General features: G+C 35.1%; 1 long non-coding RNA gene across 1 annotated transcript; it reads right to left on the reverse strand.

Moving 5' to 3' along the window:
* Positions 1 to 19156: 19156 nt before the first annotated feature.
* LOC105475583 (uncharacterized) lies at positions 19157 to 48448 on the reverse strand. The gene is made up of 3 exons (XR_983477.2): positions 48102 to 48448; positions 42362 to 42519; positions 19157 to 19498 (listed from the first exon to the last, which is right to left on the reverse strand). It is a non-coding gene; the product is annotated as an uncharacterized lncRNA (long non-coding RNA).
* Positions 48449 to 72089: the final 23641 nt, after the last annotated feature.

The raw sequence follows: 72089 nt of genomic DNA on the forward strand, positions 1-72089 counted from the left end.
AAGAAGCTATACAGGAAAAATATTCCAGTGTGTTTAACAACAAAAACAAAGGATGTAAAAAGAAAAGAAAACAGATGATGGAGGGGTAACTATGAATTGAAAGGGACTTAGAAAACATAGCAACCTAATAATAATGCTTTAATTTAATTATTTTTAAAAAATTCTGATCCATATAATCAAATTGAGAAAGAGAAATAGAAGATGAAGAAGGAGCAGAAATAGAGAAAAAAAGGGGAGGAAAAGAAAAATAGTCAGGAAGATTATTATTGAACATTAAATAGATATTCAATTATAATAAAAATTGTCATTGCATTTTTAGGCTGTGGTAATGTAATGATACTGTGTTAAAAACTACTTAAGTTGTAGACCTATGTACAGATGAAGTTTTCTTTAAAATATTCTGAGGAATATAGTGATAGATAAATAGAGTACAGAAAACTATAGATGAAACAAAATTGGTTTAGGGTAGTCCATTTATGTAATTAGGTGTGAGATACATGGATACTTATATTATTAATGTTACTTCTTTATATAATTAACATTTTTTGTAATAAAATATTTAAAGAAAAATATATGCATATATGTATAATTTTAAATGATTAAGCTATGCATGTGTATATATATAAAATGTTTATAAAAGCATATATGTAAAGTATTTAAAATTATATATGGGCTTGCATATATACAAAATGGTTAAAATGTATATAATTTACTTCAATATTTTATTATAGAGAAAATTTAATTATAAATAATATATTACATATATATGTATATACATTATATTTGGCATATCTGGGTGGCATCCCACAGACAAGTTCTTTTGTCTATATGAGTAAACCAACCTTTTAAGGCAAAGTTTCAGGGACTAGAAGTTAGAATTACTGAGAGATTAAGGAACTAGGTACCTATTTTTTAGAGCCACTAAGCAAAAAGCAAACTTCAGTGCATTCCAGGGCTAAAATGTGTAACCATACTTATGTAGATACCTAGGTTTATACTTACTACAACAAAACTGTCATTGAAAAGAGTTAGTAGTGCACGCAGGCGTATATATGACTTTGAAAAAAATACTTCATGATTTTTAAAGTATTTCCTATGTGTTCTAACTTATTCTCTAGAAGCATTATGCATATAAACTAACACACTGACTAGTTAGCATTTCAAATAGCTCTAGAGGTGATGAGCTACGCATGAAAATACACTGGAGTCAGATGAATGAGTTAAATATTATCTCTGCCACATACAAGCTGTTCTGACACGGAAAAGTTATTTAATTTGTCTGAATCTCAACTGCCTCCTCATATAAAATGAGGAGACTATTACAGATAAAATACATAACACCTTGCACATAGTAAATACTCACTAGATAGTTGTTAGTAGTAGTCGTTATATTAGAATGTGTTTATTTCTAAAATAACTTTCCAATTACCCACAGAAGTTTCCCAAAAAGAACTTTTTTACTGTTAAAAATTAATTTCTATTTGTAGTCATTTGAGTACATGTTAACTAAATACCATTTATAGAGAAAATGAATTAACTCAACTCAATATATGAATACGAATGGGCTCGCGCATTCATTTTTCACCTCTGGAAACTTCCATTCAAATATTTGCTTTAGTCTTGAGTGAAAATGAATTCAATGGTCTGCCTCATCAATGGCCCCACTATCACAAAGCTGCAATGCAAGTCTGGATAATTTTGTGCAATAGCTATTCTGTCAGTTTCTGCTCAAAATTAAGGAAGATTAAAATTAGCTGATTGTTTTCGAATTCTCCGCACATTTCCAGAACTGTATCAGTAAGTCCTATTGCTTATATCATTTTAGCTCTAGGCAATGTTATAAGTATGTTTGGTTCACAGCTGACATGCTCCAGAACTATGGTTTTCAATACTATCTAAACCTCAGGATCAACTGCAACATTTTAAGAAATATTTATGCTCATCCTTAAACCCAGAAATGCTAATTTCATTGGTCTTCAGTGGAACTCAGGCATTAGTTCCAAGTAAATAAAAATAATTTAAAAATACATAAATAAAGATATGCCCAGGATTTTTTTTTTTTTTTTTTTTTTTTTTTTTGTATGAAAGTTTAGCCTCTTGCTACTCAAAGTTAGTTCATGGACCAGAAGATTTGGTATCATCTACGAAGTTAGTGGAAATGAAGAATCACAGGCCCCAACACAGAGGTACTGAACACAACCAACATTTGACAAGATCCCCAAGTGAATAATTGCATGTTATACTTTGCAGAGTATTAACTGTCTGCCTAGAATTCACAGAATTTCCACTTGAGCTATAATTTAGAATTCCACATGATGCCCACTACTTAAGCTTTTCAATTATATTCACAAAAAAGTTAAAAGAGAAGGAGGTAAAGGTAATATCCAGACAGTTATAAATTATTTTAAACCTGTAAAAACCACATTTGTTTGCTTCAAGGAAAAGAAACTAGTATCCTTTTCAAATATCATCATCATCATCATGAACTGTTTTCATTGGAATGCAAGAAATGTCATCTGAATTGTAACTTAGACTTACAATTGAGCAATTATATTAACAGCAAGTAAAATTTCAGAAACTATTTTGATAGATTGAATAAAACAGTTTGTATTTGGTTCCCAAAAGAATATGCATATTTATATTTATAGATAAATACATATGACATTAATTCCATTTTCATCTATTATATAGAAATTATAAATCTATATGCTCCCTAATCTCTGACTCTCTTCCATAATAGCCAACATAAATTTTGAAAGACTCCAAGTAGACTTATATAATGTGAAAATTTAGTTGAAGGTTTTTGCATTCTTAACCATGTAGCAGACAAAATAATCATTTCAGAAACATAAATCTTATCATAAAATTTCCCTGTATAAATTCTCAAACAGCATTTCATTTTATTAAAAGTAAAGCAAAACAAACACAAATAAAACAAAACAAAACAAAACAAACAAAAAAACCTCAAGCTTTTTAGTCTGGTCTAAAAAGCCCAGGCTACCTCTACACCAACACCTCTCCCTTTTAGCTACTCACAAATAGAGGTCCAGCTTCTTTCCTTGGCCAGCTTCTTTCCTTGACCACACCAGCTTTATTTTCTACGTGGAACTTGTGAACTAGTTCTTCTTTCTTTTGCATACCTGACTCCTAGTTGTTATTTAAATTTCAGGAAGGCTTGCTCTAAATACTCAACCCATAATAGCTACCTAGCCACCCCCTATACAGCACCCTGTATAGCACTTTTCAATCTATTCTCCTGTTTATTCACTTATTTTTATTGTCTATTTTATCAACTAAAAATGTAAGATTCAAGAAAAAAGGAATACTGGCTCTCTTGTTCATTACTGTGATAAGATATTAAAAATAAAATATTATAAAATTATAAGCCCTAGGGAAAACTAGAAAGCATATGAAAATCAGTTGGATGATAATGTGTATTAAGCATCTACTATACCAAGCATTATAATGGGCTGTTATATACACTATCTCCAGTCCTCACAGCAGCACTCAAACACAAAATTGGCACAGTTTTACAATAGATACATTTGTGACTCATAAAAATTACAGAACTTATCAAAGGTCCCATGACCAGTAACATTGGAATCAGGATTTAAACTCAGAATAATCTATACACAATACTTCCTCCCATTAAAAAAGCTTGATGGCACATATAAAGGAATAAAGGAATCAGGCAATTCAATGGTATTTCCTAAGAGTCAGGCACTTTTAGTTGAACAATGAGAACACATGGACACAGGGAGGGGAACATCACACACTGGGACTTGTTGCAGGGTGGGGGTTTAGGGGAAGGATAGCATTAGGAGAAATACCTAATGTAGATGACGGGTTGATGGGTGCAGCAAACCACCATGGCACGTGTATACCTATGTAACAAGCCTGTATGTTCTGTACATGTATCCCAGAACTTAAAGTATAATAAAAAGAAAAAAAAATAATCTATAGTTCAATTCAATTGAGTCCATTGGAAATAATTTTGATTAGTTCTATGTTATCATATTTGTGCCCCACATAAGAGGATAATATGTGAAGCATATATATATGCATCTCTCTATATATATAATATATAAATAATAAAAATTACTTGATATAAGTATATACACTCATTATTTACTTATATAAATTTAGTTAAATTACTCATATAAATTATTTACTCATATAAATTAAGACACGGATATAATATATCTGTCAGGAATTAATTCAGTCTTTTCCATCACTAACTCCCTCCTCGCCTCAAAGTCTAGAAATCATTTTTCAAGTACTAAAAATTTTGTTTTTCCTTTTAATTTTTAATTTTAGAAAAATTATGAATTTATATGAAAATTGTGAATGTAGTACAAATAGTTCACATATAACCCACACCCAGTTTCCACTATTATCTCATATTAGTATGGTACATTGCACTAAAATGATTGAGTTAATATTGGCACATTATTATTAACTGAAGTCAATATTTTTATTATACTCTCCCTGGAGTTTACCTAACAATTTGTTCTGTTCTGAGATCCTTTCCAAGTTACCATTTTATATTCAGCCATCATGTCTCCTTGGGCTCCTCTTGACTGTGACTGCTTCTCAGACTTTCCTTGCTTTTGATGAGCTTGACAGCTTTGAGGAGGAGAAGTACTAAAAAAAATTCCACAGAATGTCCCTAAATTTGGAATGCCTGATGTTTTTCTCATGATTATACTGGGGTTATGTTTTCGGGAGGAAGATGACAAAGGTAAAGTGCCATTTTCATTACCTTATATCAAGGGAATATGCTATCAATATTTTGCACTACACATCTCTATTGATGTTCACCTTTGTTGCTTGACTGAGGTTGTACTGTCAGGAAAGTTCATTGTATTTCCCCTTCCCAAACTGTATTCTTTGGTAAGAAGTCACTATATGTTTCCCACACTTAAGGAGTGGGAAATTAACCCATCGCACTTTGAAGGATGGTCAGCTACATAAACCATTTGGAATTCTTCTGATTGAGAGATATGTAATGCCCCTCCTATAGAATTGTTTATGTAATCACTTATATATGTAAATATTCAACCATATTTTATTTTATGCTTTGGATTGTAATCTGACATAACTTTATGCTGCTGTTCAAATTGTTCCAACATTGGCCATTGGAAACTCTTTCAGTTAGTTTCTGTGTCCCTTTGATATACTATCATCATTGCGGTGGTAGTGTTTTGATTAAACCATTTTTGAGCACAATAAGATGATCCAGCCTCATATTGTATATTTCTTGCCACAGTCTTAAATCAGCCATTTTTCCAAGGATCTCTGGTTTCCTTTATCGGAGAACAGTACCATAAACCAAGAACTAAGCTCTGGATGTGCTAATTATCACTGGAGTGCTGTAGCTTTTAGGCTTTCTCAGCTGACAAAGGAAGGAAACATGTGTATGTCTAGAGTACTTAGTACTTAACTGTGTATATATACATACCAATAAATATTTCTATATGTAACTATCTGTATCTATATTAAGTTAAAGTTAAGTCTTATGTTTCCAACTCTATTCCATAACTAGATGGAACACCTCAGCCTCCAACCCATAATGATCTGCAACTCCAAACTCCAAAAAGGAAAAGCTTTGCTCACAATATGGATTGACTTAATTGTTCCATTCTAGCATACATTTATAGCAATATAACAATCTTTAGCCTGTACTCATAGGAAAAAACTTTATCAACTAGAGTATACTCTTTATACACAGTTTCTTTTGTCTTTAGTCTTATATATGCCACTCATTTCCAAAGTTACTTAGGCAAGTCCCTTTTCTTTCATACCCATAAATGATACGATTTTGTACATTTGTAAACACAGTTAGTTTTTGTCACATTCTGCATTTCATTCTAGGAATTCTCAATCTCCTAACTTTTTTTTTTTTTTTTTTTTTTTTTGAGACAGAGTCTCGCACTGTTGCCCAGGCTGGAGTGCAATGGTGCAATCTCAGCTCCCCGCAACCTCTGCCTCCCAGGTTCAACTGATTCTCCTGACTCAGTCTCCTGAGTAGCTGGGATTACAGGTGCCTGACACCATGCCTGGCTAATTTTTGTATTTTTAGTAGAGACGGCGTTTCACCATGTTGGTCAGGCTGGTCTCGAACACCCGACCTCGTGATCCGCGCACCTTAGCCTCCCAAAGTCCTAATCTTTTTTTTTTTAATTTGCATACATTAAGACTCAATTTTTGTGCTACAAAGTTCTATGAGTTTTCATAAATGCATAGGACCAGGTATTTTACATTAGAATATCATAATGAATAGTTCTACTACTTTGTAACTAGAACAGTAATTCAAAAGCAACATATTTATCTTTAAATACAAAAGTAATACTGCATATCTGGAGAGATTACAGATATTAGTGATACTATCAAAGAACTAAAGTATACAGGGCTGTGCTGGTCCATGTGACTCAGCATATCCAGTGGTGCTTGAAGCGTCAGTGGCAGATAAGATGCTGCTTGGAGCCTGTGGCAGGACCATACAGGTGAATCACAGTGCAGGCCTCTAGAATTTTGGAGCAAAGCACTGTCATCCTCTGAAGATAACTATTTTCCATTTGAGAAACAGCCTGTTACTGGGTCTTACCATTTAACTGTTCCTGCTAGTTTATGGCTGCAGAGTTTCTGCTAGAGGTAAGCATATTTCAACTGTGACTCTCTGCCCCATCTTCCCAGATTTAAGGATGGTGGTTTGCCCTACAACCTCAGTTCTCTGATATGTCCAAGAAAAGTTGTTGATTTTCAGCTTGCTCAACTTTTTCTTGCTGTATGCACAAGAGTGGTGATTTTCAAACTTTTTATACTGTGGGAATGAAACCTAATGTCCCAATCATTTTTCATGTGAAATAAGAAGGTACTGGAATTTGTTTCTTCTTCATTATCTGGTCATTGATATCTTAGAGGCATGCAAATTTAGGATAACAAAATCAAAAGACTTAAAGAATAGGTGATTTTTATGAGATATTTTAAAGCCCAACATTATAAAATTGGTGTCCACCAACACTTATTTTCCATTTTCCTCCCTATATACTGTGGGATCAATTAATCATATTGGTGCTCAAGGGACACTGTTGAGAAGGCTGAATCCATGAAGAATATTTCTTAAAAGAAGATTAGTCATTCTACATAAAGTCCTTGAATTCTACTTACTAAATTATTAGATACAAAAATGCTTCACACCACATTATTAAGTTGAGTTTTTGGAAAAGAAAATCAAACTCAAAAGGTCAAGATATAACTATTCTCAAAAATATTCAACCAGAGATTTGCCTTGAGCATAGTCAAGCTAATACAAATGTAGAATGTATTTTTGTATCTCCTTTCTCTAACAGCCTGTTACATAATCCTTAGGGGGCAAGTAATTTTTCATAATGATAGTAATTGCAATTGAGTTTAAAGTGGCTGAAAGCCAAGGCCATGCCAAATTTTTATGTCAAATAAATGGAAAGATAAAGAAAGGAGGGGTTGAAGCAAAATGGAAGTGGTGAAGAAAAGAGAAAATACATGTGGATCCCAACATTATAGACATGGAATGAGCATGAAGTATACCAAGTTTTAGATTGTTGCCATGAAATTTGCATTCTAGAATTTTTTTAGTACGAAGAGTATTTAAAAGAATAGGCTCTGATGTGTTGGGACAGAAAAGTAGAGAATATTTCACTGCTAATCACCCCTCTAACATTCCAAACACATTTGGACAGCAGTATAATGAAGAATTCAGTGACCTATACATATTTATCTGCTTTTCCAATAGGTGTCATGCTTTTTGTTTGTTTGTTTTCTCAAGAGATGGAGTCTTGTGTTGCAAGACGAAATGAAGTGGTGCAGTCATAACTCACTATAACCTTGAACTCTCAGGCTCAAGCAGTCTTCCCACCTCAGCCTCCAAAGAAGCTGGAATGATAGGTGCAAACCACTATGCTCAGATAATCTTTAAATTTTTTGTAGAGAAGGAGTCTCACAGTGTTGCCCAGGCTGGTCTCAAACTCCTGGACTCAAGTGATCCTCCCATGCCACCTTCTCAAAACACTTGGATTACATGTATGAGCCACCACACTAGGCCAATGGCATAATGCTTTAATCAACTGTCAAGAAATATCTTGCACAGTACAAGGAGAAAAGCAATAGTTTTCTTGCCATAGGTCTCAACAAAATAATATCATTTCCACTAACAAAAGTCAGTCTGATAGAACAGTATAATAATAACTGCATATTATTTATAGTTTATAAATACATTCAACAAAGAACATCCCATTTACTATTTATAGCAATTTTTTCAAGGATGAATTATTAAAATCTTATATAATTTGCCCAAGGACACAGCTCATATGTGATAGGGCTTCACTGAAGACTTGAAAGAAAACTCTTCTTGTTATTGTGTCATCAAGGAGTACCATAAGTAAAGAAAAGAAGACTTGAAAATTAAAGACACCTTTCCTTCCCTTAAGTGTCATATAGAGAAGGTTGATCTAATTGGGCCAGCAGCCTTCCAGAGAAAAAAGACTATTTTTCATATTTTCAGATGTTCATAGACCTCCATCCAAGTCAAGGATAGATACATTTTAAAATATTACATTCTAGCAAAATAGAGAGGCCACCTTGGCTATACCCAGCGTTTTTTTGTTTGTTTGTCTGCTTGTTTTAGAAAAAGTAACCTTGCTATATGTTGGGATACTAAAAAGCTTTTTGATAAAATTAAAAAGATTAGGGGTTGCCATCCTAGTCTCTGATAAAACAGACTTTAAACCAATGACCAAAAAAGACAAAGAGGCGCATTACAAAATGGTAAAGGGATCAATGCAACAAGAAGAGCTAACTATCCTAAATTTATGTGCACCCAATACAGGAGCACCCAGATTCATAAAGCAAGTTCTCAGAGACCTACAAAGAAACTTAGACTCCCACACAACTATAGTGGGAGACCTTAACACCCCACTGTCACTATTAGATCAACGAGACAAAAAATTAACAAGGTTATTTAGGACTTGAACTCAGCTCTCAACCAAACGAAACTAATAGACATCTACAGAACTCTCCACCGCAAATCAACAGAATATACATTCCTTTCATCATCAGATCGCACTTATTCTAAAATTGACCACATATTTTGCAATTGCAAAAGAATGGAAATCATAACAAACAGTCTCTAAGACCACAGTGCAATCAAATTAGAACTCAGGGTAAGAAACTCATTCAAAACCACACAACTATATGGAAGCTGAACAACCTGCTCCTGAATGACTAATGGGTAAATAACGAAATTAAGGCAGAAATAAATAAGAAATCAATAAGAACGAAGACAAAACATACCAGAATCTCTGGAAAACAACTAAAGCAATGTTTAGAGGGAAATTTATAGCACTAAATGCCCACATCAGAAAGTGAGAAAGATCAAAAATTGACACCCTAAATCACAATTAAAAGAACTACAGAAGCAAGAGCAAACAAATTCAAAAACTAGCAGAAGACAAGAAATAACAAAGATCAGGGCAGAACTGAAGGAGACAGACACACACACACACACACACACACACACACACACAAACCGTAAAAAAAAAAAAAAAAAAAAAAAAAAAATCAATGAATCCAGGAGCAGGAGTTTTGAAAAGATTAACAGTTTTGAAAAGACTTTATTAGTCTGCTAGCCAGACTAATAAAGAAGAAAAGAGAGAAGAATCAAATAGACACAATAAAAAAATGATAAAGAGGAGTTCACCACTGATCCCACAAAAATACAAACTACCACCAAAGAATACTATGAACACCTCTATGCAAATAAATGAGAAACTCTAGAAGAAATGGATAAATTCCTGGACATGAATAAACCAGGAAGAAGTCGAATCCCTGAATAGACCAATAACAAATTCTGAAATTGCAGCAGTAATTAATACCCTACCAAACAAAAAAAGTACTGGACCAGGCAAATTCACAGTCAAATTCTACCAGAGGTACAAAGAAAAGCTAGTACCATTCCTTCTGAAACTATACCAAACTACAGAAAAAGAGGGAATCCTCCCTAACTCATTTTATGAGGCAAGCATCATTCTGATACCAAAACCTGGCAAAGATACAACAAAAAAAGAAAATTTCAGGCCAATATCCCTGAGGAACAGTGATGCCAAAATCCACAATAAAATACTGGCACACTGAATCCAGCAGCACATTGAACAGCTTATCGACCACAATCAAGTCGGCTTCATCCCTGGGATGCAAGGCTTGTTCAACATACACAAATCAATAAGCGTAATCCATCACATAAACAGAACCAATGATGAAAACCACATGATTATCTCAATAGATGCAGAAAAGGTCTTTGATAAAATTCAACAACCTTTCATGTTAAAAACTCTCAATAAACTAGGTACTGATGGAACGTATCTCAAAATAAGAGGACTTATTTATGACAAACCCACAGCCAATATCATACAGAATGGGCAAAAGCTGGAAGCATTTCCTTTGAAAACTGATACAAGACAAGGATGCCGTCTCTCACCACTCCTATTCAACAGAGTATTGGAAGTTCTGGCCAGGCTAATCAGGCAGGAGAAAGAAATAAACCATATTCAAATAGGAAGAGAGGAAGTCAAATTGTCTCTGTTTGCTGATGACATGATTGCACATTTAGAAAACCCTATCATCTCAGTTCAAAATCTCCCTAAGCTGATAAACAACTTCAGCAAAGTCTCAGGATACAAAATCGATGTGTAAAAATCACAAGCATTCCTATACACCAATAACAGACAAACAGAGAACCAAATCATGAGTGAACTCCCATTCACAATTGCTACAAAGAGAATAAAATACCTAGGAATACAACTCACAAGGGATGTGAAGGACCTCTTCAAAGATAACTACAAACCACTGCTCAAGAAGTAAGAGAGGACACAAACAAATGGAAAAACATTCCATGCTCATGGATAGGAAGAATCAATATCATGAAAATGGCCATACTGCCGAAAGTAATTTACAGATTCAATGATTCAATGCTATACCCCACAAGCTACTATTCAATTACTTCACAGAATTAACAAAAACTATTTTAAATTTCATATGGAACCAAAAAAGAGCTTGTATAGCCAAGACAATACTAACCAAAAACAACAAAGCTGGAGGCATCATGCTACTTGACTTCAAACTATACTACAAGGCTACTATAACCAAAACAGCATGGTACTGGTACCTAAACAGATATACAGAAACATGGAACAGAACAGAGGCCTCAGAAATAACACTACACATCTATAACCATCTCATCTTTGACAAACCTGATAAAAACAAGCAATGGGGAAAGGATTTCCTATTTAGTAAATAGAGTTGAAAAAACTGGCTAGCCATATGCAGAAAACTGAAACTGGATCCCTTCTTTACACCTAATACAAAAAATAACTCAAGATGGATTAAATACTCAAATATAAGACCTAAAACCTTAAAAACTCTAGAAGAAAACCTAGACAATACCATTCGGGACATAGGCATGGGCAAATACTTCACAACCAAAACAATATAAGCAATGCAACAAAAACCAAAATTGACAAATGGGATCTAATTAAACTAAAGAACTTCTGCACAGTAAAAGAAACTATCATCAGAGTGGACATGCAACCGACAGAATGGGAAAAAATTTTTGCAAACTATCCATCTGACAAAAGGCTAATATCCGGAATCTACAAAGAACTTAAATAAATTTACAAGGAAAAAAACAAACAACCCAATCAAAAAGCGGGCGAAGGATATGAACAGACACTTCCCAAAAGAAGAGATTTATGCAACTGACAAACATATGAATAAGAGCTCATCATTACTGGTCATTAGAGAAAGGCAAATAAAAACCACAATGAGATAACATCTCATGCCAGTTAGAATGGTGATCATTAAAAAGTTAGGAAACCACAGACACTGTAGAGAGTGTGGAGAAATAGGAATGCTTTTACATTGTTGGTGGGAGTGTTAATTAGTTCAATCATTGTGGAAGACAGTGTGGCGATTCCTCAAGGATCTAGAATCAAAAAATATCATTTGACCCAGGAATCCCACTACTGGGTATATACCCAAAGGATTATAAATCATTCTACTATAATGACACATGTACACATATATGTATTTCAGCACTATTTACAATAGCAAAGACTTGGAACCAACCCAAATGTCCATCAATGATAGACTTGATAAAGAAAACATGGCACATATACACCATGGAATACTATCCAGCCATAAAAAAAGAATGCGTTAAGGTTCTTTGCAGAAACATGGATGAAGCTAGAAACCATCATTCTCAGCAAACTAACACAAGAACAGAAAACCAAACACTGCATGTTCTCACTCATAAGTGGGAGTTGAATAATGAGAACTCATGGACACAGGGAAAGGAACATTACACACTGGGGTCTGTTGGGGGGTAGGGGCTAGGGGTAGGGATAGCATTGGGAGAGATATCTAATGTAGATGACAGGTTAATGGGTACAGCAAACCACCGTTAAACGTGTATACCTATGTAACAAACCTGCATGTTCTAAACATGTATCCCAGAATTTAAGTATAATTTTTAAAAATGACAGTTGAATATTAGTATGTGAAACAGAAGGGCTCACAGACCAAATTAAAGTACTATAGTCCCACAGAGTATTAAATCAGTTTAAGAAACATTGGTGAAACTAGGGCAGGTTAGCACACTTAAGATAAAAGTGATAGAAAGATCATACCACCTGAATCTTGAATAGTACAATGTTCATTTGTATGTCCTATCTCTGAGCAGCATCATATTGGTGTGGTTACAAGATCCAGAGTTGTGACTGAGCAACAGAGCTCACAGACAGAAGGTTGACTGAGCCAAGGACATACACTTGTTCTATCAGAGCAACACAGAACAAGAATGTCTGACCAATGGCTGCAGCTTGCTGAAGAGCCATGGTTTTTATTTTCATTTTGAGGTAGAGGATATATGAAGTTACACTTGGTATCCTCAATTAAGTGGTCAAATTAAGGTCTTGTGAATATTAAATGTCTCTAATGTCTCATATATATCCCTCATATATAATGTCTCATGTTATAGTTTTTATATATATATATAATTTATTTGTGAATATTAAATGTATTTTCTTCCATCTCTTTCTCCAGTGTTTAACATGCCCACATTTGATATAGTTTTGTTTTCTCCCCACCCATATCTCTTCTTGAATTGTAGCTCCCATAATTCCCATGTGTTGTGGGCAGAACCCAGTGGGAGATACTTGAATCATGTGGGCAGTTTTTATGGTAGTGAGTAAGTCTCACAAGATCTGACGGTTTTGTAAGGGGTTTTCCTTTTCACTTTGCTCTCATTTTTTCTTGCCTGCTGCCATGTAAGACATGCCTTTCACCTTCCACCATGATTGTGAGGCATCTCCTGCTATGTGAATCTGTGAGTCCAGTAAACTTTTTTTTCTTTATAAATTGCCCAATCTCAGGTATGTTTTTATTAGCAGTGTGAGAACAGACTAATATAGTGAACTGGGATTGGGGTGTTGCTATAAAGATAACTGAAAATGTAGAAGTCACTTTGGAACTGGATAACAGGCAGAAGCTGAAACTGTTTGGAGGGCTCAGAAGAAGACGGGAAGATGTGGGAAAGTTTGGGACTCCCTAGAGACTTGTTGAATAGCTTTGACCAAAATACTGATAATGATATGGACAATGAAATCCAGGCTGAGGTGGTCTCAGATGGAGATGAGGAAATTCTTGGAAACTGGAGTAAAGGTGACTGCTGCTATGTTTTTGCAGAGAGACTGGCAGCATTTTGCCCCTGATTTCGAGATTTGTGAAACTTTGAACTTGAGGGAGATGATTTAGGGTATGTGGTGGAAGGAATTTCTAAGCAGCAAAGTATTCAAGAGTTGTCTTGGGTGCTGTTAAAAGCAATCCATTTTAAAAGGGAAACAGAGCATAAAAGTTCAGAAAACTTGCAGCTTGATGATGCAATAGAAAAGAAAAACCCATTTTCTGAGGAGAAATTAGCTGGCTGAAGAAATTTACATAAGTAATGAGGAGCCAAATATTGATAGCCAAGACAATGGGGAAAATGTCTCCAAGGCATGTCAGAGAACTTTGGGGAAGCCCTTTCCATCGCAGGCCCAGAGGCCTAGGATGAAAAACTGGTTTTGTGGGCTAGGCCCAAAGCCCTTCTGCTGTGTGCAGCCTAGGGACTTGGTACCCTGTGTCCCAGCTGCTGTAGCCATGGCTAAAGGGGCCAAGGTACAGTTTATACCATGGCTTCAGAGGGGAGCAAGCCCCAAACCTTGGCAGCTTCCACACGATGTTGAATATTAGTATGTGAAACAGAAGGGCTCATAGACCATACATCCTCATCAGAGGATGTATGGAAATGCCTGGATGTCCAGGCAGAAGTTTGCTGCAGGGGTGGGCCTCTCATAGAGAACCTCTACTGGGGCAGTGTGGAAGAGAAATGTGAGGTTGAAGCCCCCACACACAGTCCTCACTGGGGCACTGCCTAGCGGAGCTGTGAGAAGAGGACCTCTGTTCTCCAGATCCCAGAATGGTAGATCCATTGATAGCTTGCGTCATGTGATTGGAAAGCTACAGACACTCAATGACAGCCCAGGAGAGCAGTCGGGATAGAGGCTGTATCCTGCAAAACCACAGGAGTGGAACTACCTAAGACCATAGGAACCCACATCTTGCATCAGCATGACCTGGATGTGAGATATGAGATCAAAGGAGATCATTTCAGAGCTTTAATATTTGGCTGCCCCACTGGATTTCGGACTTGCATGGGGCCTGTAGACCCTGTGTTTTGGCCAATTTCTTCTATTTGGGATGGATGTACTTACCCAATGTCTGTACTCCCATTGTATCTAGGAAGTAATTAACTTGATTTCGATTTTACAGGCTCATAGGCAAAAGGGATTTGCTTCAGATAAGACTTTGGACTGTGGACTTTTGAGTTAATGTTGAAATGAGTTAAGACTGGGGGACTGTTGGGAAAGCATGATCGGTTGTGAAATGTGAGGACATGAGATTTGTGGGGGTCAGGGGTGGAATGATATCGTTTGGCTCTGTCCCCACCCAAATCATTTTATTTTTATTTATTTTTATTTATTTATTTTTTTGAGACAGAGTTTCACTCTGTCGCCATGCTGGAGTGAAGTGGTGTGATCTCGGCTCACTGCAACTTCCACCTCCAGGGTTCAAGTGATTCTCCTCACTCAGCCTCCCGAGTAGCTGGGACTACAGGCACCTGCCACCATGCCCAATTAATTTTTGTATTTTTAGTAGAGACGGGGTTTCACCATGTTGGCCAGGCGAGTCTTGAACTCCTGACCTTGTGATCCGCCCACCTCAGCTTCCCAAAGTGCCAAATCTTATTTTGAATTGAAGCTCTCATAATTTCCACATGTTGTGAGAGGGACCCAGTGGGAGATAGTTGAATCACGGGGGCAGTTTCCCCCATACTGTTCTCATGATAGTGAATAAGTTTTGTTAAATCTGATGGTTTTATAAGGAGTTTCCCATTTCACTTGGCTCTCAGTCTCTCTTGCCTGCTGCCATATAAGACATGCTTTTTGCTTTCCACCAGGATTTGAGGCCTCCCCAGCCATGTGGAACTGTGAGTCCGTTAAACCTCTCTTTCTTTGTAAACTACCCAGTCTCATGTATGTCTTTATTAGCAGCATGAGAACAGAGTAATACAATACTCTACACCTAACAGTATATTTATACTTAGCACATCTTATGAGTTTCAACCATCTCATTTCTTTTTTTTCTGAAGAACTGAATATTCTAAAACAAGTTTTAAAAGTGTACATTGTAGTAGTCCCTGATATATCACCTTCGATACATCCAGAAATACAATGTGTTCACATGCAGCCATTCTCCATTATCGATTTCCAAGGGTGCTTATCACAATAGCGATAAATTAATCTCTTTCAATAAAAGAAGGACTTTATTCTATAACCTATGTAGCTATTGTGGTATCATTCAGAAGATATGTAAAATAAAATATGAATAGAATGTGAACAATAACAATAACTCACATGAGAAAATAAAACATAAGGCTAGCTCTAAAGGAGTAGATATTTTAACACAGCAACAGCAAATATTTTCTTTTGTTATCTTATTTTAATCTGTTAAACTAAAAAATACAATAAATTGTGAATAGCAAAGTAACTTTGTACAAATTTTACAGTTTAACTATTACTTTGCCTTCTATGACAGCCTTACATTTAATATTGGTACCCAAGGACATGCACATCAGAGATATTATATTTTATGTGGCTGAGTTTTTCATTACTCTTCTTAAGGTATAAGGTAACAAGGAATCCTTAGTGTAATTTTTAAATATTTCTCCAAATTTGAGAAAATTTATACAAGTAATAGTAAACAAAAAAGTATGTATAAAGAGAGATAAAAACTACAATCATAGTAATATGCAATTTTTTTAGAGGACTATATGCATTCTACATGTTCTTAGGCTATCAGAAAAGACAAAGAGTTACATTAGTCATAATTTTTTTTAATGAATGTAAATTTCACTGATACGCAGTTACTCTTTGGAGGCTAAATGATGTTAGGTATATTAACTCTTTAGGCTGGTTAGAATATATTAGCGGTGTGCTAATCAGTAAATCATTAGACAATAAGAAAAATTTGCACCAGCATATATTAATGTGTTTGCAATGCTGGATAGCTGATGCATGCCATAAATTTGTGTTTATATTCAGTGAAGAGCACTCATGTGTGTGATATATATACTTTCATATATTTTTATTTATATGTATATATTATATATTTATAATATATATTTACATATATAAAATGTATGTGTATATGTGTGTATGTGCATGTGTGTGTATGTAAGGAGCAACTGTTTTTAGTGTTTTGTATATAGGGTTTTCCCTGTGTATGTAGTACAAATCTTTCTTTTTCTTGTTCACTCTTACTAGCAATCCAAACATTTTTTAAATCAAACCATGAGCATCGTCAGCTACATCATCTGGTCTGCATTAGTAATACTTTAAGTCTAAAAATACACACTGCCAGGGCACTGATTTAAAGCTTTGTTTGAAATATGCAGAATTAATTTGGAGGAAAGAGAAGACATGATATTTATTTCATTTAAGCTAGATACACATATGTTATTTGTGGTTCGATTTTTGTTTGGGAATTTAATATATGTGTGTACCTGTGTATGTTTCTCAAGAGGACCATATACCAATTTATTTTTATTTCTCTAAGGTTTTTTTTTTTTTTACAAGACACATATAAAATGGGATTTCTCCGTGTATACTCCCAGGATTACCACATTAGAAATCACTCATCACTTCTAATTTTCATAATTCTCTGTTTCAAATGGAATTTTTTGTTCTTTTTGGATTTTTATGATCAAAAAATTACTGCAGACAGAGCTATATTTAAATATCTATTGATACATAATCTGCCTTCTTAGAAATCATGACCTTATAACTAAATTTTACTCTCTAATCTCAGTAGTACTCAGCATTATTTTTTGGCCGTTTTTCTCACTCCTCCAGCCCAAGTGCTCCATATCCCTTTCTCTAAACACAGAGGGCAGATTCGGCTTAACAGGCTTTCAACCATAAACTTTAATAGCACTTTAAAGAGCCTCAAAATGGAAATTCATCTTTAATTAAGAAGATGTTGCTTTGTACATCATACTTGAAATACATCAAAAAGTTCCTTGTTAAAGCTCAAGATATATTACAAAGCGATTCTATAGCACGGCTGCAGGGCTTTGCTAATTAAAAGGATGACAGATCAAATTCCAGAGAAAGTTATGTCAGTTGAAATGCTGGAGTAGCTTATTTAAATTGTGTACCCAAAACAATCAGGGAAACATATCAAACCATAGTATTTTATTTTGTTGAAATGCAACACAAACTAAAATCAAATATTAACAGTGCATAATCTGCCTTTATGAGTATATATATATATATATATGAGTATATATATATTGATAAACACTGAGAAAGCGTCAATATTTTAAATGTGTATCACAAGTATATCTACTTTCATACTCAGCAATCTGGACTTCCAGATTGCTTTCCTCCAGACTCTTGGAGGAAAGAAGTTTATAAACAAATAAAATTTTATTATTTAAATTTGAATTGAGGGACTTATTTTAAATAACTCATTTCTTAGAAAGATATTATTTGTATTAGAGTTTGAAATTATCAGTTGTCTCATTTTTAAAGATTTCCCCATTAGTAGCTATTTTTATTTTATTGATTAAAAAGTTTTCTTCAAAACCAACTGATACCTACTTTTACTTAGTACAAGTTGCTTATGCACGTTACACACTGCCAAAACAAAAATATTTTATTTCTCTGTTCAACTCTCTGTGACATTTTGAAACTTCTATTTTAAGTATTCTTTTCAAATATTCCACCTTGAACGGGCCTAACCCCAGAGAGTCTTCGTTTACTACCTCACAAGGAAATCACTAACTTCTACTACCGAAAACATCAACTTGCCTTCCAAGTCCTTTAATAACTTGTCTGTACCTCTCCCTCCACAATAGAAGGAACAGAGGCACCCTCCGCCTTGGAAGACCACTCCCTCCCTGGGAGTCTTCAGATCCCATCAATCTTCTCCAAAATCTGAATCTATTAATGACCCCTCCTCATTGGTCTTCAGCTGTGTTTTCTGTGTACAACTGCCAACCTTGGATTCAACTGCTCTCTCTCAACCATATCTGCCCAGTGGCATTTTAAACATGTCCTACACTTTGTCCATTTTCAAAAATACTTTAAAAGAAAAGAATAAAAAGTTCTCCCTCTATCCAATGTTCCCATCTTACCCAGTTACTGCCATATTTATTTTTCTTCTTCTCTGTTGTAAAAACAGTTGTGTATATTCACGATTTTTCCTTTCTTGCCTATCACTCATTCTCCAACCCACTTCTGCCTGGCTGCTGCTGCTACCACCCTGAGTTCATTTAACACCTGTCAGTCCTTGCACTACATGCTTCCCCTCTCAGCGGTGTTTGTTACTGTCCATACATTCATTCATTTACTCATCATTATTTATTGATTCCTGGAGGGTATACTATGTGCCAGGCCTTAAACTAGATATAGGGGCTACTGCAGTGAACACCATAACTTAAGGAGGAAAGGAGACAGATAATAGAAAATAAGTAAGTAGTATTTTAGATTAAAAAAGAAAAAAAAAAAAGCAAAGCAGAGAATTAAAGAGTTGCCTGTGGTGAGTTTGCAATGTGAAATCTGTATTTGAAAAGAATGTTAAGAAAGGGCTTCACTGCCATAATTTTAATGCTCAAAATCAGAGATTGCTGAACATTCTCTTTGGTACCACCACATATTCCTTGTTCTTCTCTTAACTCTGTCATATGTTTTCTCCTTTCTTGCAGGCTTTTTCTTTTTCCGATATATAAATGTTGGAATGCTTTAAAAAATGGTGCTTTGCTTTCTTTTCTTCTCTTTGTAAAATTCCCCTCTTGATACTTTATCTGCAAATAGGGTATCAATGGTCATCAATATAGGTATCTCTAGTTAAAACCTATTCTTTGCATTAATTACTTGCATATCAAACAGTCAATTTGAGTCACATTTTGGATATCTCAAAGATACCTTATACTCATTATGTCCAAAAATTTACTCTTGATTTTCTACAAGAAAAATGGTCTTCCTTTTAGTGTTCTCCAGCTTACTGAATGGCACTAACTTTCCTTAGATTTTCCCAGCCAAAAAATTTGATAGTTATCATCAATAATTCATTCTTTTATCATACTATATCCCATCAATCACCAGATTTTTTTAAGTTAACATCTTAACAATATCTCCATTCTTCTCTTTTCTAATCAAAGAAACTATACTCTCCCATTGGAATAATGAAATATTGTTCAAATACTTCCTTTCTTTAAAAAGTCATTTACATTATAGTCAGGTTAATTATAGATTTCATCCTATGTTTTAAAATTTTCTTTTGGACATATACAATTTTAACTGGTCAATTAAATTTTTTTCTTTTCTTTTTTTTTTCTTTTTTTTTTTTTTTTTTTTTTTTTTTGAGATGGAGTTTTGCTCTTATTGCCCAGGCTAGAGTGCAGTGGTGCAATCTCGGCTCACTGCAACCTCCACCTTTGGGTTTCAAGCAATTCTGCCTCAGCCTCCCAAGTAGCTGGGATTACAGGAATCCACCACCATGTCCAGCTATTTTTTTGTATTTTTAGTAGAGACGAGGTTTCACCATGTTGGTCAGGCTAGGCTCGAACTGTTGACCTCGTGATCCACCCGCCTCAATCTCCCAAAGTGCTGAGATTACAGACGTGAGCCACCCCACCCAGACCTAAATATTTTAAAATTTTAAAAATTTAAAAATATCTTAATAGCCTCCATGCTCTTTTGACAAAATTCTAAATGCCTAATATGGAATACAAAGCATACTATCTGATTACTATAGCCTCTCTGGCCACACCAGCCACAATTGCCTTTTCCTTGTTCTGTGTTCTAGACAAGCTAACTTTCTTTTAGTTCCTCAGATGATGTGCTCCTACAGTAGGGCTTTTGAACATGCTGTCCTGTTCCTTATACTGGAATTTCATCTTCAACTTCTTTACTTAGCTAATCCGTATTTACCCTCTATATTTCATTCCAAAGGAGAATTATTCACATTAGCCACAACCTACCAGAATGCACTGGATTCTATGTTCCATGCTTCTGCAGACCATATACTTTTCTTTTACAAATGTCATTACAGTTGTTACTTTTCATGTATAAGAGCTATTGTTTATCCAATGTTTATTTTCTCAACTCAACTATAAATTCATTAAGGACTGAAACTGCTGAAACTGTTTTGATTTTGTTTTACTGATGTGCCATTATGTATTTGTTGGATGTATATATGGGTAAAAGAGTAAAGTAATAAACACATTTATATTTTTGCTTTTGTCTTTGTCACAATACAGTTTTTAGCAATGTTTGGCTGATGTTTGAAGATGTTTTTCCACTTTGTAAACATTCTTTTTGATAAATTACACAACCTTACTAAATATTAATTTTGTAATCAGCAATTTGAGGGTAATTATCATTCCTACCCTATAAGTTAAGATGAATGTAAATTCATCTTTGTAAAGAACATAAAATAGGTCATTGCACATAGTAAGTTCTCAATAAATAACCTTGTTATTTTTATCTTCTCTAAATTGCCTAAAACAATAACTTAACTCCAAATTTTCACTTGTATTCTTCATTGAGTAGTTTACTCTCTATAAAAAGCATAGTTCGCTAGAGATTAGAATAATGTTTGAACTGTAGGCATTATATTGAACTGCCATTAAGTGTAAGTTTTTATTTAAGAGTTTTAATTACTTCTTATACATAAAGGGTTGAGAGGTTCCTACAATTTGTCCTTACCAAGCGGTGTTTTCCCCTCTAGGGAAATCAATCAATTAATTACTTACTCTCCAGTAATGGAATCAGCCTTTAGCAGATCCCTGACCTGAAAAACACTCATCTGAAATAAATAAATAAGAAAGACTACGGCACCAGTAAATATCATGTTGCCACCTTCACCAAAATTTCCTTAGGATAGCAAAGAAAATAAAACAGAAATGAGAACTCTATCCTCTAAGACACCTATAATCTCAAATGGCAATATTCAAGGAAGGGCTGCCAAATTCAATAAAAGTAATGTTGCATTTAGACAGATGTTGAGAGAGAACACTAGCAGAACACTGTTTTCCAAATGTAGGTGTCATGCTCAGGGACAGAAGCCCAACACGTTATTTTAGAATGACAGAAAAAGAGTACATGGGATATTGGTAGAATCTTTCCTGGGTCAAGTTTGTTCTAAATAATAAGCCAAGATAAAGGCAAAAGAATTAACAAGAAACTGCATACTTTTGCATGGTTTTCAGAATGTAGTCTCTTGGTGAAGAAGTGAGAAGGACAAACATTATTCACTGTGAATAACTCTATGGCTGTCAATCTGTTCATCGAAGGAAGTAAAGATTAGACAATACACAGAGAAAAATTTCTGTTATTAAAAACTGTATTGTAAGCAAGGGAGAATTGCTGCTGCTGTGACAATCATGTGTGTCCTCAACTGCCTAGTAATTTATTTCAAAGGCCTTATCCAGTCTTTGGACCATAAATGCTAAGGAGTTTACATAAAAGTACTATAAGAAAAAGAAAAAGAACAGAAAGAGAAGATGAAAATAGAAAAAGAAAGTGACAGATTAAAAATCCTCACTAGAAAAATTTGCCATCAGCCAGACAAAAATTGTAATCAAAATTATCATGAATTTAAGAAATGAAATTATCAAAAATTATTATTCAAATATTTTTAAATAATCATGAAACTATTATTCAAAATTATTATGACGAATTGTAACACTAAGTTAAAAATTTATAAAGTCTGGGATTTGTATTTCAGAGGTAAAATTTAAAGAATATATGAGAGATTATGAAAGGATATTACACCCAAGGTGTCAAAATTTGAGTTGGCAGGGCCAGAAGATAAAAATAATGGGAAAATTAAAATAAAGATCATAATTTGAACTGTACAAGGGAAAGTAATCATTGATGAAACTATGATGGTAAACATTGATAATCTGCAGGTGAATTAACTAAAGCAAAATCAAATGGAAAATAGCGTAAAATTAAAATAATATTTAGAAAGAAAATGACAGATATTAAAATCAGATAATGGAAATCAATAAAATGATAGTGTCACTGAAGAAAGTACTGAACAGAAAGAATAGGGAGATACATGGATGATAAAAAGGCAGATGATAGACGTTAGATGAGTATAAAACATATTTAAGTAAACTATCTCAAGAAAATTTTTTCAGAAATATAAAACAACTTAAAACTGTATGTGGACTGGACACAGTGTTGAAATTAAAGTGGGAAAATGAACAGTAATACCAAAATTATTCAATATTGAAAGAAATTTTTGAAAAAGAATGTCTATTCCATTTCCCCCCTTCTTTGAGACAGGGTCTTCCTCTGTTGCCCAGGCTGCACTGCAGTGATGTGAACACAGCTCCCTTCAGCCTTGACCACCTGGGCTCAAGAGATCCTCCTACCTCAGTCTCCCAAGTAGCTGGGACCACAAGTGCACACCACCATGCCCAACTAATTTCTTTATTTTTTTTAATAGAGATGAGGTCTTGCCATGTTGCCCAGGCTGCTCTTGAACTCTTGTGCTCAAGTAATCCTTCTGTCTCAGCCTCCCAAAGTGCTGGAATTATAGGCATGAGCCAACCTGCCTGACCCAAATAATTTTAAACATAGTTAAATTCTCATTCTAGTAAAAAAGAAGCAAACATTTTCTTAACACACTATAATTTATAAAAGAGTTTCCAAGAACTTTTCTTGAAGAAATTTCTATAACAAAATCTTTCGGCAAGCAAAAGATAAATTAATAAATTAAAGAAAAGATACAGACCATAAACATTGAGCTGTCATTATCACATATAATGTATTTGTTTTATACCCTGAAAATGTAGAAGTAGCATAACGACTAAATTTTGAAATGAATGAAAGAGAGAAACGGAGTAACACGCATCGATCGATTTTGATAACTTAATCTTTCATAGCAAGGGTTCAAAAGATGATATTTATACCTGATAAATTGAATAATACAGATATAACTAAGTACACAGGTACCAGGTCAATATTAAGAAAAACAATGTAATCAGTTAACAGTTGGTGGCAGAGAGAAGGGAAAGGAAGTTGAAATGCACACATTTTTATTGCCCTTATTTTGTAATTAGAGAATATAGTGCATTGAGTTAAAATATTGTCACAAGTGTGAAACATTGTATAAAAGTACTCTGCAGTGCTGCTTCTAATTACAAATGGACATCAGGCATCAAAGGAGGGTGATTTCCTGAGAAATGGAAAGACAAAAAGGTGAGTCCTATGATCGCACAAAGTTTCTACCTTGAAAAAGTTTCCAGGTCATAGTGCAGGGATGGGGAAACCATGTGAAGCATGTAAGATTCCTCTGAGGCAAGGAGACAAAGCTGGGAAAGCAAGGAAGCTATTGTTCACAGGAGTAGCAGAAAGGAGAGAACTACACAGGGAGAAAACTCCAGAATCCTAAAACAAGAGAATCAGTATTACTCAATTTGTCTAAAAGAAGACAAAATTTTAAAACGAGAAAAATAGGAACAAAAAACAGATGAGACAAATAGAAGCAAATAAGATGACAGATGTAAGTCAAACGATATAAGTGATTACATTTAATAAAAAATGTTTTCAGTGTCCCCAAAAAGCAGAATATCAGATGATTTTAGAACTGTTTCTCCTCAGGTATTCTGCAGAGTACCAATCAGAACAAGCCTATGAGAAAACTAACTGAGGCTGGGGACAGGATCTTGCTGAAGGATTAACACCATGTGACACACGGGATTGGAAATAGTGCTTGTGTCACTTTAATGGTCAGATTTTAAAACCTCTTAATTCATGGGAAAATGGGTAGTTTTCTCAGAAGTGTTTTGCCTAATGAACAAAATTAGGAGTACAAAAAGTGAAAAATAAAAAAGGAAAAAAAATCAATCAATGGAAACGGATCCAAATGGACACAGATGTTAGAAATTACAATCAATAACATTAAAACATTTATTTAAACTGCACTGTATGTGTTCAAAAAGATAAGTATAGACATGGAAAATATTAAAAAGACCCAAATCAATCTTCTGGGGATAAAACAATACCTGAAATGAAAAATACACTGCATGGGCTTAAAGGTCAATTAGAATTTGCAAAAGAAAGAAAAAAAAAAAAAAAAAACCTTGTGACCCTGAAGACTTAACAATGAAAACTATCCACAATGGAACATGAAGTGATAAAATTCAACATCAGTAATTTGTGGAACAAATTACTAATATATGTGTAATCAGAGTTCAATAAATCAGCAGGAAGGACCAGAAACATTTTTCAAGGTATAATTATTAAAATTTTTCTGAATTTGGTGAAACTGTAAATGATCCAAGATTCCAAGACAAAGAACTATAAATAAAACTATACCTATGCACATAGTAATCAAGTTTCTCAAAACAAGTGATCAAGTGACACTCTTGTAAGCATTTAGAAAAGACACACTGTATACAGAGGAACTTAAATAATGATCACAGCAGATTTCTCATGGAAAATGATGCAATTGAGAAGACAGTGAAGCAATCTCTTTAAAATAATTTTTAAAAACTGTTAACCTATATTTCTACTCTCGGCAAAATAATATTTCAAAACTGTTGGTGAAATAAAAAAAATTCAGAAATATGTATGCTGAAGGGATTTATCACCAGCATACTCACACTTCAAAAAATGAATGCTAAAAATGTTTACACAGAAAATGATATCACGTGGTAATGAGCGGTGACAACATCCTGGTGGCCCTCACTTGCTATCAGAGCCTCTTCATCCTCGGCATCTGCTCAGGCCATTCTTAAGGAGCCCTTCAGCCCACCGCTGCACTGTGGGAGCCCCTCTCTGGGCTGGACCAGGCCCTCCCTGTGCTTGCAGGGAGGTGTGGAGGGAGAAGCGAGTGGGGAACCAGAGCTGCGTACAGTGCTGGCAGGCCAGCGCGAGTTCTGGGTGGGCGTGGGCTCAGCCAGCCCTGAACTCTGAGCAGCTAGCCGGCGCCCCTGGCCCCAGGCAGTGAGGGGTTTAACACCCGGGCTGGCAGCTGCAGAGGTTCCCCAACACTGCAGGCCCACCTGCACCGTGCTTGAACTCTGGCCGGGCCTCAGCGGCCTCCCTGCAGGGCAGGGCTCAGGACCTGCAGCCCGCCATGCCCAAGCCCCCACACAGCCCAAGCCTCCCCGACGAGTGCCCCACCCTCTCACTCCCTGGCACCCAGTCCCATCAACCACCCAAGGGCTGAGGAGGGTGGGTGCACGGTGTGGGACTGGTGGGCAGCTCCACCTATGCCCCATGTGGGATCTACTAGGTGAAGCAAGTTGGGCTCCTGAGTCTAGTGGGGACTTGGAAAACCTTTATGTCTAGCTAAGGGATTGTAAATACACCAATCAGCACTCTGTGTCTAGATCAAGGTTTGTAAACACACCAATCAGCACCCTGTGTCTAGCTCAAGGTTTGTAAATGCGCCAGTCAGTGCTCTGTATCTAACCAATCCTGGGGACTTGGAGAACTTTTCTGTCTAGCACTCTGTGTCTGGCTAAAGGATTGTAAGTGCACCAATCAGCACCCTGTCAAAACTGACCAATCAGCTCTCTGTAAAATGAACCAATCAGCAGGATGTGGGTGGGGCCAGATAAGGGAATAAAAGCAGGTTGCCCGGCGCCAGCCTACAGCAATCCAGTGAGGTCACCCTCCACAATCTGGAAGCTTTGTTTTTTTCGCTGTAAGCAATAAATCTTGCTGCTGCTCACTCTTTGTGTCCATGCCACCTTAAGAGCTGTAACACTCACCACGAAAGTCTGCAGCTACACTCCTGAAGTCAGTGAGACCACAAACCCACCAGAAGGAAGAAACTGTGGACACATATGAACATCTGAAGGAACAAACTCCAGACACGCCATCTTTAAGAACTGTAACACTCACCCTGAGGGTCTGTGGCTTCATTCTGGAAGTCAGCGAGACCATGAACCCACCAATTCTGGACACAGTAATAAAGATCTACACACACACACACACAAAATGAGCACCAGAAATGGCAAACACATTGGTGTATTTATGTATACTTATGTATGTTTTTTATTTTAATTTCTTTAAAAATTGTTAACAGGCTGGGTGCAATGGCTCATGTCTATAATCCTGGTAATTTGGGAGTCCGAGGCCTGTAGATTACTTGAGCCCAGGAGTCAAGACCAGCTTGGGGAACATGGCAAGACCCCATCTCTACAAAAAAAAAAAAAAAAAAAAATTGCCAGGTGTAAAGTAACCACTAAAATGACAAAACAAAGAACTATAGCATATAAGTAAAATATAGACATAAAGTGGAATTATAAAGTTTACTCACTTTATTGAAAAGACAAAATAAAAAAGAGAATGATAGGAACAAAGAACAGATAACAAACATTCACCAAAATATATTCTGGGCCACAAAGCACACCTTAGTAAATTTAAAAATATATAAATTATAAAATATCTGTTCATATACAACAATAGAATTCAATTAGAAATCAATAACAGTAGATTAAAAGTCCCAAAATACTTGGAGAGTACACAACACACTTCTAAATAATATATGAGTCAAAGAAAAACTCTCAAGAGAAATATAAAATTATGTTGAACTAAGTAAAATACAAATACAACTTATTAAAATGTGGATTCAGCAAAAATTGTGAGTAGAATGAAATTTATATCATAGAATGCATATACTAAAACATGAAAGGAATAAAATCAGTCATCTAAGTCTTCCCTTAAGCAACTAGAAAAAGGAGAACAAATTACGTCTAAAGTTACCGGGAAAAAAAAAAAAAAAAAAAGTAACAAAACTTAGGGCAAAAATCAATAAAATTGGAAACAGAAAATTAACAGTGAAAAATCAATGAAACCAAAAGCTGGTACTTTAAGAAGTAAATAAATTGATGAACTTCTAGTCCGACTAACAGAAAAAGAAAGAAAAAAAGACACAGAATAGTAATATCACTAATGAAAAGGGGACCATCACCACTTATTCAGTGAACATTAAAAGAATAATGAAGAAGTATGAAAAACTGTATGCTCACCTATTTGCTATCTTAGATGAAATAAACAAATTTACTGAAAGATACAATCTAACCACACTCACACAAGGAGAAATAGACAAATAGACCACCTGAATAGGTCTAAATATATTAAAGAAAGTGAATCGATTTCAAATAACCTTCCAAAGGGGATAACACCAGGCCTAGAAGATTTCCCTCTTAAATTCTACTAAACATTTAGGAAGAAATTATTCCAATTCTACACAATCTGTTCCAGGAAAGCAGAGGGAAGACTTCTTAGTTCATTTTGAGGCTAGTATTATCCTAATACCAAAACCAGGCAAAGACGTTAAAAGAAAGAAAAATTACAGACCAATATCTTTCTTGAAAATAAATGTAAGTATCCTCAACAAAATATTAATAAATCCAACCTAATAATATAGTAAAAAATTATAATCACAGCTTAGTTGGATTTATTCCAGGTATTCAAAGCTAGATCAACAATTCGTCAATGAATGTAATTAATCACATCAATAAGATAAAGTACAAAAGTAATATGGTAATATCAATAGATGTAGAAAAAGATTTGACATTTTTTACAACAATCATTAGCAAAGTAGGAATAAAGAGAAACTCCTGCAACTTAATGAGAAAATCTGAAAAAAATATATATTTAATGTTGAGAAATAGATACCTTATCAAGAACAAAGTAGAGATGACCCTGTTTCCACTCTTATTCAACATCTTACTGAAAGTTTCAGTTTATGCAGTAAGACAAGAGAAGGAAAGGAGAAAAAAAAATACAGATTGGAAAAGGAAGAAATAAAACTGTTTTTGCCTGTAGATGACATGATTGTCTACATAGAAATGTCCAAAGACTACAACAGCAATCCGGGAACTAGTAATCAATTATAGCAAAGTTACAAATTACAAGGTAACATAGAAAAGTCAATTGTGTTCTTGTATGTCAGCAACAAACAACTGAAATTTGAATTAAACTACACTGCTATTTATGTTAACCCACAAAGAAAGAAATATGTATAATCTTATAAAATATGTACAAGATTTACATGAGAAAAAACTACAAAGCTCTCATGAAAGCAAAAAAAATAAATAAATAAATGGAGATATATTTCTGTACATAGATACAAATACTCAATTTGTTATGATGTTAGTTCTTCCCAATATGGTCTACAGATTTGATACAATTCCAACAAATATCTCATTGAATTATTTTGTTGATATCAAAAACTGACTCTAAAGTTTACATAGAAAAGCAACGGACTCACAATAGCCAACACAATACTGAAGGAGAACAAAATCAGGGGCTGATATCATCGAACTTTAGGTTTTATTATGAAGCTACAGTAATCAAAACAATGTAGTATTGTTGAGAGAATAGACAAATAGAGAGCCCAGAAATTGATTCTTACAAAGATGATCAACTGATGAAAGGTGCAAAGTCGAGTTACTTAGGCACAATTTCTTAAAAAGACTAAGTAACTGGACAACCACATGCAATAAAATTAACCTAGACATACACTTTAAATCTTTTAACAAAAATAATTAAAAGAGATCATAGAATTTAAGACAGAAAACTGGAAAGCTTCTAAAATATGGCTTAGGAAAAAATCTAGGTGACCTTGTGTTTGGCAACGACTTTCTATATACAATACCAAAATCACAATAATCACAATTCATGAAAAAAAAAATAAGCTAGACTTTATTAAAATTAAAGATTCCTACTCTGTAAGAGAATTGTTAAGAGAACACAGAGACAAGACATCAACTGGGAGAAAACATTTGCAAAAGATATTTCTGATCATGGCTATTCTCCAAAATACACAAAGAACTCTCAAATATATATATTCACTATATATAGATGGTAAATAAGCACATGAAATAATGATCAAATATCATATTTCCTTAGGGAATTACAAATTAAAACAATGAGATACTATTACATACGTATCAGAATGGCTAAAATCCAAAACACAAATACCAAATGAGAGCAATTATGTGGGTCAAAGCACCCTTTTCATTGCTGGTGTGACTGGACAGTGATATAGCCACTTTGGACATTAGTTGTCTGTTCAGTTTTTTGTTTGTTTCTGGCTTTTTGTTTTTGGGGGGTTTTTTTTGAGACAGAGTCTCACTCTGTCACCAGGCTGGAGTGCAGTGGCACAATCTCCACTCACTGCAAGCTCCGCCTCCCGGGTTCAAGCGATTCTTCTTCCTCAGACTCCCAAGTAGCTGGGACTACAGGCACCCGCCACCACGCCCAGCTAACTTTTGTATTTTTAGTAGAGACAGGGTTACCCTATATTGGCCAGACTGGTCTCAAATTCCTGACCTCGTGATCCACCCGCCTTGGCCTCCCAAAGTACTGGGATTACAGGCATGAGCCACCCACCACCCACTGTACCTGGCCGAGTTTTTATCAAAGCCAAAAATAGCCTTGCCAAATAATTTAGCAGTTGTACCACTAATAACTTACAGAAGTAAGTTGAAAACTATGTCCACACAAGTACCTGCAAATAAATGTTTATAGTAACTTTGTTAATAATTGCCAAACTATGGAAGCAACCAAGATGTCCTTCAATAGGTAAATATATAAGTAAACTCTGATTCATCCATACAATGAAATATTACTCTGCAAAAAAAAAAAAAAAGAAAGAAAGAAAAGAAATCAGCTATCAAGCCAAAAAAAAAAAAAAATGTGGAGGAAACTTAAATATATATTTTTAAGTGAAAGAGGCCAATCTGGAAAAAACTATATACTGTATGATTTCAACTTTATGACAGTCTGGAAAAGGCAAAACTATATAGAGAGTAAGCAGCTCAATGTTTGTCAGGGGAATTAAAGGAAAGATAAAAGGATAAATAAATTGGTGGAACACAGGGAATTTTCAGTGCAGTGAAACTAGTCTGTACAAATGTACCCCACTAGTGAAAGATGTTAATAATAGGGCAAACTGTGTGCTGGGGGAGAGCCAGCATATAAGGACTTTCTGTACATATTGCCCAATTTTTTTGTAACAAGAAAACTTCTCCAGAAAACAAGGTATATTTTTAAGAAAGAGAATAATTCATTAGACCAACTAGAATTTACTCCACAAATTCAAAGTGGGGCTTATCATTCAAAACACAATGTAACTGACCATATTAAAAATGTTAATAAAGCATATAATCATTTCAGTAGAAGCAGATAATCTCATCTACAAAATTCAGAATCCATTACTGATTTAAAATAAACACTGAGGAAGTTAGAAAGCATCCTCAATTTGATAAACAGCATATATGAAAAACATGCAGATAATATCATACTTAATGTTGAAATACTGAATAATTTCATGCTAAAATCAGGAATAAGACAAGGATGTCTGCTTTCACCACTGTTCAGCATTTTAGTGGAGGTTCTATTATTTCAAGAAAGAGAAATAAAAGACTTCTCAATCGAAAAGGAACAAATCAGTCTTTTTATTCCCAAATGATATGATCATGTATGTGTAAAATCTAATGGATTCTACTTGAACTAATAAATGAGTTTAACAAGTATTAGGATATAAAATCAATGTAAAACACAAACTATGTTTCTATAGATTAATAAGGAATAAACATTGAAATTTGTGAAATATAATATCAATATAAAAATATGAAAATTTAATGATAAATGTGACAAAAGAGGTACAAGTCCTTTACATTAAAAATCATAAAATATCTCAACAAAAATAAAAGATTTAAGTAAATGGAGAATGTATTATATCCTACCAAGGTCATAGGCCAGAATACTCAATATTGAATAAGATATCAATTATTCTCAAATTATCTATAGTCTACTGGAATCTCAATAAAAATCATATGTCTTTTTATTGAAATTGATAAACAGAGTCTATAATTCATATGGAAATGCAAATTTCATATATTAGCTAACCAGCTTTGAATTAAAAAATAGAGATGGAGAACTAATTCTATCTGATTAAAGACTTATTAAAGCCACAGAAATTAAGACAATGTAGTATTAACATAGACTATTAGACCAATAGAGTGGCATGAAGAGTTCAGAAAGAGATCCTCACATAAATGAACTTATTTTCAACAAAGATGCCAAGACAATTCATTGGGGAAACGTTAGTCTTCCCAACAAATGATACTGAAACAATTCCATATTCATATTTTTTTTAAAAATCTTTGATTCATATCTTGTACTATAAAGATTAACTCAAAATGGATCATAGAGCTAAGTATAAAATCTAAAACTCTCAAATTTCTAGAAGAAAACTTGGGAGCAAATCCTTGTGAACTTATTTTATGGAAATACACTCTGTCAAAAAAAATTGACATGCTGAACTTCAGCAAAACCAAGCACATAACCCATAGCAAGTGTTGGTAAGGATGTGGAGTAGTTGGAGCTCTCAAATAGTTCTGGTGGAAATACTAAATTGGGAAATCACTTAAAAGATTATTTGATGTTTCTTAAGAAGTCAGAGATAGACCTACTATGTGATCCAGTCATTCAAATCTTAGCTAACATAACATATGTCTATAGAAAGAGAATTATGTGAATGTTCATAGAAGCTTTATTTGTAAGAGCCACAAACTGGAAACAGTTCAGATGTCCATTAATAAATGAATGGAAAAAAAACATTGTAATAAAGCTATAACCATAGAATACTTACATCAAAAGAGTAAACTATTGATAATTGCTAGGACATGAATGAATAGCAAAGTAAAAATACTGAGGCAAAGAACACAGGCAAAAAATAGTACATATTGTCTGCTTCAGGTTATATGAAACCCTATACATTTTTATACTAATCTATAGTAACATAAAGCAGAAGAGTGATTGACAAGTGGGAGTAAGAATGCTCAGAGACTTGAAGGGAAAGATTATCAGAGAACAACAGAAAATTTTTTCAGTGATGAATAATTTCATTATCTTGATTGTGACAATAATTTCACAGGTACATACATATGTTAAAACTTATCAAATTTTACCCTTTAAGTAACTTCAGTTAATTGTTAATGTATCTCAACACAGCTGTTTGGTTTCTTTTTAAAGATAGGTAATTTAGATGATAATCAGGATTTAACCAGCTATCCCTTCTCCCAGAGCAAGGGATAAAACTAACAATACATATTTTTAAAATTAATATGAGTGCCTTCATTTAGATATAAACTCAGTTGCACAACTACTTAGTCTTCAAAGCTTTGTTTACAACAAATTTCAAAAAGATAATCCATTTCTATTAGGTGCCTTTTAGACAACTAAGAAAATTTTCTTCAACTCTTACTTTGCTAATACTATATTTTAGATGAAAAATAAATTTTAAATATTATAAAATATCTTTTCAGTATCGGAATCTGTCACCTGGAGTGCAGTGGCGTGACGACGACTCACTGCAGCCCTGACCTCCACAGACTCAAGCAATCCTCTCACCTGAGCTTCTCAAATAGCTTGGACCACAGGTGTGCACCACCACCTCTGGCTAATTTTTTTATTTTTTGTAGAGACAGGTTTTTGCCATGTTACCCAGGCTGGTCTTGAAATTCTGTGCTCAAGCGACCTGCCCACCAGCCTTCTGAAGTGCTGAGCCACCACACGTGGCCATTAACTGCATTTATTTAGTAAATCACATTAATAATTTCCAAATGTTAAAAAGGTAAGATTTTTGCTTGTTTATATAGGGAGAGTCAAGAAAGAAAAGAATAAATTGATAATAACAAACACTTCAGAGGAACAAAATGACACCATCTCAACAAGATTCTTCCCCCTATATTCTTCTCTGAATCTCCTGAATGTGTATGAAACATCAGTACAAACTAAATAATTCATGACAAAATTGACATATAAAGACTAAATCTGATGACCATAATATCCTAAGTAGTCTAACAGACTAAGTAAAATTTCATTAACTATTCTATACTGCATTCTCCTTGTCAGTAAAATAAAGATAATTGTATCTGTTTCACAGGTGATTTTAGCATTAAAGTAATTAATACATGCAAAGTACTCAAAATGGCACATGATATGTAGTTAATCTTCACCAATTTCAGATAGTTGGCACCTATGGAGTACATCCAGTTCTCAAGTTTTAAGAACAAGGTATTTTATATACAGCATTTCTCTCTGTCTCTGTGTCTATCTCTTCCTCTTTCTCTCTCTTGCTCTCTTTCTCTTCATCTTCTTTCTCTCTCCCCATCTCTCTTTTCCTCTTTCTAACATACACACCACACACAGGAATGATAGAGATTTGATTATCATTTACACCAAAAAAAAAAAAAATGGACTATCAGAAATAGAATTTTTCCAAGGCTACTTTAACATAAAACTGAGCCAGGAATAAATACAGTTAAACCTGCAGACTCCACGTTTTTTACTTTTTTACTACAGTTTTGAAAGACAAATATTTTATTATATTTTTATAGGAAAAGAAAGGATGAACTTGGAAACTCCAACAGTCTCACTACTTATTTGCCGTTTGTATATTGTCTTTGGTAGAGCGTCTGCTCAAATTTTTCACAATTTTTAGTGGGTTTATTTTCTTGCTGTGGAATATTAAGGGTTCTTATGTTCTATATACAAGTCCTTGTGAGATATGAGATTTTTCACATAGTTTCTTCTGTTTTGTAACTTGCTTTTTCATTTTCTTGTCTTTCTCTGTCTCCCAGGCTGCAGTGCAGTGGTGCAATCTTGGCTCACTGAAACCTCCGCCTCCCAAGTTCATGTGATTCTCCTGCCTCAGCCTCCTCAGTATCTAGGCTTACAGGTGTGTGCCATCACACCCAGCTAATTTTTTGTGTTTTTAGTAGAGACGGGGTTTCACCATGTTGGCCAGGATGGTCTTAAACTCCTGACCTCAAGCAATCCACCCCACCTCAGCCTCCCACAGTGCTGGAATTACAGGCGTGAGCCACAGCACCTAACCAAGACCTTCTGTCTATATACATGTGCTCCTCAAAATTGAAAAAAACAATTGAACTGAATAACGAGAGGAATTTATAATCAATTATTACACAGTTATTTAAGACAAGCAGCAAGAAAACACTGAAGTTTTAAAGAAATGGCAATGCCATAGAAAAATTATGACATCAAGTGTAAATATCTCAAGATACAAAATTTTACTTGCATGTTTATATTAAGTGAAACTATTTCTGCTCAAAAAAGTAAACATACTATAAAAGTCCGGATGATGGCTATTTATTTCATTTGAGTGGCTTTACATGTCCTTTTAAAATGTGTTTACTTTTAAATTTTATATTATGAACAATTATTCATTTTGCCAACCCAATCTGTTACAAAATTTCTTGTGAGAATTCCACAAATTTAACTGCTATAGAGGAATTCCAGTTCACTGAAGACAGAAATTCAGTAAGATGCATTTTTGAAATACAGTGCATAATAGAATGTCCCACATTTGAATGAAACTTGATAAATGTTTATGGAATTGAATTAGCTTTATGTTATGTGTGTTCTCATTGAATTTTATTTTCAATGCAACAATATTTGTTTTACTACACTTTATATTTTAATATGACCATTTTGCTCACAGACCACTGTAGTCTAGAATGCAAGGAGCTGCTATTTACAGGCACTTCATGTCTCCAGCAAAACACATATATTTTATTTATTGTATGTTCTCAATAAATTAGAGTCCATTTTAAAGCACCATTTTTAAAATGATTTAAATAATGAAGTGACTTCGAAATTTCCATTGCATTCAAAAATGTACTCTGAAATACTATTTTACTTATATGTTTTAAAATTCATTTTTAGTCATTTTCACGTGTGAAAAAAACATTTTCTCTGACTGGACATAGCTCATCTGCTACTATGCAAAAAGACTATTATAACCTGCAAAACATAATATAAACCTTTGGTATCACCTATTCTTACAACTGTGTGACTGTATAGTCGAATGACTACTTCCTTTTACAAAAAACTCTTCCTCACTGTCCTAAGTCAGCAGCAAATTAAAAGAAAAGACAAAGGTTGGAGGGAATAATTGGTGAGTATGCAACGTTGCTATTGCCCTCTGTAACAACAGAGAAGCTACTTAACTCAAATTTGTCATAGTGCTATTAAACTATGGTGCATTCATTATTCTTCACAACAAAATCCCCTTGTAATCAGGTTAGAGTTGAGAGAACGTGGTTGTATTCTAAACATGAAGCTTTTTTAATGTGGTTGACTTGGCAAGATTTACTATGCATTTCATCACTAGATGTCGTCATGCATATTAATTTTTCTTTTTTTCATGTATCAGTTCACTCTTTTCTAATTAATTCACATTTAGAGCATCTGACTGATCACAGGAGACAACTTTGTAATTAATTCAGCCTGCTCATAGAGGCAAGTATTTTCAATTAAAAAAAAAAGAAAGAAAAGAAAAGAAATACCACTAATGATTTTCTCAAGAACTATAACCCAGTACTATCATTTTACATCTACACGAAATTGCCCTCTTCAAAGCCACTAATGACCTCAGTGTTCAACCAAAATTTTTTTGACTTTTTTGCAGTATTCTATATCATATCTCCCTTTTTGAAAATTCTTTCACCTTGGTTTCAATGTATACTTTCTTGGTATAGTTTCTTCTCACCTTGCTGTGTGTACCTTCCCCAAATATTTTTGGAATTCTTTCATTTACCCATTTCTTGAGTATTATTTTTCTAATAGTTCTGCTATTAGCCATCTTCCCCTTTAACTCTAGTGGTTAGTCTTGCCCTCTCCCATGGCTTCATAACCATTTATACACAAATGATTCTGGAAACTATATTTACACGCAGAACTGCAAAAGGCATGCATACCATCGAAGGAGAAGGCAAGCCCAACTCTTCAGAGTGAAAACTCACCATAAATGATAGGCAAGGCTAGGCTATTGAGTACTGACAAGCAGTCTTGTCTGCAAACCAGACCTTTCTTCTGAGCTCCAACCCTGACTTTATACATCAAGAACAGAACCTTCAAACTAAGGGTATCAGTGATCTATTGCAGTGTTACAAACCACTTCAAGACTCTGTGGTTTGAAGCAAACACTTATGAGTCTGTGGGCAATTATGCAGATTTATATCAGCCTCACCTTATCATAAGTGGACTTCCTCATTTGTCAGCATACGAGCTGGGATGGGGCCTGGCCAGTCTAGGATAGGCTCACATGAAATAGGTCAAATTGATCTACTTTTCTCTCAAATCTCTCTAGCAGGCTAGTCCAGGTTTATTGCGATGGTAGCAGTGGGGATCCAAGAAAGGAAGCAGATTGTACAAATACATTGTCAAGCCTCCGCTTTTTCCACTATCCCAAAATGAATCACATCACCAAGCCCAAAGGCATTGAGGACACTAATGTAATCTATCGACCCAACTCAACATGTCAATATTACTACCTATTATTTGTTGCTTTACCTCTTCTTCCACTCTGAACTGCCTATGTTATTTTCCAACTGGATCAACTGCCTACATTTAATAAGTCACAAAATTCTGTTGATTCTACCTCACAGACATCCACTGCTTTCTCAAGTTTCTTCCACATATACTGCTGCTATGGTGAGTTCCCATCTTTCACCTCAATACTCTAATTGGCCATGTCATCCCCAAATGTGACCCCCAAAATCTATCTTTTACATAGAAATCACTTTGGTTCAGATCTTTCTGAAATATAAATGCTATCAGGAAACAGCATACAAGAAGCAGTTTTTTCTTGCCCTTAGCATAAACTTCCTATGTGACTCATATGAACTTTCATGATTGGGTGCTTATATTCCCACCTTCATTCCTAGCTACTTGTCTTCTCAAATTTTATGATCCAGCTATAACGAATTACATTTAGTTGTTTTGAATGAACCACACACTTATTTGCACATGCTACTCTTTGGCTAGAACACACCCTTACATGACTAATGAGGAAACAAGGGAATTAGTTGGGTTTGGTATATATAGCCAAGAAGTTAATCCAGGATTGGAAATTTCCTGAATGTAAGAAAGAAATAAAGTAATTTTACCTACAGTTAATTACTGTAGGTAAATGGTGTTCCACTATCAATTGTTGAGTAACAGCCAATCCAAACTTAGTAGCATAAAACAACTACAATTTATTATTCTCACAGAATCCATGGGTCAGATATTTGGACAGAACACAACAGAGATGGCTTATTTCTGCTCTGGAACCACAGTTGAAAGCTTCAAATGCATACAAAGCTCCCAAATCCTAGCTACACTACCTTACTTGCTCTATATATGCTACAGCATGTATGAATGTATAACTGCAGCTTTACCCTGTCCCTGCACCCAATTCCCTTTGTGGCCCTGCATAGCAGCTTTCTCTCCTTTGTAGCTATAAATAGCAAAGGGTTCTGCCTTTCATCTCTTCCAGTATAATTGTGTTGTATTCTACCATCAAAATGATGGCAGTGGCGACCCATCTAGAGTGGCTGCTGCCATGACACCCCTTCTGAATTAGCAGGGTGGGAGCCTTGCTCCTAGCTACAGCTGTGGCTACCCAGTCATGGCTACAGACCAGGGCATCCCTGTGATCTTGGGGGCTGGGAGCAGGCAGGAGACCCACCTTTCTGGGTGCAGTTGTAGCCACCCAGCTGCAGCTGTGGACCCAAGCATCTCTGCACTCTTGGGGGTCCAGGAAGGCCCCCTCCCCATGCAGGCTCAGAGGTGCCTGCTTCCACTGCCTGGCCTCTCCCAACTCTTGGCACTTGCTCCAATCTTGGAGCAGAGTTGAGGCCAAGCCTAGGCACTGTTGCAACCTGGCTGGATGCGTGCACACTCGGAGCAGCAGTAACATGCCACCCCTCCGCTTCCTCAGCCACCTCCAGACTTTGGCCACCAATGAACATGGAAGGGAGGCTAAGGGGAACTGAGGGCAGCTCAGCCCTGGCCTGTAGGTACCCTCGACATGAACAGCCAGGGCACCATGAACAGTGGCAAGATGCAGACAGACTCCTGGACATAAGGAGTGGGTCCCCAGTAAAGCCCCACTCAGGCCCAGGGAAGGCCTGAAGCCTGGGGCCAGTCTTCCAGCCCCCACAGACTAAAGTGGAAACCTATGGTGCCTACCCATAGCCACCCATGGACCAATCAGCATGAGATTTCTCCCCTCCAAACCCTATAAAAACCCTAGACTCAGTCAGACTTGAAGAGGCAATGGGACAACCTGTCTGTGGAGAGGAGTCTCCACAGGGTCCCTGGTAGCACAAGCTGTGCACAGCCTGTCAGGCTGAGTGAGCCTGAGAAAAACTCGGCAATGGCACCACTGGCCACAGAGGCCATGGAAAAACAACACCTCAAATATCCTGTAATGAAAGGAACCTTTAAATCATATAAAATACCAAGTCTTGCCTCATCTTCAACACAGTAATCATATATTGGACTACACAGCAAAATGGCAATTGAAAGAGTAAGCTATTCTCTTCTTTAAAAAAAAATGGAAATATTGTTCATAATTGTGCCAAATTCCTCAAACTCTCCTCACCTAACCTGAATCTGCTTGTGCTTATTTTACTTTACAGGTAGTAATTTTGACAGCAAACTACATCTACCACATACAGAGCTGGCACTTTGCCTGACACCTATCCTATAATTTTGTAACTCTACACTTGCAAAAATGTCTGTTTGTTCTATTTTTTTTCTTATTTATCTGTCTTCTTTAGTCTTTCAATGCCTGTACTATGATAGACTCCTCAAACCTAAGTCCAAAAGAAAAACACCATTTTTTGTATTTCTAAATCAATGCTGGGCTAGCTTCAGTTCTCTCCCAGTGAATGAGCAGAAGAGATTAGGATGTTATGTTCCTTTAGTTCTTTTCTTGTGTGTGAACTGGTCTCCAGTTGTGCTATTTACTGCTTTGCCTTTAAACTGCTTGGGTCTATCAGTTGCTTCCATATGCTATAGGGTTTCAGTGGTACAACACATATTGCAACAACGAGGCACAAAGTGCTATTCTCCTTGGGAAACTGAATTTGTATAGCCCACCACAGTGCCAATTACCATTTCTACTTCTAATTTTTTTGACTCATCATTGATTCACATGCATTCAATAATAATTGACTGAACTAGAGTAAGTAGTTCTACCTTGATGAGAATTTCAGTGCCCCATAAGAATGACATAGAAAACAACCGCAATTATATTGATTACCTACCATGTGCTGTTTTTCAATATCATTTCTCTATTCTTATAATATCTTAAAATATGATTATTATTTTTCCTTTTTGACAGATGATAAAATGGTGATTTTGGGGGATGAAATAACTGAGCCAATTTTATAGAAGTAGTAAATTTTGGAGATGAGAAACAAACATAATTTTGTTTTATTTCTTCCTTAGGTTTATGATTCAGATTTACAATGGAGTTGTCAGAAATTATCAGTTTCTTCTTGTGTGCCCAAGGGCAAATACACAAATATAGCCAAGTATATATATTTGATCCAAAAAACTGTATTCGTTGGCTTCTGGTGGTATGCCAAGTGTAGTCAGAGATGCTGGAGAGCAACACATGATAGAAGCATGGTCCTGCCACCCAGAGCTTACAGACAACCTAAAATACCAGTTGAAATATACTTGCTCCAAGCCTGGACCACCTACAAATATTCTCCTCATCCACAAACAAAGAAGATATTCGTGAAAACCATAAAAATATTACTGTTGCTGAGATGGCCAAAAGAAAGCTACTAGAAAAAGATAAAAATCCAGTGTCTGAAACACCATACCCATGATGAAGGAGGATACCTACTTCTAATTGTTTTCTAATTTCCAGTGTTTTAAACTCTGCTTATTTCTCTAGTTTAATAGTATTGGTTTTTTTTTTTTTTTCACTTAAACTTTACAAGGTGCCCCATGAAAGTCTTACTCTTTTTCCTAAAGGACTGAAATCTTAAACCTGAAGACATGATTCAAAAAGTCCGAAAACTACTAGTGTAGCAAGTCTTCACGATTCTCTGTTTTGCTTAAGCATAAACATTAAATAGAGTTTATATTTTAAAAAGTGATTTTTGCCCCATCATTACAAATGTTAACAGTTTTTCTATGACTAGCATTTGATTTACTCAATCTAGTATAAATTTGTATTATTTTTACATAAATGATATATAAATCAGTTTATAAGAAGAGGATTGGCTAGTATTTTCAAAATCAAAAAAGAAAAGAAAAAGAATATGGGTGCTCTGATCTTTTCCTTTGACAAACTATTTAAAATATTTCAAATGGTATTCAATTGAAGAGTTATCCATTATGTCATAACACATTACATGAAGTGATTATCACAAAATTTTTAAAAAATAGAAAGCCAGATAAACCTATATAAAAACAAAGAAATCTATGGGAAAAAATCAGTTTAAATCTTTGTGAGGGATATGGGGGAGGGGAGTCACACAAAAAGGAGGGGGAAAAAAACATGCTGCTTTTCATTGACTTTAAGCAGCTGCCGCTTGAGTGATTACAGCCTAGGCATTCCTTGAGCTGCAGTTGAAAATTTCCATATGTAAATTGGGTGGTTGCAAATTCTTTCAGTACTGCTACTATTTTTCATAACTTCAAACTCACATATTCTAATTGTTTGCAGTATGATGTTAGGCAAATGATTGAGTTTTATTGGCAATAAAGTTCAGAAACAAAGAGGTCAAGGACTTACTGAGTTACTTAACAAAAAACAAGGAGAGCTCCAGAGAACCCCCTCTTTAAATTGCACTTGAAGGTACTTCAAAGAAATATAAAAGGGGGAAAAAAGGCACAAAAACATCAAAAGTGAAAGAGGAAGTTCTGCATCCACATGCCAATTATGTTCCACTTAAAATAACTATGCCTACTAATATCCCGAAAATGTAGCAAATTGTATTGCTAATAAACACCTAATTTGGCTTAATACTGTCCTCAGAAATGTAAAACCCTTTCTTTCAAAGACAATGGCTTGTAAACTTTATACAATAATTGAAATCAACTCAAGAAACTTTAAGGAAAACCAGCTTTATCCCCATTTTCATTCATTATTTATTCTATTTGTTCATTCAGTAAACTGCAATTATTTGGGAGGAAACTTAGTAGGCACTCATAGTTCTTGAACCATTAAATTAATAAAAGATCAATGCTTCAAAGAGACATCTCTAGGGAGTCACTTCCTAGACTTCACTGCAGCCACAGTGAAATTTGAAATAAAAGAATAAAAATTATTTTAAGCAAATCCAATATATAAAAATCCAAATGTTAATAAGAATAAATAAATGGTGATTACTTATGCTAGAAATTAATTCTTCATTATACAAATGGTTTCCCATAGAAATCATTGTAATGGTGAACTGCTTGTCTATGTTAAATAACAAGAATTTATATAAAATGGAAAAAAAAATTTTTTCTTTGTGGCGTAATTTCCCTAATCCGTTTCCGAAAAAGATCCATTTTGCTAAGTTAATACTTAAATGGGACTGGTCAATAAAATTTACCCACTCTTACCAGACTATTATTAATAGCAGCAGCAAATCCATACGAGTCTACATCGACTCAATTCTTGCCTCTCTGGAAGAAAGAATTTGACTGAGGGGCATAGGGCAGATGTAGAGACGCAGGCAAGTTTTAGAACAGGAGTGAACGTTTGTTAAAAAGTTTTAGAGCAGGAACAAAAGAAAGAAAGTACACTTGGAAGAGGGCCAAACAGGCGACTTGAAAGATCCAAATGCCTCGCCCGACCCTTGACTTAAGGTTTTTCATACCTTGGCATGAGTCTGGGGTTTACATTTCTTCTCTCCTGAGTCTTCCCTTGGGTCTGCATGTGCCGTGGCCTGCCAGCACTTGGAAGAGGCCGCATATCCATTGTGTTTGCTGGAGTGGTGCACATGCTTATTTGAGGCGTTTTTCTCTTATCAGTGGACTGTTCCAGAGGAAAGTAAAAAACTAGTTAACCTGCCATGTTGCCTCTTAATGCGCATGCTTAAATTCACCCGCCCGACCCCTGAGAGCTTATTGGGAAATCCCTCATTACCAGCTTCAGGTGTTTTCTATCTATGGGGAGACTGACTTTTCCTGGTACTGGCTGCAACTAATTATTATCTTAGAGAGACAGTTTAACTGTAGCAGGATGAGCCACAGACAAACTCCTCAGACCCCGAGTTAAAGAAGGAAGGGTTTTATTCTGCCGGGGGACCTTGGCAAGACTCCTGTCTCAAGAGCCGAGCTCCCTGAGTGAGAAATTCTTGTCCTTTTTAAGGGCTCACAATTCTAAGGGGGTGCACGTGAGAGGGTCGTGATCATTTGAGGAAGCAGGGGGTACGTGACTGGGGGCTGCATGCACTGGTAATTAGATCGGAACAAAATAGGATAGGGATATTCACAGTGCTTTTCTATACAATATCTGTAATCTAGAGATAACATAACCAATTAGGTCAGGGGTCGATCTTTAACTACCAGGCCCAGGGTGTGGCGCCGGGCTGTCTGCTTGTGGATTTCATTTCTGCCTTTTAGTTTTTACTTTTTCTTTCTTTGGAGGCAGAAATTGGGCATAAGACAATATGAGGGGTGGTCTCCTCCCTTATTACAACTGCCTGACCATGATCTGATGGTTGCCTGATATTCTTGGAGTGAAGCCCTCCTCTGCTCCGATCATGTCAGACTAGTTACATACTCTAACAAGACTATTTGAATAACCGCTCTTAAAAGCTTCATCTTCTGAAGTCTTTGCTCTGCAGCCTGAGGTAGGTATGAACAAAAGCAGAGTCAGATTACTTAACACAATATGAGGGATTAGAGAGTCTTTGGGAGAGAATAATACAGAGGATGAAAGAGAATGAAGAGTGGAAAATAATTGTTGAAATAGGAATCAAATGCCTACAATGGGGATTTAATGCAATGATTGTGCAGTGTGTCACTACTTCTAGGTCTTCTTTTTGGAAGAATGCTGGAAATTAAACCCTGAGCCTGCCCTCAATGTGAATACAGAAGAAAGTAGACTATTCACAGGGAGACTCAATGTAAAATGTTTACATTAGCCATAATTAATGCTCTGATCAATTCATGAAATATTATTAAACACTACTGGCAGACAAAGAGAGGTTTTACAATCACATAGGTAAATATAATAGAGTCCCTCCCTACCTTTATATGAATAACAGGCAGAATATAATAGAGGGAGTTCAGGATACACAACCTCAAAATATTTTAAGCTGAAGGAATTTGAGCAAACCATGAAAGAAGAGATGTCTCTGTAACCTTGCCCCTGCCATTCCTTCCTGAAGCAGGTCATAAAGATGGGAAGGGTTTCCTGGCATTCTCTTAAAATAGGTTATAAAAGCTTTCTGTGAGAGGTGCCCTCCCTAAATCCAGAGAAATGAGCATTTTTGTCTTTGAAGACTCAAGAACATAGAGAAGAATCTGAGTAAACAGACTCTGATATGTTTCCCTCAGTTTACTCCCACTAGCTCATATTCCATTTTATCATATTTCTCCATGACTCTGCATTTTACATCAAATGTAGCATAAAAATATGCAAGTTTGACTGTTTCTTTTGGTCTTTCCTTACAAAAGCTCCAATGTCACCTAAAACTTATAATAAATACAATCATCCCTCAATATCCATGGGAGATTGGTTCCAGAACACCTAAGAATACCAAAATTTAAGGGTGCTCAAATCCCTGTTTTAAAATGGCACATAACCTATGCACATCCTCTCATATACGTTAAATAATCTCTAGATTACTTATAGTTTCTAATACAATATAAATGCTATATTAATAGTTGTTATACTGCATTGTTTTTATATACATTACTTTTATCATTGCCTTGCTATTTATGTATTTTGAATATTTTTGATTCATGATTGATTCAATCTATGGGTATGAAACCCACAGATACGGAGGGTGGACTATAAATCTGCGTGCTTTTCTCTTATTAACCTGTCTTTTGTTCTAGGGGCCTCAGTCATGAACCTAAAATATTTTACCTGGGTAAATTTCCTCCTTTATATCATCATAAACTGACTTAGTTTTGAAGATAGACAAATATACAAAGTTCTGGAAAGACAGAAAAAAAAGCAACTCAGACTTTCTGAGGTGATCAGGAAAATATCATAGAAGGTTGCAGGGGAGGAACAAATTTTCCTCTATGCTTTTATTAATGGCTGGGGGGATCTGTGAATTAAACTGACAAGCAGATTACAAAAGAAAAGGCTCACATATTTATTAATTTTTAATTTTACATGCACTATGGCATCATTAAAAAAAGTGAATACCAAAACGAGAAGCAAGATTTGGAAACTTATATGCCACCTTAACAGGGGAAAGGGTGGAGGATAAAGGTCACTGATGGGAGAGAAAAATGAATTTTGGGAAATGTAAATGGGACCTTATAAGAATAAATGGGAGACACAGTTTATGGCAGTGACTGGGTTTGGTGCAAACTTCTCATCTCTTTTCCTATGACAAGAGTCAATTTTCCCTGGTCAAAGAAACTTCCAAGGAGGGAATTTGGACATTTTAATTTTTTTTTTTTTTGAGGATCTATTTTTAGGCAGATATGAGGAGTTCACAGAAAGGCTCTTCATGCATTTGTTGATTCTCAAATGTCTTCAGCTCAAGATAATCCTTACGGCACTGTGGCATATTCTGTACCCTTTCAAGGTCAGAATAAGTTCACTTGTAAGAGAACTGTAGACCACATGAGTTAAAGAAACAAAGATAGAGAAATGGATATGGTGCATGTAGAAAGGTTCCAAAAAATGAGAAAGACATAAGTAAGAATGAATGTGTGAAAGACTCCACAAAGTTAAATTTCATAGAGTGATTATGTAACCTTTGAACACATAACACAAGCATCAAACTGTCAGAAGATGAGGAAAAGTCAAATAAGAATAGAGTACTAAAGGCTTTGTGCAGTGTGCTTCACAGTCTGGACTTCGATTCTTCATAAACAGACATAATAATGAAACAAAATGAGTTCTGGATCATGGGCTAAACCTATGACCACAAACAGGAGAGAGAATCTTGAGCAATGCCCTCCTGGCAATACATGTAGAAGAAGAAAGTATCTTGATGAGGTTCAGGACACACTATACCAAAATATGGCACCTTGACATACTGAATAGGTGGAGGAATTTGAGGAAATCACAGAAGCAGGAAGGTGATTCAGATCTTTTCTTTTTCACCTTCCCTGCAGCTGGTCATAAAAACTAGGGAGGATTTTCTGAGCTTCTCCTGAAACAGTTTATAAGACCCTCATTTGAGAGGTGAACTCTCCATACCTGGATAAATGGGTATAGGGAGAAATACCCATTTTTGTCCTGTTACATTTTTCCAAGAGTCTCTGAGATTCTTCATCAAATTTAGCAAAAGAAATACTCAGATTTCACCGTTTCTTCAGGACTTTATTTCCTTACATAGGCTCTCATGCATGTAAAACATACTCAATAAATCTGTATGCTTTTGTTAACTTGTCTTTTCTTACAGGGGCCTCACTCACGAAACTAACATGGGAAGAGGAAATTACATGTTTCCTCCCTGCAGTTTTCCAACATTCACAACTCAGTGGTTTCCATTTACATTTTTTCTTTACTGAAATGAGAAGAGTTGCTTCCTTCAAACATCCACATGAACAGAACTTCAGATAGATAGATAAATAGATAGATAGATAGATAGATAGATAGATAGATAGATAGATAGATAGATACCTATATATATATATCTTCACACACATCCAAAACATGATAGGCTATATTAGTAAAGAAACAGACCATGACAGTTCACATTACAGGATATTGAGTACTGCTGGGTGAAAAAAATGCCGCTTACTCATTACTTACCCTTTGAACAACTATTTAGTTTGATTATTAGCTTCAAAGGCCTATTTTAAGATGTTTATTTTCAAATTCTTTTTACTGTCATTTTGATGATCAGGCACTGTTAAAGAAAAAATTACTCTAATACTTGTTGAAACAGTAATGATGACTTCATTAGAGACTATTGCAACAAGGCAGAGAGATCAGGCTCAACTTGGAATGCAATAAGTACGAGTGGGGATTGATGACCAATGTGTAAAGTGAGGGATCTATGGATGGAAAATTACTAAGAAGAGGCATCAAGGGTAGGGAGATTCTTGCTAAAGTGACCCAGTAGGATTCTTGCTGAAGATAAGCCAAGTACTTATAAATCAATGATGGAGATGAGGAACTTGTTCAAATGTCAAGGGTAATCAGACCTCAAGGGTAAAGGGACTATCACTAAGCTGATTCAGTAGAATTCTTTCTAAATTTGGGATACACGGGCCTGGCAAAGACAGGATAAACATGAAAAGCCAAGACCAAGGCCAATTCAAAATGAGGGCTCGAGGGTCTTATCAGTGAGAGATTATTAGTGAAAGAGTCTTTGTCAGCATGCTATTTAAAAATTAAGAAAGGTAAAACATGTTAACAAGGGTGAACTATAGTAAGCTTTGCTCTGCCTGTCTACAGAGATGGAATAGACACTGCAGATAAAATGAGATGGAATTTATGTATCTGCTAAAGTGCATGTGCCAGCAGGAATTTAGAAGTTTCTACACGTGACATGTCTTTGCACTTTGTGTAGTATTCACAATCAAGCAAAGACAATATAGGATACCTCGACCTGTATGCTACAACTATAAAAATATATTTTTTTCTCTTTTCATGTCTACAGTTATTTTTCTGCTTCTTGTTTTTAAATCTCATATTACAGTTAACATAAAATAATGCTTTATACAAATAAACAATTCTTTATAAGATACTGTGACTACCTGTTATGTTTCCTGACAAAATTAATTATGTCTTTGCTAATCTACTCAAGTTCCAAATAGCATTATGCAGTAACTTATCAATACATACATCCTACAGGGAATATATTTTATCATCCAGGGTCTATAGACTACTTTTAAAAGAAAACAATCAATAAATTCTTTAGGCAGAAATTTATCATGCCATACTCTCTTTACAACACAAATTGAAATGAAATCCACCAAACAAGCACAGAGCAGTGACAAAGTCCATATGCAGGTTGTTAGATATTATTGGTATGTTCCCTCCTTTCTCTGGAAAAATTTCACTTTTTCCTTACATTTTTCAGGGCATCCTTTTCTAGATTAGCTCTTCGATGTATTTAAACCAGCCCCAGAGAGCTGAACTGAACAAATAATTAAAAGAAAACATAATTAGAGAATTTGGGGCCATATTACAAATATAAAAAGTATTTTTAGTAAATACCAAGTTGGAAGAAATGCAATAAAAGATTATATTAATATATTGCTAACAAAATATTAAATGATCAGTAAACATCAAACATGACCAAAGTATATTGTAGTTTGCCTGTTAGGGTAAAGAGAAAATGAATACTAAACTAAGCATCCAGCTCAATAACTTAAATAATTATAATCATCCAGAAGAATCCGCGAGGAAGTGCATAATAAACATGAATGCATACAGACATTTGTCAAACATTTCTGTGATATCCTTACATTAAGCCAAATATAAGTTATCATCGTCTTGGCAGTATTTATAAAAGTAATCCAATTTTGGACCAAATCCTGACAAAATGATTATAATGTTCATCGGGAAGATCAAGCTCCTATTTTTTGCAACAGTCTCTTTTCTTAGCTCCCATATAATAATGTTCTTCTCATTTTTCTTCTTCATCTAGAGGCTTCCTTTTAGTCTCCTTCATCAGATTTTCTTCTTTGGTTTTAAATATTGGAGTTCTTCCAGTACATGTACCAGATACTTTCAAGACTCAATATGCAGTTCCTAGAAAATATCCAAATCATTATTCAACATTTTAAACAAAATTCTATGATTCGCTACTGCATTCTTGGGCTAGAACTCTTGTCTGTGCTCTCACTATATTCCACAGTCTGCTCAACATCTACACAGACTGAAGAATAAATCACAAAGGCCCCTTAAAGCAATGGATCCAAAATTGAACTCATCTATTTTCTGAACAGGTTCTTCTCTATAGTCCCTTTTCTCCATAGAGCTTACCATAATTCCATCCAGTTTCACAAGAGATCCTGAATCACCCACGACACCTCCATCACATTCAACAGTGTTCAGAAATTCATCTTCAAAACGTTTGGCTTCTCCTCCTGAATATATTTCCAATCTATTCAATTTTCTTAATTTCCTCAAAAAGCAACTTAGATGAAGTCACTATAATCTTTCACCTGGACTCTGCCATAGCCTTCTGATGGTTCAGTCTCTTATCGGTTTTCTTCCTCTTCCAAAGAATTCTCTATGCCACAGTCCAGAGTGAGATCAGTCTCTAATATCCTCACATTACTTATAGGAGAAATACAAAAAATTCTTACATTGGCATGTATAGTTTTATATGGTCAACTTCCTGCCACTCTCTAATATTTTGTCTTAAACTGCATGCCCATACTATCTGTTTTAGCCACGCTGGCCTTGAATCAGTGCTTTGAACAACTCACATTCCCTTCCATTGCATGGCCATTGCATGTACTCTTTGCTCTGCCTTAAGTATTTGACTGTTCTCTTCCACCATTTTTACATGATTGACTTTGCATTTTGCTTATTCATAAACTCAATTATTACCACATCAGAAATATGTCCATGATTATAAAGTGTAGATTTTGTACATTGCCTTATTGTTCCTATAAAATTATAAATTAGTAACTTCACAGCAATTATCATGATTTGAAATTATGTCTAATCGTTTGATTGATAACTATCTTCTTCACAAGACTATAAGATTCCAGCATTAGAATACCCATGCCTATTTTGCTAACCATTTCATCCGCAACCTTTAACACAGGATGTGAAATGTGGAAGAGGCAGTTTTATAATGAATGTGAGTGAATGGCAAATATATTTGTGGGGAAAAAAAGCTATTGAAGTAAATTTTATGTGTATAAATACTAAAACATTGCATTACTGACACAAAAATGGGTGAATATACCATTGGAGTGAAATAGATATGGGGAAAATAATTTAATATCTGATGAGAAAGCTATATTAGAGTAAGAAAGGAAAATCTATTCAATACTTTTGAAATATCTACCAAACAAATTTTAAAATAAAAAGAGATGAGAATCCATCTCAAAATTGTGATGACACAATTTTGAAAAATACATAATTATTAAAATATTAAACATTTATTAAGCACTCTGGAAAGGATTGTTAAGATTCACAGTCATAATGACATAGCAGAAATATTTGGAGTAAGATAGACCTACTTTTAATTCCTGATGGTGTCACTTAGACAAGTTGTTTGCTATTAAAAATCATTAATAAACTTTATTTTTAGAGAGGTTTTAGATTCAAAGGATAATTTAGCAAAAAGTAGACAATTTCCATGTACTTCTTGTTCCTAGATACACATACAGTTTCCCACTATTGACATTCTGCAACATATGAGTGCGTTTGCTACAATCAAAGAATCTAGATTGACACATCCTTATCACTCAAAGTCCATCATTTACATTAGTGTTTACTTTGAGTACAACTGACGGATTTGGGGAAATGTATAATGACACATACCTATTGCACTAATCATACTGGATAGTTTTATTAGCCTAAAAATATTCTGTTCTCTACCTATGCATCCCAAACCACTAGCTACCACTAATCCTTTTAATGTCTCTATGGTTTTGTTGTTTTTAGAATGTCATACAGTTGGAATCATACAATATGTAGCTTTTTCAGATTGGTGTCTTTCACTTAGTAATATGCATTTATATTTCCTGTTTCATTTCAGGGCTTGATAACTCATTTCTGTTTAATGCTAAGTAATATTCCAAACTCTGAATGTTCCACAGTTTATTTGGCTACTAAAAGACATTTTAGTTGCTTCCAACTTTTGGCATTGATGACTAAAGTTCCTAAAACATCTGTGTGCAGATTTTTGTGTAAATATAAGTTTTCAATTCATTTGGTAAATAACATGAAATGCAATTGCTGGACTGTAGGTAAGAGAATATTTTGTTTTATAAGAAAATGCTAAACCGTCTTCCAAAATGGCTGTATCATTGTGCATGTCCACCATCAAGGAATGAGAATTCGTGTTACTCCACATCCTCACCAGCATTTGCTATTGACAGTGCTTTAGAATGGCCATTTTAATAGATGTGTAGTGGTATGTCATTTTGATTTAATTTGCAATGTCCTAATGATGTATAATGTTTAAACATCTTTCATATACTTGATCACTATCTATAGATCTTTGGGTGAGATGTCAGGTTCATTTATTTTATCAGGATTGTTCATTTTCTTGTTGTTCAGTTTTAAGTGGTCTTTGTATATTTTGGGTAACAGTCCTTTATCAAATGTATCTTTTGCAAATACTTTCTCCCAGTCTGTGTCTTGTCTTATTCTCTTGACACTGTACTTTCCAGAGCAGAAGCTTTTAATGTTAAGGAAGTCAGCTTAACTATTATTTCTTTCATGGATCTTGCTTTTGATGTTGCATCTAAAAAATCACCACCATATACAAGATGAATCAGGTTTTCTCCAGTTATCTCCTAGGAATTTCAGAGTATGGGGTTTAACATTTAGGTCTATAATTCATTTTGCGTTAATTTTGTGAAGGGTGTAAGGTGTGTATCTAGATGTTTTGCATATGGATGTCCAATTGTTTCACCACCATTAGTTGAAAATACTATCTTTGCTCTACTGTATTGTTTTTATTCCTTGGTCTAATATCAGTTGATGATATTTACATGGGTTTCTTTCTAGGTTCTAAGTTCTTTTCCACTGATTCATGTGTCTGTTCTTTTGCCAATACCACATTGTTTTGATTACGATGGCTTTATAACTATGATGTCTGTTAGTGTCATTCCTTTAACTTTATTCTTCTCTGTCAGTACTGGGTTGGCAATCCTGGGTCTTCATCCACTGTATGTAAATTTTATAATCAATTTGTCAATATCTGCAAATTAACTTATTGGAATTTTATTTGATATTGCATGGACTCTATAGATCAAGTTGGGAAGAAATGACATCGTGAAAATATTGACTCTATTCATATGAGTATGGAATATCTCTATTATTTTTTCTTTGATAACATTCATCAGTTTTGTAATTTTCCTCATATAAATCATAGATATTTGGTTAGATGTGTGAGTAAGTACTTAATTTTGGGGTGCTAATGTAAATAAAAATGTGTTTTGAATTTCAAATTCCAATTTTTTATTACAGTTACATAGGAAAGAAATTTATCTGATATCATGTAACCTTGTCGTAATTGCTTATTAGTTTCAAGAGTTTTTTTGGCAATTTTTGATTTTTTTACACAGACGATCTTGTCATCTGAGAACAAGAACTTTGATTCATTCCTTCGTAATACGTATACCTTGTATTTCTTTTTATTGTGTTATTACATGGCTAATGTATCTAGCACAATATTGAAAAGCAGTGCTGACAGGAGACATCCTTGTCTTGTTCTCGATCTTCACGAGAAAATTTTGAGTTTCTCACCTTTATATATGATGATGACATTACTTAATTTTCAAAAGTTGAAACAACTTTGCATACTTGGCACAGATTCCATTTGGTCATGGTGCATAATTATCTTTATGTATTGTTGGGTATAGTTTGCTAATATTTTTTTTTTTTTTTTTTTTTGTGTGTGACGGAGTCTGGCTCTGTCGCCCAGGCTGGAGTGCAGTGGCGCGATCTCGGCTCACTGCAAGCTCCGCCTCCTGGGTTCACGCCATTCTCCTGCCTCAGCCTCCCGAGTAGCTGGGACTACAGGCGCCCACAACCGCGCCCGGCTAATTTTTTTGTATTTTTAGTAGAGACGGGGTTTCACCGTGGTCTCGATCTACTGACCTTGTGATCCGCCCGCCTGGGCCTCCCAAAGTGCTGGGATTACAGGCGTGAGCCACCGCGCCCGGCCAGTTTGCTAATATTTTGTTGAGGATTTTTGCAATTATGTTCAAGAGAGATAACAGTCTATTATTTTTTTCTTTCTTCTAATGTATCAAAATCCCAGAAATTTTGGAAGTTGTATTCATTTCATTTGCTTCAATATATCTTTTAATTTCAAGATTTTTTCTTTAACCCTTGTGTTATTTAGAAGTGTGTTATATTCTCCTAGTATTTTGGAATTTTCCAGCTATCTTTCTGTTATTGAGTCTTAGTTTAATTCCATTGCAGCGTAAGAGCAAAATAGTATAAGTTCAATTCCTTTACATTTGTTGAGTTCATTGAGGTGTGTTTTATGTCCCAGAATGTGGCCTATCTTGAATGTTTCATGTAAGCTTGAGAAGAATATTTAAACTGCTCTTGTTAGATTAAGTAGTCCGTAAATGTCAATTATGTTCAATTGATCAATGCTGCCTTTCAGTTCAACTAAGTTCTTACTGATTATCTGCCTGCTGGATCTCTCCGTTTCTGATAGAGAAGATTTAACATCTCCTACTATAAGAGTAGATTCATCTATTTCTCCTTGAAGTTCTATTAGTAAAGTGGCCTTCAGTAATGGAGTAGTAAAATGTAAGAAAAAAGAAGAGTTATATATTCCTATGATTCAGTCTCAGTGTTTGGTGAGGCTGTGTCCCTGGACTGTGAACCTTATCAGTGCTTCTGAGTTCCCCATATCCCTCATAGATGGAACAGGATGGCTAGAGGAGGCTGGAGTTAGGTATTTTTTTTCCTGTAGATAGGTTAGGCTTTGATAAAACCCCAGCAGACTAGACTCTGATAAAATAATTTCTCCTGAAAGCAGGCCTTATTAAGAAGAACAGAATGCTTCAGTGTGTTTTGAAATAGTTGCTTCCCTTAAATAAGAGAAAATTTTTATCTGATATTAACTATGAGAATCTGGTAGGGCTCCTTGGGGTACCATTAATAAAGCTGTGTGGGTGTGCTAATGACTGGGTCTCCTTGGAGTATTTTTATTTCCAGACTCGTCTACATTTAACCTCTAGCAATTTTTCAATAACAGTTCAGATTTCCTGCCCCTTACAGTGGTTCCTGCAGAAGTTTCTGCCTATGAGTTTCTGCTCTGGTAAATCGTGATTCCCTGTATTTGCCTGTCTGTCTCTCCAATCTGGGGGCAGTGGTTCACCCTGTGACTTCCATTCTGGGATGAATTTAAAAAGATTTGTTGATTTTTTATTTTGTTTCCCTTTTTATTGTTAGGAGCTGATTTCTAAGCTTCTAACAGGCCTGCCAGACCAGAAACACAAAGACATTATTTACTTACAAAACTGAGAGCCTCAATTTCCTGATTTTTAAAAGAGAGAATTTTAATACTTAACTCATATAGATGAATTTAGGATTAAATTTCAAAATATTTTATATAAATTGACTTTGCTTAAATTATATAATATCTAACCAAATATAATGTCAGTTATGTATTTTCTTAAATATTAAGAAACAAGATACTAAGTTCTACCACCATAGGAATAGCTTTTATTTTTGATAGACCAACTGTGGCCCTACAGTACTCCTCGTGGATGACTGAAGTTTAAATATTCAAGGCTTTCTTTTTGCTTGTTGATTCTTATAGCTATTGTAAACTCCCCAAGATGCAGATGAATGAACTTCAGATAGCATTTTTATGATTCCCAACTCACTGAAGGTCTTATTTATATTTTTCAGTTGTATTTTTTTTTCTAAGCCAAGGAAAACATTGGCCATCCAGGAAATTTCCTATAACTGAACTATAGTCAGGATGTTCAACATCACTTTACCTGGAGCTGGAAAAATTTGTCTTTGGAGTTATATATAGTTATAATATGTCCTTGCACATGTTGAAAGGTTTCTAAAACAATTTTAAGAAAACAATCAGACAGTAAAATAAACTTACCTCTTTGAAAAAAAAATAATACCTTGCATCACAAAATAATATCCAGAAAGTTAAGCCACATAAAATTTTACATTATGGGTGTTTGAAAAAAAAAAAAAGACCTAATATAAAAATAACAAACAGGAAAACTGTAGGATGTATAATACATATTTCCTGTCTTTAAATAATAAAATGTTAATTTTACCCTAAGAATGGAGAGAAAAACCCTTTCAATACATAAGGTAAAAAAAAAAATCTGAATCTTAATTTTAAAAAGACCTATTAAGTATATTGAAATGTATTTAAAATAATAAATAAAAGCTTTTCAAAAAACAATAAAATTAGTACTTTTTGCTCATAAACTTATTAAAATATTAAAAAAGTCCAATGTTGATGGACATATGGTAAAACAGGGATTCTAATACAGGACTATTATTTGAAAAGCCATTCGTTTTGGTATCAAAAGTCTTAAAATATACACTCTTTTTGATTCAACAGTTTCAGTTTAGAAACCCTCCTGAATTATATCATATACTCAAATATATTTATGCCTGCATTTGTTATTCAAAGTGGCATTTAAAATAACAAATTTAGAAATGATTCACATACTCAACAATCAGTAACTTTGTTATGACATGTTTATATAATAAATATGTACTATAAAACAGAAATTTAATGTTTATCTTCAAGCAATAACTTACAACAATTTCTACATTTATTTAAAATGCAAAAGGCAGGATGGAAAGTGTTTTCATTAAATAATTAAATCTATTTAAGCCATCATCACTAAACCACCAGACACATAAACATCTTTACACAATGCATTGTTTCACTATGCCACACTTTCTAGTCTTTGCATTGGATTAGAAAATTGGATACAATTTTATTTTTATTTATACAAATTCCCAAAAGAATGAGAGGAATTTCTTCTTCTTGACATAGAAATTAATATATTTTTGATCATTATGTACTCAAATTGGGTATATGGCAAGTCTACCGTACATTCTATCCAAGAGATGTTTCAGTTATATATAAGAGGAAATTGCTTTCGTTTCTATAAACTAGAAACTGGTCCCACATGAGAAAATCATGTTAATTTCAACTTAGTGATGAAGTATCTAGGGACACATATCATAATTTATAGATAATATTATTAATACTTAAAGTGTGTTGAAACTATTGCGCTAAATTCCTTCCATTTATTCACTCATCGAATCTGCATACAACCATAAGAGATAGATGCTATTATAATCCCCATCTGGTCAATGAGGATACTAAGTCATAGAAAAATTAGGTAACTTAGAGTCACAAAACTGGTTCCTGAAATAAATTTCTATGATACATTGGAGATGTTCAGCTTTCAGAGCTCATACTTCTAAAAACGTTAGTTTTTATTACTTCATGAATGATTTACTTTCAGTTATCAACATCCCCTTAAAACAGATAAATATTCTTGGATTTATTACTGCCTTGAGTGCCAAAATTGGGACCATCAACGTTTTTCCTGAATCCTGGTTCTATACTTTACTCACTAGACTCTGACGAGCTATACAAGATCTCTTGCAGACTAAGACAAATCCTGCCACGTTGCCCAGCTGGTACTTGAAAATGTCACTGTTGATTCGATATTTTTAGTCATTTAATTTTTGCTCTATAAGCTGGATTTCAGTTCTCTTTCATGACTGACACATATTGTTTCTGTCTTTTACTTCTGTCCACATTTTTCTTTAGGGCATTCATTAAAAGAAACAAGACATGTTATTTTTAATAAGATATCACCTGCAGAAAGGAAGCAATGGGAATAAAGTAGAGTCCTTCCCTTGAAAAATATTGCTGCAGTCAACTAGCCTAAATTGAGTTAATTTTGGAAATTGTCTGCCCCAGAATTAAAACAGTAAAAACCCTACATTTGAATTCTAAACACAATATGGAATAAATGTATTATAACTAAACAGAGCCACACAGGAAAGTGTAAAGAAATTCTCAAAATAAGTCTTACAAGAGAAAGTTCTATTTTTCAACAAATAACAGGCACTCTGTGTCAAAGTCATAGCTGAGAGTTTTACTTGTGGGAATATATGATACTTTGGGTAGAAAAGGGCACAATTTGGACTTTGATATCAATTTTATTGGAGAAAAAATCAGTAACTACAATTCTATAATCAAATTTAATATGCATCATACTATAAAACAAGATACTTCTATAAATAACTATGATAAAGATTAGATAAACTAAATAAAATTTTTGTCCTCTTGAACTGAGTCTTATGTTTTTATTCAATGAATATTTACAAATGAATTGTTTGGTAGAAATGACTTAACAACAATCAGTACGTTTTTTAGAAGGTATTTATAACAGCCAGAAATAATTACTACTTTTGGCTAATCATGGTCATTTTTATATGTAACCTTAAACTATTTTTTAGATAGTAAAGTAATAAATTCTTTTTGTAAATAAGTCAAACATGTATTAACATAGGATATAAAACTTGTTAGTATCTTAAGACGAAAATAAACCCACTTTTATACTATTATTTGTATATGTGTTTATTTCCATATATAATATAAATATAAAAACATTTGTTTTATAAGGATATCGCAGATACTGAATTAAAAGTTTACATTTATTATCTATTTTAACTTTCGGAAGAACCAAAAAACCCTATGAGTTTGGAAATATTACTTTCCACATTTTACAAACACATATATGGAATTGTTAATTTTTTAAAAGAGAATGAGAGGTTATTAAAACTTTAGTTCAGGCCGGGCGCGGTGGCTCAAGCCTGTAATCCCAGCACTTTGGGAGGCCGAGACGGGCGGATCACGAGGTTAGGAGATCGAGACCATCCTGGCTAACACGGTGAAACCCCGTCTCTACTTAAAAAAAAAAAAATACAAAAAACTAGCCGGGCGAGGTGGCGGGCGCCTGTAGTCCCAGCTACACGGGAGGCTGAGGCAGGAGAATGGCGTAAACCTGGGAGGCGGAGCTTGCAGTGAGCTGAGATCCGGCCACTGCACTCCAGCCGGGGCGACAGAGCAAGACTTCGTCTCAAAAAAAAAAAAAAAAAAAAAAAAAAACTTTAGTTCATGCCGGGCGTGGTGGTTCACACCTGTAATCCCAGCACTTTGTGAGGCCAAGGCGGGTGGATCACCTGAGGTTAGGAGATCGAGACCAGTCTGGCCAACATGGTGAAACCCCGTCTCTACTAAAAATATAAAAATTAGCCAGGCATGGTGGCAGGTGCCTGTAATCCCAGCTACTCAGGAGTCTGAGGCAGGAGAATCTCTTGAACCTGGGAGGAGGAGGTTGAAGTGAGCCCGGATCGTGCCACTGCACTCCAGCCTGGGCGACAGAGGGAGACTCCGTTTCAAAAACAAAACAAAACAAAACAAAACAAAATTTTAGTTCATACAGCAAGGCAACCGGAGTTTCAATAGTGTTTCCACTAATTACTAAATGTATGATCCTGGCAAATTACCTAATCTGTTTTTACCACAGTTTCTTCTTCTGTAAAATGAGAGTAATAATAGTACCTACTTATAGACATATGTGAAGATTAAATATTTCAATGAATTTAAAATGCTTAGAAGGTTGCCTGAAACACAGAAAAGGCTCTATAAATGTTAATAAACATTTCATTTATCTATTGATATCTATTTGTTCCTCAATGTTATCTATTTCTTTGTGAGTATATACAGAGCTATCCCATCTTTCTTTTTTGTTTTTGTTTTTGTCTTTGTTTTGTTTTGTTTTGTTTTTTTGAGATGGAGTCTCCCTCTGTGGCCCAGGCTGGAGTGCAGTGGCGGATCTCGGCTCACTGCCGGCTCCGCCTCCCAGGTTCATGTCATTCTCCTGCCTCAGCCCCCCGAGTAGCTGGGACTACAGACGCCCAACACCACGCCTGGCTAATTTTTCTGTATTTTCAGTAGAGACGGGGTTTCACCGTGTCAGCCAGGATGGTCTCGATCCCCTGACCTCGTGATCCGCCTGCCTCGGCCTGCCAAAGTGCTGAGATTATGGGTGTAAGCCATGGCGCCTGGCCTATCCCATCTTTCAAAAAAGTTGTATAGTATCTGTTTTTATTTTCTCCATCCCCTTCTGTTTGACTTTTTAGTTTTTTTTAATTACAAACTGCTACAGTAAATACAATTGTGGGGGTGTGTGTAAATATATATAGTTTTACAGTTGAATAAATAAACATAGTTTTATAGTTGAGTAAATATATATAGTTTTACAGTTGTATACATTTTTCAAGTGTAATTTCTGAATCAACAGCCATGAATATTTAAAACGTGTAGATAATGTTTGGTACCCACTGAAACACTGACACCAACTTATGTTACTTCCTGTAGGTAATGTTAATTTCCTTGTGTGCTCACTATTACTAGATTTATTCATTTGTTTGTCCACTAATTCAACAAAATTTATTTGCCAGTTATTATGGTTCAAATAGTTTGTTAAGAACTGGAGACATCTTGTCCCTGTTCATGGAACTCACACTCTTTGGAGAAGACTGATTTTAAATATCTAATTGAACGTTGGAGAGATGTCCAACTGAAATGATGTCAGTATTCCACAACAGATTGAAAAGATAGGTCATGAAACAAAGCAGCATGTTCAGAACAAGTAAGAATAAGTAACTTAATATATTTTAAAAATGAAATTATTTAATAAATATAATTTTTATAAATAAATATATTTATTATATATATATTTATAGGAAGAATTTGAGAACTGAAGTCTCAAAGATGGACTCACAAATCGATAGATGGGGTCATCCATCATCTTTTTCCAGTCAAGATAACAAATTATCTGAAACATTTCAGTGAATTTTATTATACTGATATACTGAGCAGATAAAAATGAAAATTAAATGATTATCACGCATAATGAGATAAAAGAAAAATTTGTTGCATCTTTTAAATTTTTAAAAAATGGTTTATAATTTGTGATTTTCATTTTATACTTCAGTCTTCATCATAACCATTAGCAAGGAGTAAATGATAGCTCATAATTTAGCTGCTGGACTTACAGTGTGCAGCAGGGAGTTGAGGCGGAAACTAGATATTCTGGTATTTTACAATGAGGTATCTGAATATGTTTCCATTTATATTCAGTAAGTATCTTATCACAGAGAACATTGTGTCTCCCAGCTCCCACTCCTCCCAAAAGTCACTTAATCAAATTAAATATGCTCAAAGTCTACCCTTTTAAATCACACTGAAACCAAGCTAGATCCCATGGTGATTTCTCTTTAACACCAGTAATTATACACTTCCATTGCCCTCTGACTCCTGCAAGATCCAGGGCAGTTCAGTGTGGAAATGAGTCTCATTAATTCCCGTTTCTGCAATTCAGTCCAAAAACTGTAGGGTGGGAACATTTTTTTCCCACTCTTAACTAAAGCAAATGGTAGAGAGGCTCTGATCTATCGAATCATTTAGACGGCCTACTATTGCCAAAATAAATCAATTAGAGAAACATTCATCAATTGTATTCAGCGCCACCACCTAATCTTGCGACAGTTCCCAGTCATAGAGATTCTTCTATTCCCTCTGGCTGGGTAGCAGAAAAATCTCAAAACTTAGGAGTATGGCTACTCAGTCCTTGTTTTAGTCCTATCCAATACTGCACTGAACATTGTGTTTAGAATAAAGTACCTAAGCTACTCTTGCCAAAGAAATGTTTAATGATGTTACAAATGAAGTGTTAAATTTGATTCACTGCATTTTATATATCAGTGCTATGCAGTAGAAGTATATAACCTGAGCTGCCACATAGCGTAATTTTTTATTTTCTAGTAGTCACATTAAAAATAGTAAAAGGAAAAAGGTGAACTTAATTTTAATAATATATTTTATTTAAATCAATATATCCAAAACACTAACATTTCAACATATAATCAATATAAAAATTGTTAATGACATATTTAACAATTTTTACATAAAGTATTTGAAATATGATGCATATTTTATACTTACAGCACGTATCAATTCAGACTTGCCACATTTTAAGTACTCAATAGCCACATGTGGCCAATAGCTGCCATGTTACACTGTGTGTGGAGGGGTGTGTGTGTGTATAACTTTAAATTCTCTCTGTAATAGGATGGAACAAATTTTTAAAATTAAAAAGAGCAATAGTTAACATTTTTATGGCAGTTAATAGTTTGCTAAGCGCTCTAATACACAGAATTGTACTTGACTTGCAAATCAGACCCATTTTCTTCTGCTATATCAAAGCAATTCCTAAAGTAGAAAGCATGACACGTGTAAGAGAGAGAAAATAAAAGTTTACTTAGAACTAAACTCATAGTGGCAATTTTTACTTTCAAAGTTCAGGCCACAAAAGCAAAAATAAATACACATGACTACATCAAACTGAAAAGCTTCTTCATAGCAAAAGAAACAATAAAATGAAACAGTAGCCTATGGATTGAAAAAAATATTTACAAACCATATATCTGATGACAGGTTAATATCTGACATGCGTAAATAACTCATATAACCCAAGAGTAGAAGGACAATCTGATTTAAAAGTGGGTGAGAGACCTGAATAGGAATTTCTCCAAAGAAAACATAAAAATCACCAAAAGGTACAGGAAAATGTATTCCACATTGTTAATCATCAGGGAAATGTGAATCAAAACCACTGTGAGATACCATCTCACACCTGTTAAAATAACTATTGACAGAAAGTCAAAAGGAAGCAAATGTTGGCAACGATGTAGAGAAAAGGGAACTCTTGCACATTGTTAGTGGGAACGTAGATTGGTATAGCCATGAGGCAAAAACAGTATGGAGGTTTCTAAAGTAATTAAAAATAGAACTACGATATGACCCATTAATCCCTCTGTGCTCCAAAGGAAATGAAGTTACTATCTAATAAATACATCTGCACTCTCATGTTCATTACAACATTATTCACAATAGCCAAAATATGGAAACAATCTGCGTCTGTAAGTGGACAAATGAATAAAGAAATAATAGGGAATATTATTTGGCCTTAAAAAATAATGGGAGCTTGCCATTTGCTACAACATGGATGAGGCTAGAGGATATTATGCTAAGTGAAATAAGCCAGATACAGAAAAAAAATATTGCAGAATCTCACCTACATATATAATCTGGAAAAAATCAAATATACAGACATAGAGAACTAAACAGTGGTTACTGGTGGTAGGGGTTGAGAGAAAATGGGGAGGTAGAACAGAGGATACAAAGTGGCAGATATAGGGCACTGTGGCTCATGCCTATAATCCCAGCACTTTGCTCCCAAGAGGCTAAGATAGGAGGATCACTTGAGCCCAGGAAGTTGAAACCAGACTGGGCAATGAGGCTAGGCCTTCCTCTCTACAAAACATAAAAAATTAGCCAGGTGTAGTAGCATATGCCTGTGGTCCTAGCTACATGGGAGACTGAGGCAGAAGAATTGCTTGAGGCCAGGAGGTTGAGCCTTCAGTGAGTATGACCACACCATTAAATTCCAGCCTGGGTGACAGAACAAGGTCCTGTCTCAAACAAACAAACAAACAATGTTAAAAAGTAACAGATATGTAGGATAAATAAGTCTAGAGATCCAATGTACAATATGAGGTCTATGGGTAATATGAGGTCTATTGGACAGAATTTGGGATTCCTGCTAAAAAAGTAGATTTTAGCTGTTCTTGTCACAAAAAAAAAGAACTAAATGAGTAACTATGAGAAATGATGAATATGTTAATTTGCTACACTATCATAACCTTTTTTTATCTTTATGTATGCCATAAAATCATGTTGTATGCCTTAAATATACACACTCAGTTTTTTAAAGTAAGTTACATAATGCACATTAGAAGGTAAATAAAGGTAAATAAATCTTTATACCAAGTCCACCCCTTAGGAAATCTTATTAGGGAGGCATAAAAATAAAATCTCAAGTCGATGCTTCTTTGTTCGGTGAGGCTGTATTAGTTCGTTCTCACGCTGCTAATAAAGACATTCCTGAAACTGGGTAATTTTTAAAGGAAAGATAATTAATTGACTCACAGTTCAGCATGGCTGGGAAGGCCTCAGGAAACTTACAATCATGGCAGAAGGGAAAGCAAACCCATCCTTCTTCACATGGCAGCAGAAAGGACAAGTGCCAAGCAAAAGGGGAAAAAGCCCCTTATAAAACCATCAACTTTCATGATAACTCACTCATTATCAGAGAAAAGCATGTGGATAACTGCCACCGTGATTAAATTATCTCCCACTGGGGTCCTCCCGGGACATGTGGAGGCTATAGGAACTGCGATTCAAGATGAAATTTGGATGAGGAAACAGCCAAACCATATCAGAAGCATAGGAAGAAGTTCGAGATCACACAAATAGACTCAGCTAAATCTGGAGGATGGAGTTAGAGAGGGATGGCTTGTTCCACATCAGAATGTGTATTTGTGGTTAGTTGACTTGGTTGAGGTAGGGTTTAAGAGAACTGCTCAGTAGAAGGGATAGGGGATAATGACATGGCCACAGGGTAAATTTCATTTTGGCAAAATTACCCAAGGGGATTCTCAGAACCAGCCCTCTTAGCCTTCTCTCCTTGACCTTACTTGTAAAAGTAAATTTTTCTACCACTTTTACAGGAAATACGTCTTTTTTATAAAAATTTAATTTCAACCAGTATTAGAATGTCTCTATATACTACTTGCCACATATCTTTCTGCCTTTATCCTCACCTATTTTTCTGGCCTTTTTAAAAAAATCTTTTTCTGTAGTCAGAACTCTAGAGTTAATATGCTTCACCAATTTGCCCACTACTGTGCTGTTTACAATATTAATTTATAATCTATCACATGAACTGTTCTAAGTATGGTTTTGTTGTTTTGAGTATCCAACTTAAAAGCAGTTATTCATGTGGGCAGAAATAAAATATTTTTATAAAATACTGTAACTGAGTTGTTGTCATCCCTTTTATAAATTTGTGTTCAGGATAAATCAGTTTTAGCAGTAGGGAACAGCATCTCAGCTATGAAACTAACTAGTCTTATAGAAGCCTTGCTGATATTTCTTACTTCATCTCCTCACTTTATTTAATGTCTTGCTTTTTATTATAATATCACTTCCTTTTTATGTAGACAGGGTCTCGCTATGTTGCCCAGACTGGACTCAAATTCCTGGGCTCAAGTGATCCAATTTTCCTTTCTTAGTCTCTCAAGTAGCTGGGACTGCAGGCAAGCACCACCATACCCAGCTGTTACCACATCCTTCAGCTCTGCTCTTAACATCAGAACGACAGAGAAGCAGTGGTCTAGTTAAAACAAACAAACAAACAAACAGTTGTTTGCTATTTCCCCAGGCTGGGTACCCAGTCCCACTTTCTCTGGGACAACCTAACAATCTTAAGACAGGTCTTTAAAACCAGTCAATATCCCAGCACTTTGGGAGGCTGAGGCAGGCAGATCACGAGTTCAGGAGATCGAGACCCTCTTGGCTAACACGGTGAAACCCCGTCTCTACTAAAAATACAAAAAAATTAGCCGGGCACGGTGGTGGGCGCCTGTAGTCCCGGCTACTCGGGAGACTGAGGCAGGAGAATGGCGTAAACCCGGGAGGCGGAGCTTGCAGTGAGCTGAGATCCGGCCACTTCACTGCAGCCTGGGCGACAGAGCTAGACTCCGTCTCAATAAACAACACAACACAAAACAAAACAAAACAGGCAATGCTAGCAAACTCTGTAAAGAAACAGGTAGATTTCAGATTGATCTTGCTGGGTTTTATTGCAACCACAGTAGGGCTGGTTGGGAATTTAAGACTTCCTCCTAATACTTTATTTTGGAAGGTGAAGGTATGACAGCACTATAATTCACCTGGGTTATTGCTCCATCCCTTGAGAAACTATGCTAATTGTATGAAAAACACAGCTGTTGACGAAGAAACACAAACTGACTCTATAGGTTTAGGAGATAATCTGAAGTTACAGCATCAGTCTTCAAGTATAGGCTATATTGTCCAGGGAAAGTGTAAGGCAATTCCTTGGGGGAAACAAAAGAACATCAGAACTTGGATTTTTAAAAATCTAAAATTAGAACAAAATTAGACTTTAGATTTAACACATAGGGAGACATATGTATATAATAACATACATAAATATATGTGTATATATTTATAAACAAATATGCATATTTTTAAAAACGGGCTCAAAATTTTTTAACTGATGGGATTCATAAAAATGTCTTAATTTTGTAACATTTACAAGATTGGTAAAATTCAAGGCCAGTCCAATGAGACAGGCACAATGTACCCAAATTTTCAAAGCTGTGAAGAAGTGAATGAAAATATCCTTTTAGGACTACTTAGGCCCAGTGTGGGCTGGAGATTTTTCTCAAACATAAGTAATTGAATTAAGACAAAAGCTTTATTTGGCCATTTGTTATTTTCCCATAAACATATAACTGAGTTGTCTAAATCATTAGCAATTTTTTTGTCTTTATAAAATTAAGTCAACACACAACTTGGAGCAATATTTAAAGAAACACAAAGAGCCAAAGATAAGTTAAGCAATCTAGTCTCAATAAAGTCAACTATCAATCTTTGGCGCATTAAAGTTTGCTTTTCTTTCTTCACGGGGAAAACCTTCGCTTTTTCTCACTTCTAAGCTGTTAACCTGCTCTAGACCTTTAAATTCCTCTGTTTCCTAAGGAGCATTTTGTTTCTGATTTTAAGAAGTTCTTATAATTTCTTTACCCTCCTGTATTAAAGAAAAGTCACTGCTGGTCTAATTTGGGTGAGCTAGTATTTCCATCAAAAAACAGTTCATCTCCTTTGGGCGTTCTATTTTTCTAATATCTAGGGGACTGAAGGGACACTTTATCACCTTTGCAAGAAATAGATTCCATGATCCTCCTTCTTCAAGATCCATAAATTGGAAAAGGTACTTGGCTTAAATCACCTGAAATCTTGAAAAACTATTTTAATTTGTGATATAATTCTACTCCTGAAAAAAATCTTAAGCCAAAAAAAGGCTGTCTAGTTTTTATTTTCATTAAAACAAATGTATATATGTGGTATACAAAGACTTAGGATGAAATTGTTTGGTTTGATTGTTTTTAAGTGTTATGAAATGGAATCATACTATGTATATCCTTTTACAGGGTGATCTTTTTCAGTGAGGCATTAGGTTTCTAAGATTCACTCTTGTTACTATGTGAAGCAGCTGATCATTGTTTCACTGCTGAATAGTATTTCATTGCGTCAGTATACCACAATTTATTTAGCTATTATTTCATTGTGTCAGTTTATTTAGCTATTCTTCCTTTCAACAGATATTTTTATTTGTAGGTAATTTGTTTGTTTTGCTCTTAATAGCAAAGGTATCATGAACATTCCTGCTGCTGCACTTTGTTAACACATGTAATGACCTTAGTAGGCAGTAGATTTCAAATCTTTAGGCCACAATCGACAGTGAGGTACACATTTTAACACAGGTAACAGACACAGGCACACATACAAATAAAACTGAAACAAATTCCTTTAATCTTTACATATTTAAATGGCACTCAACCATTTTCTATTTCCATATTTTGCTTTATTACATGTATTAGTTATATGTATTGTTTTGTAGTCTATATTGTATTAATTTTTTAAAATGCTTGTAAGATCATTAAACCTGAGATTCATAGTTTAAAAATACAGCTTTCTATCAGTTATACACCTGATAGAAAAATGGTGTTTCAAATATTTACTTTCTCAATTTTGTAAGACAATAACAATTATTTTCAAAATATGATTGAGTCAAATCAAATTTTTTTTTTTTTTTTTTTTGAGACGAAGTCTCGCTCTGTCGCCCAGGCTGGAGTGCAGTGGCCGGATCTCAGCTCACTGCAAGCTCCGCCTCCCGGGTTCCCGCCATTCTCCTGCCTCAGCCTCCCAAGTAGCTGGGACTACAGGCGCCCACCACCTCGCCCGGCTAGTTTTTTTTGTAGTTTTAGTAGAGACGGGGTTTCACTGTGTTCGCCAGGATGGTCTCGATCTCCTGACCTCGTGATCCACCCGTCTCGGCCTCCCAAAGTGCTGGGATTACAGGCTTGAGCCACCGCGCCCGGCCGTCAAATCAAATTTTAACTACTACCATAAAACAATTCATGCCTCTCCACATTCCACAGACAGTATTATCAGACTTTTAGTTTTAAAAAAATCAATGCAAATCACAAAAAAACAACATCTAGTTGTCATTTTTATTTTAATCCCTCTGATTAATAATAAGTTGAACATAATTTCCTCTTATCCGAAATACTATTTGAGTTTTTTTTTTTTTTTTTTTTTTGAGACGGAGTCTCGCTCTGTCACCCAGGCTGGAGTGCAGTGGCCGGACCTCAGCTCACTGCAAGCTCCGCCTCCCGGGTTCACGCCATTCTCCTCCCTCAGCCTCCCGGGTAGCTGGGACTACAAGCGCCCGCCACCTCGCCCGGCTAGTTTTTTGTATTTTTTAGTAGAGACGGGGTTTCACCGTGTTAGCCAGGATGGTCTCGATCTCCTGACCTCGTGATCCGCCCGTCTCGGCCTCCCAAAGTGCTGGGATTACAGGCTTGAGCCACTGCGCCCGGCTACTATTTGAGTTTTTAATGTGATTTCTAGTAGTGCTATTTACATATTGCTTTGTAAGAAAGTTTGTTATACCACTGATGCTAATTCAATTCTATTTAATTATAGTGTCCAGTGTCTTATCTCACTTTAGGCTTGCCTTTCATATTACATATTGTCTTTTAATGAAAATAAAATTTTCAGATTACCTATATTCCTTTTTTTTTCTTTTTTTTTTTTTTTTTTGAGATGGAGTCTTGCTCTGTCACCTGTCACAAGGCTGGAGTGCAGTGGCACAATCACAGCTAACTGAATACTTCACTTCCCAAGCTAAAGTGTATCTCCTTCCTTGCTTCCCGAGTAGCTGGGACAACAGGCTTGCACCACCATGCCTAATACTTTTGGTATTTTTTGTAGAGACAGGGTTTCACCATGTTGCCCATGCTGGTCTCAAACTCCTGGACTCAAGTGATCCTCCCTCCTGGGCCTCCCAAAGTGCAGGGATTATGGGCATGAGCCACCATGCCCAGACTGGATATTCTTTTGACTAGTGCTGCTGATTTTCCTTATGTGGTTGCAGATCCTTGGTTCTTCATTTATATTAAAACAAAAGACCCAGGCATCTATTTTGCATTTCTTATGCTTTTGGGTTAGTATGTATATTCACAACTGGATCTCTCTTGAGGGGATATTCTCACTACGATTTCTATATTAGGTAAGATGAGGCTTTCTTAATAACAAGCTTCACTTCAGGGTGAACAGGCCTGGAATTCTCTGTCAGGGTACAAGCCCAAACCCGTGTTTGTATGTGTGTATCAGGGTGCACAGAGGAGTGAGTTTGGCCTTACTAACTTCTGAAGATGTCATATATAGGTTTTCTTACTCTAAACCTTCACTAAATCAGTGCCCCTAAGCCCAGAATCTCTTTGAAATTTTGCTGGGCAAATTGCTCCAAGACTTTTCTGCAGATTCCTTAATAAATGCTACTATCTCTTCACCTCTCTCATTTTCAGCCCATACATTAACACTTTCTATCCTCAAGAAACTTTAGAAATCTTTTATTCTGTTGTAAGTTTCCTCTGTTCTTCTGCCGTGGTCTTATTATCTTATTTCTTGTACTTTTTATTTCTAGTTCAGTTTTAACTCTAGAAGGACATGAAACAAATCCATAAACCTGGTCTTTCATCTTGAACTAGATGACACATGAATCATATAGTTTTACCCCTTCCTCAGTGGTTGGTTAGTACGCAGTTGTGTTAGCTTAAAATATGGGAAGGAATGAAAAGGAAAATCTCATGGGAGATCCATTTCTTCATTCAGCAAATACTGAGCATCTTATAGAAAACCTGGTTGAGATTATAAAAAGAAACAGGTTATAATCTGGCCAGATTATAAAAAGAAACAGGAGAAAGCAAAGTCAGTTATGTCAAGGCAGGGGTAGTTTCAGGAGTTACTAATGGTTAAAGCTATCCATTGCTGTAAAATATTTTATAAGCAGGGGAAGGACTCTAACGTGATTTTCTTCCTGGTGTTTTAATCTGAGGGATATCACTAGTCTTCAGGGATCCAAGCTTGTCCAGATTTACAATCCACTACCTCTTCTCCGTCAACTCAAATTTAACCTTTCTCAATATGATGCTACAGTTCTAGTTTTGCCTTAGAACTTTAAAAAAAGACTATCTGAACCCTTTCAAATTGAAAGTATTTGTTTACAATTGTATGTCCAAATACTTCTAATCTGTATTTCACATATTTAGTTGCACTTGCTTTAAAATGCTTGCGCTATAAAGTATTTCTATGATTTAAACTCAATCATTCAATAACACAACACACTTTACAACTGATTTCACTGTACTATAAGGCATAAAAAGAAGGATAAGAACTGGCTTCTTCTAAACAAGATTTTATGACAATACAGTAAAGAAATTACCCTAATGCTATTTAGACTTCTACTGAACTGGACATAATAGAATATAATTTTCTTCCAAATCTTAACTATAAATCCCCGAATATCCCCAGTAATCAGCTCAGGCCAAGATAAAGAAATGCTAAGAACATTTATCTCATAAATTTGAGCTTCAAAGGGTTATCATGAACTCTTTCACTGTCAGAGAAGTATCCAAGCAAAGGTCAGGCTCTCATTAAAGCTTATCTGAAGCCAGAGTTATATGTTATGGTTTATTGCCTCAAGTACCAATTAATACAGAATTAAAGAAATGAAAAAACCAGTGATTCATACCTTTGCAGGCGAATCTTCATACTTCAGCATAATGTTAAAATATTAATTGTCATTTTAGTCATGCAGTATTTTATTAGGCACTTAACTCTGTAGGTTTTATCAAAAGATATATAACATTCATTTTTAACAAAATGCAGAGGAGATTTGGGGAACATTTACTCAAAAGCTAATAAAGTAAAATCTTAGAGGTATTTTCTAACCAGCGACTTAAACGTGGACATCAATTATTAATGAAGTTGAAATGCTAAATAATAGGGGACTGGAAAGACGCTATAAAGAATTGCTGAAATATCACCATGATATCAAGGGCGATTGTCTTCTTAGGAGGCATACAAAAAACAATAAAAAGCATAATTGCACACTATAACATTAATGAATTTTGCCTACAAGCCTATTGGTTGGGAGAAGAGAAAGAGGATACTTAAGAACCAGGGGAGGGATCACAGAAGCATGCATTCCCCATTTCATTACTATATTTTATGTAACTTGGAAGCATTCTTACCCTTCCTGTAGATAAATGCTAACCCAGTAACACTGATAATCTCCTTCAAATACCTGCAGGCACATTTTGCATGTACAATTGGCTGCTGAACAAAGCAGGGGTTGGGCACCCACCCCCACACAGTTGGAATCTGAATATAAGTTTAGACTCTTTCCAAAAGCTTCACTGGTAACAGCCTACTGTTGACCAGAAGTCTTACTAATAACATAAACAGCTTATTAACATGTTTTGTATGTTATATATATTAGATACTGTATTTCTACAGAAAAGGTAGAAAAAAGTTCTTAAGAAAATCATAAGAGAAAATACATTTACTAAGTGAAAGTGGATGCTCATAAAGGTTTTATCCTCATCATCTTCACATTGAGTAAGCTGAGGAGGAGGAAGCAGAGGAGTTGGTTTTGCTGTCTCAGGGGTGTATTGTTACAGAGGTAAAAGTAAATCCACATATAAGTGAATCTATGTGGTTCAAACCTGTGTTGTTGAAGGGTCAACTGTATATTTGTTTCATGATAAGCAAATGCTTCATCCTACCAAGAGCCCTAAGCCACTATAGTCAAGCGGGCTAAACTCATGCTTTTGCTCCTAGAGCTCTCTAAACTTTGCATCCTACTTAGATCATCATCTGTGATGTCTGCCTCTAGAAAATGAAAGCTGTCCTTCCAAATGCTTAACAACATTGTAGCAATTGGGTCTGGAGAAGACCTCAAAGATAAAAATAAAAAATAATAATAATTCCCTGTGAACAGTAAGCAAACATGGTTTTAGGATGAAAAATATACTTGATAAATTGAGTCTTCTTAGGATGTGCATAGATACAGATGGGTTCTTATGTTATTACTGTCATTTAAAAGACAGTTGAAGTTGTAAGACATTTTGTGACTGAGACACTCTTGTCCATTTTTGGAATTCAAGCCTTGTAAAGACTTTTACATTGGCACTAGCTTAAAATCTATTGTACACTTTCTGTCTCAATAACAGGTGATTAAAAGTTGATGTCTTCTGTCCATTACTTTATTCAAAGGACACATTTTGTTACAATAATTTTTTTTGCTTTTGTGATTGTACTGCTTAGCTGTTTCTTACTCTAGATCTCATCTTATTATCTTTTTTGCAAGCAAATACAATGAATGAATCCTGGAATAAAATGGCATAAATAAAGTTACCCCAAAAGTATCAAATATCTCTTCTGTAAGGATTAAGAATCTCATTTCCTCAGTGTTTGGACTACACATTTTGTCTGAACACCTAGAGGTTCATGCTATTATTTCACTTACTCTGTAAAAATGTACAAATATATCAAAATATTCTAAATATAAATATAAGTATAAATATATTAATATACATCAGACTATATATCAATATATCATCAAACATGTTAAATTATAGTGCTTGTAATCAATAAGATATATATGTAATAAATTTACCTCTAAATTTTCTGAGAGTGTATCTTCGTACTTTGAAAAGGCTGATTTGTGTCAAATAACTTCTCCAGATTCAAGATGAGTGAAACCGCACTGTAACTTTAACAGAAAACTATGGTGTAAATATAAATATGGTGAAGAACACTACAATTTTATCCAAAAGTCTTTATCAAGTTGGTATTGGTATTCAAGTTCTGCATATCAGTTCTACACCCAATAATCTCATTTTCGTTACTGTTTTCATCTGTAAAGCAGGAATATGAGATTGCCAACATAGCAGATATATTATAATTAAGTGAAGATTTTTAAAAAGATAAAGAGTGATACTAGTAATGACAAGAATGATAATGATAATGGTTTGTTCTATTGTCATTGCCTAGACAGGCTCCTGTCTAAAAATGTTTTCTTGTTGTTGTCATTGTTGCTATTTTTCATGTTAATTTCTTGATAGAAAAAATAATGGCAGAACATACTAATAGTTTGATTGAATTAATCTAAAAATGAAAAACATTGCCACCAATGATTCCTCCTACTTTGATGCTATGCTAATTTCCAGGATACTATCCACCCCTTCTCTCTAATTTCCCATTTGAAAATCCCTGATATCTAACCAGTTTTATCTCCTTTATCCTTACTCTCACAAAATTTGCTGTTGAATCTCTTTAAAATCTCTGATGCCTTGGGTTTCTAATTATCCTATTTCATAGTACTGTTCTTTGAATTTATTAGCACCTGAATCTGTGAAAAACGCTACCTCACTCCCTTTACTTGCCACTGTTTCCTCAGTCAGTCCCTCTTCCTAAGGCAAATCAACTTCTAGTTTTCCCCTATTCCCATTGCTAAACACTGCTAGACAAATTGTTCAAAAGTACTGATTGTCTGTGTTACAAATTTAGGTTTTCTAGACTTACTTATGTGTTTGGAGTTGTTTGACAGTAATTATTTGGCTCATTTCTTTTTTTTTTTTTTATAATAATTTTTTTTTTT

This window comes from Macaca nemestrina, chromosome 4 (assembly GCF_043159975.1).
Source record: "Macaca nemestrina isolate mMacNem1 chromosome 4, mMacNem.hap1, whole genome shotgun sequence".
In the NCBI taxonomy this organism is placed as follows: Eukaryota; Metazoa; Chordata; class Mammalia; order Primates; family Cercopithecidae; genus Macaca; species Macaca nemestrina.